The sequence below is a fragment of the Camelus dromedarius genome, chromosome 17, assembly GCF_036321535.1.
Source record: "Camelus dromedarius isolate mCamDro1 chromosome 17, mCamDro1.pat, whole genome shotgun sequence".
Taxonomy (NCBI): domain Eukaryota; kingdom Metazoa; phylum Chordata; class Mammalia; order Artiodactyla; family Camelidae; genus Camelus; species Camelus dromedarius.
The window spans coordinates 4624637-4695890 of NC_087452.1; the positions used below are offsets into that span (position 1 = coordinate 4624637).

Sequence of the window (71254 nt, forward strand, 5' to 3'; positions counted from 1 at the left end):
GAGGAATAAGGTGGGCGATGGAACTGAATCCCAGCTGTATTTGCTCCAAAATGAAATGATGGCTGTAGAGTAATATGATCAATTTCCTATGTGCCTCGGAAACTAGCTCTTAAGATGGCTAAAGAGGGGGCTCTGGAAAATTTCAGCAGTGGCAGCCTTCCAAAAGAACACTTGTAGTCAAGGTGACTTCTTTTTCCCTTTCAAAAAAAAAAAAAAAAAGCAGCATTTATTTGTTTTCTGAATTGCAAAGGCCATTTATCTTAACTGTAGAAAGTAGAAAATAGCAAAGATTAAAAACAAAAACATAAATTATTTGTAACGTCCTGTTTCTGTTCTTGTTTCCAGTTTTGTTGTTATTAAAATTAGGATGCAATAAGATTCTAGTATTCATCTATTTTTTGCACATTCCTGATGAGTTCCTTAATACAAATTTTTGAGGTAGAATTTCTGGATCGATGAGTATGTATACTTTTAAAACTTTCAAAATTCATTGCCAGTTGGCAAATGAAAATGTTATTTTAAGGTGAATGTTTTAATTATTAACAAGATGGAACTTTTTATAGGTTTGTCACTTGTTTGTTCTTTTGTGGGTTGCCTGTTCATAACATTTGCTTATTTTCATATTGAAGTATTTATCTTTTTCTTTTTTTCCTTGTTCATAAGGAATGCTTATACAATAAAGAAGCTAATTCTTTGTGTGTCTTGTCACTTTCCCTAATTTGTCACTTGCCTTTCAGTCTACCGATTTTTTAAAAATCATATTATTTACTTTCATGTAGTCAAATACATAGATCTTTTTCTATGTAGTGTCTGTCTTTGCTTGCCTACTTTATTTATTTTCGTTTGTATACGTCAAAAGGCTTTTCCTACATGGAGATAAATATTCATTAAGGAGAGTGCTTTGCAGGGAACAACATTTTTTGGATATATGAACACTGGTATATTGTTTTCAAAGTCTTAGTGCTTTATAGTCACACTTTTTAATTTATTCATTCAATCATTTTTTTAACCACCATCAGATGAATACCTCTGATTTCCAGGCTCTGTGCCAATAGCTGGGGGTGCAGCGAGGAATATTTTAAGAGCTCATAGATCACCCCAACCTCACTCTACTTTGGCTAAAGCCAAACCTGGCAACCACGAGGCTCAGGAAGAAGAAAATGGGGTCGCTATCCTCGGTCTCCTCCCCTTGACCTCAGTGTGTCCCTTAGATTCAGTGCTTCCTGGAGTTTTAGTCAAGGTCTTCTTTTCCGCCCACTCCTCACAAGGTCCCTGATCACCTCCCACGACCACAGGGTATGAGGACCCCACATCACCCTCCTGAGCAACAGGGTATATGCTGTCTTCATCAGCACCCGTGGTTCCCACAGGCACCTCGGACTCAGTACATCCCAAATGTTGTCTGACCACAAGCCTCACCTCCCTTGTTCAGCTCAGCAATGACCCCATTATCTACTCAAGGATCGAGCCAGCAACCTGGAGTCACCCTTCATTCCCAGCCTCTCTGTTGCCTCTGTTATCTAACCAATCACCAAATCCTGACAAGTCTACCTCCTCCCCTATTTCACGTTCACCCCCTTCTTTCCAAACCCACCACCACGACCTTACTCTGGGCCCTCTTACCTTGCACGTGGATGACTACCCACCTCCTAACTAAACCCCATGCTTCCCTTCTGGTCCCCTTCCCACCCACCTTCCACACAGCAGCAGAATGATTACTCTACAGAGCAACTCTCACCATGTCACATCCCTCCTCTGACTGGTCCTCACTGACCTCAGGACAAAGTCCACGCTCCTCAGCCTGCCCTACGAGACACCCTGTGGTGTGGCCCCTGCCAACCTCTCTAAACTCATCTGTCATTTTTCTCGCTCTTCCCCCCACCCCTAATTCCAACCACATAAACTATTCACAGATCCCTGAATGTACCAAGTTTTCTCTTGTCTCCAGGCCTCTTCAGATGCTGTTTCTTCTGCGTGGACCTTTTCCTTCTGCATCTTCACCTGGCTAACTCCCATTTTTCCACAGGGCTCAGTTTAGGTATCACTTTCTCTAGGAAGCCTTATGTGAAATCCACTTCCAAGTTCAAAGACTTCCGTATCCCTCCTTTCTTCTCCCACAGTCTCCCTTCTTACTCCCCTTAAATATGGTACCACAACTGCCTGTTTTCCTCCCTAGACTGTGGCATTGCTGCATGGTTTATACATTGTACAACTCATAAGGGACAACGTTGTAAAGGGTGGCCCCTGAAGTTAAGCAGTGTACACCCTACACAACTGTATCTGGAAGCCGTACAGTGACCCCCTTGAGGAGGACTGTATCTGTTCACTCTTGTATAACACATGTGCTCAGAAAATAATTCTTTAATTGATGGATGGGTAGATGGATGATAAATGGGTTGATGGATGGATAGAGAGATACAGAACTTGCTCCTTGGTCTCCACGTCTGCTGACCAATGGAAGTCACGTCTTTCATTTTCCTTGTCATCTCCCATCTGCTCTGTTCACCTCTAATCAATTCACCATCTCACCAGCTTCCAAGCAAATACCTTATTTATGGGGTTTAGTCCTTACATTGCTTAAAATCAAGACTCATTTCTCTTCAGTTGCCTCCCTGACTCTGAAGAGTCTCCTGAAGGTTTAATCAGGAATGACTGATGACCTAGGATTGTGTGGGTTTTGTCTTTGACATTATGAAAAGTTAACCAGACTCTCTGCTGTGTTTCCTAGGGCATATAAGGTTCAAAGAGAAAACAACTCAAATCTTCCTTCCTCCCCTATTCCTTCTCCCACTGTTTAAAGAGAAATTGCCTTTGGAAAATTACAGAGTGGTTTTTTTTTTCTGAATCCTAAGGAAGAAAAAAGACAAAAGTTTATGAGAATTATAACCAAGGGACTGTGCATAGGAAACATTGGAAGATATATCCTGCAGACACACCAAGTGAAACAAGCCAGACTCAAAAAACCAAGTATCATATAATTGCATGTATATGACATTTTCGCAAAGGCAAAACTGTAAGGTCAGAAAACAGATTAGCAGTTGCCAGGAGTTGAGGGGTTGGGAAATTTGGGTATTCTATATTTTGATTGTGGTGATTACACAACTGTATACATTTGTCAAGACTTGTAGAACTGTACACTAGAAAGGACGAGTTTTATTGTGTAAAATATAGTTTAATTTTTGAAAATGAAAAAAAGCTTTGCAGAAATCATTAACAACCATGTAAATGTGAAGAATGAAGGAGGTAATGGATAGTAAATTCAGTTCTGTTCATCTCTATTCATTTTCTATCTCTGGAAATCCACTGGGAAGCTCATTTTTTCTCACTCTTTTGACTGTCCTCTCTTTACTCCTCCCCTTTTCTCAGACTAAGACAGACTTGGGTTTGAAACTTGCTTTGCTACTTCCCAGAAGATGAATCCTGGACAAATCACTCAGACTCACTGAGTCTCATTTCTGGGTTTCTTCATCTGCAGACCACTGAAAATCAAATCCATCTAGGAGAGAGTTTCTGTGTGTGTGAAAAAAGATGATGTAAGTGGAGGCAGGCACAGTGTCCTGGGAAAACCTGTAGCTTAGGTAGAGTGCTATTTCATCCACCCATCCTTCCACCCATCCATCCACCCACCCATCCATCCACCCATCCATCCACCCACCCATCCATCCATCCTCTACCAACCACTTAGGGATTAATGTGGGGAAAGGACCAATGAATTCACATTGTTAAGGGTCTACTGGTACTATGACAAACACTTGCATTTAAAGTTTCTCATTTAATCTTCCCAATGACGTGAATAAACTCAGATTCAGAAATATCACAGCCAGGAAAAGTAGTCAACAGGATGCACATTTTTCTAAGTCCACCCGCTCCATTCTCACCTGCCAGAAATTCTGTTTTCAAGTGTTACCTCCTTTGGCCCTCATGGCAACTCTATGAGGCACAGTCTCATCCCGTTTTATAGTTGTGGAAACTGAGGGGCTGTCCCTTTCCCAAGAACACACAAAGTTAGCAAATGACTTTCTTCTATGGCTCCAGTCCAGTCCTTGCCACTGCTAACTGGTCCTGGTCAAACTGCCAAGCATGGCATGCAGCCTCATTTGCCAAGTATGAAGACCTGGGCTGTGCGTGATGCAGTGCATGGTCAGTACACATAGGAGGAGATGTCATCACTGCTCTCAGGGTGGAACAGGCCTGGGGTTTAAAACCATTCTGGAAGCTCTGACTTCAGTCTGTTCCATGCCTCTCTCCTCATGGCTCCCGGCAACTCTCGGGCCTTCATAACTGCAACCTCTACCTCCATCCTCACACTGCCTTCTTCTCTCTGTGCCTCTGTGTCTCAGATCTCCCTCTCCTTTCTCTTTAAGGACACCAGTCCCTGGATTTAGGGCACACCTAAATCCAGGATGATCTCATCTCCAGACCCTTAACTTAATTATATCCATAAAAACCCTGTTTTCAAGTAAGGCTGCATTCGGAGGTTTGGGGTAGACACATCTTTTGGGACCACAGTTCAACCCACTGCAGATGGTTATTGCATCACACCACTGATGGCTTTGCCGAGGATCATGAAAAGCTGCTGGACCAACAGGCAATTGAAAGCCACTTGTTAAAGCTGAAGATCCTCCTGTAGCTTACAAAGAGGCTCTCATCTCTGGCAGCAGGAGGGGAGAGAGCCGAGGGCCAGGCCCAGTGGGCAGGAGTCAGAGCGGCCAAGCCCCAGAGGAGATTAACTGCTTAATCAAGGCAGCTTGGTCATGCCAAGTTCAGGGCCCCAGCTGGGAAAAAATGGGCCTCCACCACTTAGGAAGGGGACATCTGGTCCAGACCTGCTCTAGAAGCCCTGAGTCAGTGTGAGTAGCCCACCCTTCTTATTAAGAGTTAGCGTTCCCCAGCCCCTTCCTTAGAAACCATGGAGAGGCCTCTCCCCAGCCAGACAACTGGTACCTCCATTTAGGATCTGGCCCCACCTTCTCTCCCGGCCACTGGACCTATCACTAGGTGGCATGTGGGTCCGGGTAAGGAAGGAAAGGGACTATGCCCCCAAAGAGCTGAAGACTAGCAAGCCCATGTCTGCAGGAGTCGGGGGGTGGTCCATGTAGGACTGGATTCTGGAGATGTTTGACCAAGGAAGCTTATGATCAAGAACATAATGTTGGATCCTGGATTTTTTATTGATTTCCAAGCACTCTCCCAAAATACAGGAATTAACACCCTGGCACAGAACTCCAAGAGATGGTGCAAATTTTCCCTTAGGAAGGTTCCTAAAACTGTGGGGAAAGAGATGGCCCATGCTGAGTGAAGTTGGAATTGTCACAGCTGACCATAGAAGAAGGTATGAAAATGTTCAGGGGAGTGGATATACTATGACAGACCAAAAGACCCCCCAGAGGACTGTGTGCCACAGGAAGGCCCAGAGGTGATACCATCTTCTAAGAGTGTAAAGCATGTGTTGGTGGCAGGAAGACTAGCGTTGCTAACAATTCAGCGATGGGTGGCTCTCCTCTGTAAGCCAGGACTGACAGAAGGAAAGACTGGTTAAAGCTAGGCTCATTGGTAACAGTGGAGATGATAGGACCACAAAATAGAGGCCAGGTGGTGGCACTTAATCACCAGAAGCCAGGTGGATGCAATTAGCATAGTGAACAGCAGGGCTGGAGTGGCAGCCAAGGGGCCTGAGCCACAGAGCTGGTTAATAGTGCACAACATCCTAGGACGAAATAGGTGGGTAGCTTGAATCATCAGAGGAAATCAGGGAGGGATGGTCGGGAGGCTTAAGACAGGCGTCTTAAGAAAAAACTGGATCCCTTGCCCAGTTCCAGACCTCAGCCAGTTTCTGGACCTAGAATTCATTGCCTAAATAGCATGGGTTTCCCTGGAGGAAGGACCCTTTCAGCACCACGGCCAGCACACAAAGTGATGATCCCCAGCCGTCCTCTAAAGGGACCTGCAGCAACTTACTCTGAAAACTGTTCTCCAGGGAAAGGTAAATACAGACATATTTTGAGGACTGTTGAATACAGGATCTGAGCTGACATTGTAAACTAAGACCCTGCTAGATTGGGGGTACATGGGGACAAGGTAATAAAGCCCTAATCCCAGAAGTGGGCAAGATGACAGTCTGCTTTAAGAAGTCTTTTATGATCCAGTTTCTGCTGTCTCCAGACTCATCTCTCACCGTTTACTCCACAGGACTGAGCTCCCTGCACTTCCTTAATGCTTCATCTCCCATCCCCACTCCTCTTCTCCATCTCAATATTTCTTTTAGTCTCTGTCTGTCTCTGTCTCTGCCCCACCTCTTTGCTACCACTCTCTCATCTCTCACCCCTCTCTCCCATCACCTTCTTGAATCTTCCCCTTTCTCAATTATTCTCTGTCTCTTATCTCTCCTTCTGTCCTGGTCTGTATCTCTGTCCGTCTCTTTCCATGTCCCTCACCTCTCAATCTCATTCTGCGTCTCCTCACAAAAGGACAAATACTTATGATCCCACTTACACAAGTTCCCTAGAGTAGTCAAATTCATCAAGATAGAACATAGGGGTGGTGGTTTCCAGAGGTTGGGGAAGGAAGGAATGGGGAGTTAGTGTTTATGGGTGCAGAGTTTCAGTTTGGAATGATGAAAAGATTCTGGAGATGGTTGATGGTGGTGGATACCTAGCAATGTGAATGTACTTAAGGTCACAAACCTGTTTCTACTTTGTGTTTAGAATAATTAAGATCTAGCCTCTTAGCAAGTCTGATGATTATGATACACTGTTGTTTCATGTCATATTCATTAGACTGTACATTAGATCTCTAAGACTCATTTACCACTCGTTGCAAGTAGGAACCCTTAAACAACACTGCCCTGTCTCCCTACCCACCAGCTCCTGGTAACTTGCCTTTTACTCTCTGTTTTTCTGAGTCTGGCTTTTTTAGATTCCACATATAAGGGATATCATACGGTATTTGTCCTTCTCTGTTTGACTATCTTGCTAAGCATAATATCCTCAAGGTCCGTCTGTGTTGTTGCAAATGGCAGGATTTCCTTTTTTCTCATGGTTGAATAATTTCCATTGTGTGCGATAGATACAAGCAACATCATCTTTACGCATTCATCTGTTGACAGGCACTTAAGCTGTTTTCATATCTTGGCTATTGTGAATAAAGCTACAATAAACATGGGGGTGCATATAGCTCTTCAGTACCCTTTGCGTACATACACAGAAGTGCTGTTGCTGGATCTTACCAGCAGGTCTTGTTTCTGTCCAAGAGATTTACTCCTCCCCCAGGAGTGGGGAAGCTGATAACACCCATAGCTTTAGAAGACCATCTATTAGACTGAGGCGATCCACCTCACCCGTGATTGGGTCAGGTACCCAGGCTCAAGCCAATCAGTGCATGTCATTCCCTCGTCAACAGATATTGGTCCACGGGTGGGCATGTGACCCAGTCAGACTGAAAGGAATAAGGAAGGTGGAGAGAGTTTTGATCTATCCCACCAGGCATGGAGTTTTCTTTTTTTTTTTTTTAACATTTTTTATTGATTTATAATCATTTTACAATGTTGTGTCAAATTCCAGTGTTCAGCACAATTTTTCAGTTATTCATGGACATATACACACTCATTGTCACATTTTTTTCTCTGTGAGTTATCATAACATTTTGTGTATATTTCCCTGTGCTATACAGTGTAGTCTATTCTACAATTTTGAAATCCCAGTCTATCCCTTCCCACCCTCCACCCCCCTGGTAACCACAAGTCTGTATTCTCTGTCTGTGAGTCTATTTCTGTCCTTTATTTACGCTTTGTTTTTGTTTGTTTGTTTGTTTTTGTTTTTGTTTTTTAGATTCCACATATGAGCGATCTCATATGGTATTTTTCTTTCTCTTTCTGGCTTACTTCACTTAGAATGACATTCTCCAGGAGCATCCATGTTGCTGCAAATGGCATTATGTTGTCGGTTTTTATGGCTGAGTAATATTCCATTGTATAAATACACCACATGTTCTTTATCCAGTCACCTGTTGATGGACATTTAGGCTGTTTCCATGTTTTGGCTATTGTAAATAGTGCTGCTATGAACATTGGGGTGCAGGTGTCATCCTGAAGTAGATTCCTTCTGGATACAAGCCCAGGAGTGGGATTCCTGGGTCATATGGTAAGTCTATTCCTAGTCTTTTGAGGAATCTCCACACAGTTTTCCATAGTGGCTGCACCAAACTGCATTCCCACCAGCAGTGTAGGAGGGTTCCCCTTTCTCCACAGCCTCTCCAGCATTTGTCATTTGTGGATTTTTGAATGATGGCCATTCTGACTGGTGTGAGATGATACCTCATTGTAGTTTTGATTTGCATTTCTCTGATAATTAGTGATATTGAGCATTTTTTCATGTGCTTTTTGATCATTTGTGTGTCTTCCTTAGAGAATTGCTTGTTTAGGTCTTCTGCCCATTTTTGGATTGGGTTGTTTATTTTTTTCTTATTGAGTCGTATGAGCTGCTTATATATTCTGGAGATCAAGCCTTTGTCGGTTTCACTTGCAAAAATTTTCTCCCATTCCGTAGGTTGTCTTCTTGTTTTATTTCTGGTTTCCTTTGCTGTGCAGAAGCTTGTAAGTTTCATTAGGTCCCATTTGTTTATTCTTGCTTTTATTTCTTCTAGGAGAAAATTTTTGAAATGTATGTCAGATAATGTTTTGCCTATGTTTTCCTCTAGGAGGTTTATTGTATCTTGTCTTATGTTTAAGTCTTTAATCCATTTTGAGTTGATTTTTGTATATGGTGTAAGGGAGTGTTCTAGCTTCATTGTTTTACATGCTGCTGTCCAGTTTTCCCAACACCATTTGCTGAAGAGACTGTCTTTATTCCAATGTATATTCTTGCCTCCTTTGTCAAAGATGAGTTGACCAAAAGTTTGTGGGTTCATTTCTGGGCTCTCTATTCTGTTCCATTGGTCTATATGTCTGTTTTGGTACCAATACCATGCTGTCTTGATGACTGTAGCTCTATAGTATTGTCTGAAGTCTGGGAGAGTTATTCCTCCAGCCTCTTTCTTTCTCTTCAGTAATGCTTTGGCAATTCTAGGTCTTTGATGGTTCCATATGAATTTTATTATGATTTTTTCTAGTTCTGTGAAATATGTCCTGGGTAATTGGATAGGGATTGCATTAAATCTGTAGATTGCCTTGGGCAGTGTGACCATTTTAACAATAGGCATGGAGTTTTCAAGAAAGCATCTGGTTCAGTTGATACCAGCAACCATCCTAAAACCAAGAAGCCAAGCGAGAGGAGGCTTAGACCCTAGGGGAGAAGAGAAAAATGTAACCAGAGCCCTGCTCTACGCCGGAAGCCTACTTTAGCCCTGAATTTATTGTAAGCTGCTTTGAATCCAGACCTGCTGCGTGTAGCAGAAAGAAGCCAAATGGATACATCTCTCAAAGCATAAGGGTGGGAACAGAAACCGTTTGTTTGCTAATCCTGTGGTCACACTCTAACCCCAAGGGTTCTACAGACAAAGAAACGGAGTTACATTTAATAAATGCAGTTTGTACAACAGAAATTATTTCAGAAGTTTCCACGAGGTGTGGCTACAGTAGATTGTAAACCTTAAGAAGGCAGAGACCATGTCTCTTTTTGCTCTTACAGACCCAGGGTCCGGTCAGTGCTTGGCACACACACACGTACTCATAAAATATGTGTTGAGTGAGCACACCACAACTCATAAAAATGAGTCCTTAGTGATGAGAAGGTTGGGAAGTTACCGGAGCATTGTAAACACAGAAACATTATATGCTTTAGGTTAAATAAGATAGTGCATATAAAAAGCCCAGCACAGGATCCAACATCTAGTAAATAAATGAAGGTCGTTGGAGTCAACTAAGCCAGCCCATCTTGAAGGTTCCATTTATATCTAATTATGTTAGACACACAGTATAGTGATTAAGATTGTAGCCTTTACTCATAATTTTCTAAAACCAGAAACAATCCAATCTAATTTCCATCAGCAGGTGAATGGATAAACAAATTGCAGTGCAGCCATACAACAGAATACCACTCAGAAATAAAAAGGAACAAAACACTCATACACACACATCACAGATGAATGTCAAAAGCAGTGATGCTAAATGAAAGAAGCCAGAGACGATAACCTACATTCCATGCGATGCCGTTATACAGCATTGTATAACATTCCAAAAAAAGCAAAACTATACAGACAGGAATCCTGTCAGTCACTGCCCAGACCTGGGGACACAGGTAGGACACTAACTAGAAAGCAGCCTGGGGGAGCTTTCTGCAGTGATGGAAATATTCTCCATAGTGGTGGTTATGTTACCGAAACTCAGCTCTGGCTGCTCGCCACTCAAAAACCAATGCTCAAGAAGCAAGCGCTGGCAGAAAGGAAAGGTTGCTTTATTCTAGAAGCCAGCAGCTCGGGGAGAAGACAGGCTCACTTGTGCCCAAAGGCTAGCTCCCCGCTGCCGATCGGGGGCAAGAGGTTTTGAAGGGGAGTTTCAGGGTGTGTAGGCAGCGGGAGAGGCTGAGTGCAGGACCGCACAGTCAGCTCGGAGAGTCACCCAGTAATTGATCATGCAATGGTCGGCTCAGCGTCGTGTTGATTGTTTTAAGTACACTCAACCTTCAGTTCAGACTTCCAGGTTTGTTGGTTTGTTTCCATTTCCTTGAGACCAGTTCTCAGAACCATGACAGCTTATATCACGGCTACAGTCTGGTGATCATGTAGTTAACTTCTTCCACTTGGTGGGGGTGTCGGTGTCCAGAAAACAGCTCAAAAGATATGGCTCAATATTATCCATAGCCCTTGAGAAGAAACTAAAGGTCCTTGGCTTTGTTTAATGACTAAACTATTATTGTTCAGTCTCGTTTGACTGCTTTCCTTTGCTTCTGCATTTTCACACTTCTCTGATTAAATTTATTCTTTGCCCTAAACTTTTTCTACAGACAAGACACAGGCAGAGGACACGGAGCGGATCTGTCCTGGAAAGGCCCCATCGTGTTCTGCTCTGTTGCAATTACACAGTCATATATTTGTCACAACTCATTGAACAGTACACCTGAAAAAAAATGACTTTTACTGTAACTGAATCACACCTGAATAAACTTGGCTTTAAAAAAAATGTAACATGCAGGCTGTTAGTATAGATTGAATTCATACAGACTTGTTTTCAAATCCTGGCTTCATCACTTCTGTGTAACTTTAAAGATGCTTCATTCATCTCTCAGGGCCTCAGTTTCACATCTAAATAATGTTAGAGGAGTTTTGCTCTGAGCAGGATGGAGTAGGGGCCTCTGCCCTCTCTCACCCACTGAGTACAGCGACAAAACCTAGGCATGATGCTTGTCACAGTTATTTGGTGTCTCCAAAAAGTAAATACTAGCAGTCAAATTAGAAAGGAGGCTAGGGTTCAAAGCACCACTAACCTGAAAGAGAGTATACTACCTTTTTTTTTTTTTTAACTCTAATTTCTCCCAGCCTGGACTCAATACAGCTTCACCCTGTAAGTGGACATTCACGTAGCCAGAGAGAAATCTTCTAGTTATGGCAGTGGGAGCAGGATAGGGTGTCCTGATGCTCAGGAAAGTGGGGGAACTCTCTGGGTGTTTTTTCTTCTTAGTTTTCTTTTCTCAGCTCCTGCGCACTAGTCCCCAGGCAGTTGTGTGGCAGTGACAATGACGATGGCGGCAAAAGGGACTCATAGGAGCCTGAAACTCTGAGGCGGGGCACTTCCTCTCTTATCAAAGCAGGGATGACCCAAAGGGGTGGGGAAAACTTGTCAATTTTTCTCTTTCTTGATCCCAAATATAGGTGTACTCATTGGAAGTGAGAAACAAATAAATAAATCCTCAGCTTTCTGGCCAAGGGTGTAGAGTAATTAATTCTTTCTCTTCTAACTGGGTTCCTTGCTAATTCAGTTTCTCCTAAAATTCAGGGCCAGTTTTACAAAGCTATAAAGTAGACAGTTGTTGACTTGCTTGAATTTCGGGGACAGTAGATTAATAGTAGTAATAATAATAATAATAGCAAATGCATACATGGCCATCACTACACGGCAAGTAATTTTCCAAGCGACATGTATGTTAACCAATATAATCATGGTGACAACCCTTTGAGGTAAGCACTACTATTATCCCCATTTTATACGTGTGGAAACTGAGGCACAGAGCTACTTGCCCAAGGTCACATGGATAAGTGGCTGAGCCAGGATTCAAGCCAGGCAGTCTGGATCCAGAGTCCACACTCTTGACCACTATATTATACTCTTCTCAGATGAGAAACCTGCACAGTTCCCTGAAATTCTACCATTATTCATTCATTTCTTTGGTACTATAAGAGTCTGTGATCTAGAACATTATGGGAAAACATAGTGTCCTCCCAGAGTGAGAATTTCAAGACCTAATGGAGAGATTGTTCTTTCTCTCTAGAATATTTTCATTACTCTTTCCTATCTGATGAATTGCTGGTCATCTTTCAGGACCTAGCCCAAATGTCACCATCCCTCCTCCCAACACCTCCAACCCTGCCACCAAGAAGCTTCCCCAGAAACCCTGAAGCACTGTCTTACCACAGTTGTGGTACAGACCACCTCTGTATTTTACTGTAATTGCTTTGTATACGTGGCTTATTTTTGTCATAAGCCTATGACGTCCTCAACTGCAGAAATTTTGTTTCAGGCATGTGCTAGGCACTCAAGGGTAGAAAGATAAGCCAGATTTGGTCCCTGACCTCAGAGTCCCCAAGTCTTCATGGCTGTTCTTGATGGACGCATCCGATATTTAAGACCAGGGCTGCAGACCTATAAGCAAAGTTTATGTGGGCATGGAGGACAGAGCAATTACTTCTGATTAGAAGGAGGTAATATTTGAGCTGGGAGTATGAGGAAGACTTCAATGAGAAAATGAATGAGTCAATGAATCCCTCAGGATAGTCAACAGCTTGCGTTATTTTTATGATACAGGAGGAGAAGATTAGACTTGGAGACTGTATTGGCAGGGGCTGGTGTTAGCTCTGTGACTTCAAGCAAATCACTTCATTTTTCAATGCTTCAGTTTACCCATCTGTCAAATTGGACTAGTAACCACTCATTTCCCAGGATGTAAGAATTAAATAAAATCACATCTGGAAAACTTCTTTGTGTAAAATGCTAAGTGCCAGAGAGATACTAGGTGTAATTTTGCTTCTTAATTCTTCTTGTACATTGTCTCTTAAGAATTCAATAGGACAGAGAACATTTACTGAGCTTACTCTTATGTCATCCTCTGTACGTTCTGGATACTATCTCATTGGCTGTCCCAACAATCCTGTAAGGCAGGTGTTATTCGTGTGCCCATTCTACAAATGAGGAAAAGAAGGCACAGAGAGTCACCCAGCTATTAACTCCGGGGGCCCAGATTCAAACTCAGGAGATACCTTAGGGCCCCTGATCAGAGACTAAAGCTGTGTGAAAGATGAGCTCAGTCTGGCCCAGTCATGACACATCAGTCAACTGAGAATGGACAGGTGTGGCAGGGGGACCCAGCTCTGGTGAGACAGAGATCAGGACCCCTCTCCTTTACCTCTGTTAGCAGGTAAATTGAATACATGGTTAATCATAAGAAACACAGAGCTTGGACTTTCTCTTCCCAAATAATGTATATCCTTTATTTAAACATTGATTAGAAGAAAAACAAAGGCATAAAAGTTCTAGAGATTTTACAGGGCTTTTTTAAAAAAATGGAATAGGCGAATATTCTCCTAGCCTGACAAGGTCATTGTTAAGGAGTACAAAGCCAACAGCTGGATAAATCAGAAAAAGGAGGCTCACCATGCACTCAAATCACGTGGCATTTATCTGTATTTTAAAATGGCACCCCAATGTTTTTATTTCACTGGTGTGAGAGTGCGTAGAACCCTAAAGCAATTAAATAGAACATGAGGGCTTTTCAACAGCTTCTAACTTAGCAAGCCACGGTGATTTAAAAGGAAGCGGGTGAGCTGCTAGGATAGCAGGGAGATTTCTGCTGAAGAATACAAATGTGTTCTCTGCTACATTGCTTCTGCCTCTTCCTGGGGAGAAGCGAAATGCACTCAGGAACGTGATGGAACTTTCCAGCTGGTGCTTTTGCATTATCAGGAAAGAATGTGTTTATAAAAATGAAAATCACTGAAAATCAATTATGTGTGAAAGTCTGCAAGGGAGAAAAATGGAGAAACATTGCAGAATCTTTATTTATGTCAAGGGCCAAACCTCAATGATGAGAATGTGAATTGGTATAATTTTTTGGAGGGGACTTTAGCAATGTGCTGACATTTTGACCCAGCAAGTCCACTTCTAAGAATCTATTTTACAGCAATATTTGCACATATACCAAAGTGCCATGTACAAGGATGTTAACTGGAGCCTTGTTTGCTTGTATTAAAAAAGTGGAAATAATCTACATCCATCAACGTGAAAATGTTTAAACAAATGATGACATGTCCGTATTTTAGAAAATGTTGCCAATAAATGGAATGAGATAGATGGAAAGACGTCCCTGACGGTTTAAGTGGAAAAAAGCTAACTGCAAAAGAGTATCTCTTAAATGCTTCCATTTAAAAATGTTTTTAATGTTAATATATTCATAGAAAAACATGTGGAGGAAGATGTGCCAAAGATTACCAGTGGCGATCTCTGGGGACGGTATACATATTTTTGTAATGTTTACATTTTTATGAGTGTGGATTACTTTTGCAAACAGAAGGAAGAAGAAGAAGAAGAAAAAACAGAACAAAGCTGAATTATTTCCTCAAGGGAGGAAAGAAAAAAAGAAAAGAAACATGGCTGGCAGATACTTCTTTACAGACTTTAGGTGAAAGGTTTCAGTTTAACTCCCTGATGAGTGCATTTCGATTCTGACAATCCGGGCAAGGGTGGTATTTAGTCGAAATGAACCCGAATGCCTGTGTTCACATTGGGAGGCTGAGCCGCAGTCTCCCTTCTGCTGTCCTCATTCTGGCCTCTAGGTGGCGACGGCTGCGGCGCCTTGACAACGGCTGATGGAGTAAAACCAGCTGCTTTGGCATTTCCTCCTTGTTTCCTCACATGAAAATGATCGTCTAAGAAAACCTGCCTCTAGGCGCTCTTTGGAACGATGAGAAGAGATAAGGAGAGAAAGTGCTCAGGAATAGAAAATAAATAAGCAACTGTCACCTATGGTTATTGTCCTATAGATGTTTCCTTGGTAGAATCTCACATCTATCTTCTGCATGGTAAACTCTTACCCATCCCTCAAGCCCGGGCTTAGAGGCCATCAGTGCAAAATCTCCTCCGTCCCTTCCTGCACAGCAAGAACTGATGGACGCTCCCTCCTCAGGGTTCCTGCGGGGCGCTGGGAAACCGGCTTCATCACTGCACCATACACTCTGGGTCCGCTTGACTCTCTCCTCCGCAGACCCTGCGCTCCTGCAAGGCAGCAGGCCTATTCTGGTCATCTCAAATCCTCAGCACTTGCTCCAGTTCTGGGCCCAGAGTTTGAATTCCAATCACCACTTTTTCAAATTGATTTCATTCCATCCTTGCCTGCCCAGGCTAGGCAACTTAGTTCACAGTGAAACTATGGTAACAGGTTCCCAACTGGTCTCCCTGCCTCTTCTGTCCTCACTTTGATCCAGCCCAGCATTTGAGCCTGACAGCTCCCTGCTCAAAACCCTTCAAGGACAGAGTAAAATTGTAGGACACGGAGCTCAGGTTTTTCATTCCAGTTTCGCCGCGGGCTGATGGGATCCTAAGCACATTGCTTTCTGAACCGCTTAGCTTCTTCATCTGCAAAATGAAGGCAATCACCTCCTCTCACAAGGCACCTCCTTCCACAAGGGAATCAATGAAAATTGCATGTGGAATGCATCAACGTTACCCAAATTTAGCTCTACATACTACTTCCGTTGTTGTTGAGAGGCTGTGCGCTCCAGGGGAGAAGGGAAGAGTATCTGTAAAGTCTCTGTCCTGGAAGTCGAACTACATCCTGAAAGGCGCTGTGATCTTGAGCTGGTTTCTCTAGTCATACATAAAGAGGTGAGCTCTCAACTGGGGTCCCGTTTCCACCATAAACTGCATGTAATGTGCCCTTTGGTGAGCCCAATCCACAAGGCAAAGGGGCAGAGACTTCCCCGCCCTTAAAATTAAATACAAATATCAGAGAAACTTGGTGCAGTTTTTTTCTTCCTTCTTTTCTTTTTTCTTTTTTTTAACCACTTAAGGAGCACTGTCATACTCATTATTGGATTTGAAAAAGGTTTTAATGGAAAGAAAGCAAAGCAAAATCTTAATAGCGATTATCTCTGGATGGTGGGATTGGGCATGACTTTACTCTTATTTGTGTTTCCTAAGACTTCAAAATTTTCTGCAATTTTGGAGCTGGACGGAGACAACGGATGCGCAACATTCTGAATGTACTGCTTCATCGTCAATGTACTAAATGTACAATTTTATGTTATGTGAATTTCACCTCATCAAAAAGATCTTTTGCAATACTACAGGCATGACTTTATAGTCATTTATTAAAATGTGACTTGAGGTGAGAACAAAAAAGGACTTTTAAGGTTCAAAAGCAGTTCGACCAGCTGTCACTCCCTCTACCCATATGTCCAAGTCACGATCCCAGACAGACAGCCTGCACTCGCTCCTCCGACCACCAGGGGTCTCTGCGGAGGCCTCGCGTCCCCACCAGCGGGCGAGCGCCCGCTCTTGCGTCTTCGGAGCACGTGTGCGTGCGGGGGGGGCGTGGCCCTGGGTGGCCGCCTGACCGGCGCGACCGCCGCGCCCACCTCCTTCCTTCTCTACCCGGCCTCGTGTGGGACCGGCCCACCGCCCCGAGTCCTTGCGGGCCCCTGCGCTTCCCAGCCCCGGCGCCAGCCTTCTCCTGTGGGGCGGGGCCCCGACTTCCCTCTCCCACGCTCTGCGGGGTACGGGTGCCCCGCTGTCCTCTGCTCCGCCAGGGGTCCCCGTCTCTGGCCCGGCCCCATGGCGCTGCAGGCGCTGCACAGCTCGGGGGTGGCCTTCCGCAAGATCCTGTCTCACTTCCCCGAGGAGCTGAGCCTGGCTTTCGCCTACGGCTCCGGGGTGTACCGCCAGGCAGGGCCCTGCTCAAACCAGAAGGTGAGCCCACGCCAGCCCCGCGCCGGGAATGACCCCTCCGGAGCCCTAGAGCTGCCCCTCTGCTCTGCGCAGCCCTCGTGTCAACTAGCAGAGTACAAACCTTCCGAAAGTGCTCCCGGTGTAACGACAGCGTGAGCTGAGTTTTGAAGGATACGTAGGAGTCCGCTTCGGTCCAGAGCAAGAGATGCAGTTAGGTGGAGGGAAAAGCCGGGGCAAGACGGAGGAAAGGAAAAGAAATATTTGTTCAGTGTTCCCAGCCTTGACTGAATATTGGAGTTTTCTGGGAACCTTTAAAAAGAAAATACTGATGCCTGGGTTCCAACTGGGGAGATTCAGATTTAACTAGTCTGGAATGAGCCCTGGGCTTCAGGAATTTTAAAAACTTCCCGGGTGATTCTGATACGCAGCCAAGCTTGCGAGTCACGCCTGTAGTTGTAGGACAAAGTAGAAAATGATTCTCCTGGCTCCAGGAAGCTGACGGACTGATTGTAGGGGCAGGGCAGGTGCAGTGACGTTAAGTAACAGTTCAAGTTAGTGCGTGTATTTGCCCAGGACGTTTAACAAGAATCTGTTTAGGACTAGGCATTGTTACTCTTTAAGGGTTGGCTGAGCATGACAGCGGTGGGGGGACAGTTTTCCTTGTGATTGCAGATTTTTTTCTTCTGTAAATGGGAGGAAAAGTTTGCTTCCAAGGTGGAGACAAGATTCAAGATATAGCAGAAGAGTGGCAGGCAGGTATTTTCCATTTAAATGAGGCTGCTAGTCACTTTGTCAAGGCTTCAGAGCTTTTGCTGAATTAAAAGAAGCAAAGAGTCTAGACAGAGCTGTTCTCTGTGTGCAGTTCGTGTGCTGGACTGGGTTTCTACTTGGTGTATGTAGTTCATGCGCAGCTTGACAGGTCATGGTTATCTTTAATAAACGAAGGAAATGGTAGTGTGCAGATGGCAACAGGGCCTCCTGGGTTTGGATAACTGGCTGTAATTCGTCCTTCAGTTAACCTTCACCTGTTCACTTCCTGGTAAGGCCATCTATGCTGTTGCTGGGATTTCCTGTTTCCCGCCTATACTAGTATTTAAGTAATACTTTTCTTTAAGTCAGCAACACATGACAGAATTATAGGTGATAGGTATATAAGAAATCACAGGGTACAATAGGCTAGTTTTTTTTTTTTTCTAACATACACTGACATAAAGTTTTTAAAAAAACATGTCTGCCCCAAATCTTAAGTATCATCACTGGCCTGTGGATCACATTGTGGGAAACTCAGAGCTAGCCTTAGCCTCCTGATTCTCTTCATTTTCCCTTCAAGATTTTCCTTTGAAGATTCTCTCCAAGAAAATGTCCTTCCTTTTTCCTCACCCTCATTCCCTGTACGTTAGCAAGTCTCGTAGATTCCAACACCTCCGTCTCTCTGAGGTTGGTCCCCACCTTCAGTGCTTTAGTTAGTAGCCGGGAGCCTCCGGTGTGGTTTTGCGTCCTTGGTTTCTCCTCCCTCCGGTGAGCTTTTCCGCAGGAGACTTTCTTAGCATGGCAGCCAGCCTCCCTTTCTATCCTCTCCCATTGCTCCCCTGTCTGCGTCTGTTTCAGCCACACTAGACCCAATGCAGCACCCAGTACACGCCCAGCTCTCATCTCCACCAGTGTCTTCCTCTCACAGGACCCCTCCCTTCCTCATGCTCCTCCTAATACTCCCACCAAGCCTGTAGGTTCTTTCTGACTCAGACTTCTCAGAGTCTTGACGAATGTAATTATATAGGAAAACTTCCTTTCTGACCCCGTTCTGAGTGAAATCAGTGCATTCTGCCTTCATCTTTCAAGTCCCTTCTCTAATAATCTGTTCAGTAATCTGTTCTCCCCAGTAGCCTTTGAGCTCGTTACCTGTGTCCCAGGACCTGTTGGAGCTCATTGTAGGTGCTCAGTGAGTAGTTGGCAAATGGGTGAGCGTTAAAGTAACTTATTTCCCCTCTGCGTAATACTTCATAGAGCTTATCCATGTGGTGTGGTTTGATCCGGGAGAAAAATAGAGCACGTTGAACTCTGTTTAGATGACAAGCAGGCATAGTGGTTCAGCACTGAATTTGGAACCAGGCTATGTCTGCCATTCATTAGCTGTGTGTCCTCAGGCAAGGACTCTGTGCCTTGGTTTCCTTGCCTGTAAAAAGGGGATCCCCACAGTACCTACCTTGTAGGATTGTTTTGAGGAGAAAACGAGTTACAGTCTATATAATGTATGAAGCGTTTAGATGAGGGCTGGCGCAGCATCACGTTAAGTAAGTGTTGTGGTTATTCTGTGTGTTACTGGAAACAACAACACACAGAATTGGTGTTGGTTCGTTGGTTCCAGAGACTTGCTTAGATTCCTAATGACAACCCCAGCTCTGCTGTGCATCACAGCGGCAGCGGCAGGGCCTGTTAGAGCTTTCCGCTCCGGCTAGGTGCCTTTCTAGGAATCGAAACTGAAATAATTCTCTCTTCTTCACCTTCCAGAATGCGATGCTGGACTTTGTGTTCACCGTAGATGACCCTGTCATGTGGCATTCAAAGAACCTGAAGAAAAACTGGAACCATTACTCCTTCCTCAAAGTTCTGGGGCCCAAGATGATCAGCAACGTCCAGAATAACTACGGCGCCGGCGTTTACTACAATCCGTTGATCACGTGTGACGGGAGGGTAAGTGACTGGGGGCCTTCGTCCTAACTTGGGTGGTTATTAACCTTTGTTATTGGAATACCAGCTCAATATGTATGTTCTTACAGTCAGGCGACGTTCACACTCCTGCTGGGTGAAGGTGGTGAGTGTGACTGTCTTTATTCTTCGCCTTTGGCCAAATTTTTTTTGGTTCTCAAGTTTTAGTGGGCATCAGAATCAGTCAGAGTGCCTGTTGGACAGATTGCTGGCCCCACCCCCAGAGCTTCTGATTCAGTAGGTCTGGGGGAGGGTTTGAGGATTTGGTTTTTTTTTTTTTTAATTGAAATGTTTTTTTCATATCATAATGTATTAGTTTTAGATGTGGAATGAAATTATTTGATATTTATATAGTGAGAGGATTACCCCAGTAAGTTTAACATCCATCACCACACATAGTTACAATTTTTTTTTTCCTGGTGACGAGAACTTTTAAGATTTACTCTCTTAGCAGTGAGGATTTGCATTTCCAGCAACCTTTCACATGATGCTGTGGCTGCTGGTCTGGAAACATTTTGAGAACCACTGCTTTGGTCAGTGGGAGGAATAGGTAGCCCTCTTATAGGTCTGGGTGGAAATTAATCTTACCTAGAGGGAGGGGCAGACACTCCCAGGAAGAAGTTGGACGTAAAGAGGGTCTCACAGGTGTTTGGGAGCCTGCGGTGCCAAGTGGTGGGAAGCCTCTGGGTGCCAGCTGGTGGGTGGAATTCGATGATGGGCTACTGGTGAGCAGGTGAGACCCCAGATCCTTGCAGAGGGTATCTCACGGCTGGGGCCCTGCTGAACTGTCTTTCCTATGAAGGGGCCCAGTCTCAAAGAGGGCTGCCAAGAACTAGGCAGGACCTCAGCCTGAGAGGACCAGCAGGGAACGAAGTCAGATGCCACCTAGGGATGAGCTGGGCTGAGGACAATGGAGGTGCTCCCCACCGTTGCTTACAGCAGTCATCCTTTGTCGTGCAGATGGGTCACCTTGGCACCTGGTTGAAATGCAGATTCTGATTCGGTGGTCTGGAATGGAGCCTGACTATTTTATAAGCCCCCCAGTGATGCTCATGCTGCTGGTCAGGGGACCACACCCGGAAGGGCAGGAGGTTGGACTGCTGACGTGAGAAGGATTTTGAAGACCTATTGTAACGTGGCAGGAATGAGTGCTGTGATCAACTGGTGATGTCTGCGTAGCCTCAGGGCCATATATTTACTTTTCTGGTTGAGGTCCAGTCCTACTCCACCTGCATTTTGCCAATGAGGAGACTGAAGCTCAGAGGGGGGAAATGACCTTCCTACGGTCACGCGGCTGGTTAGTGACAGGCCCCCACTTCTGGGCAGTAGTGTTTCCATTTCCTGCCAGCTGTTCTGTGCCTGCGGTGAGAGGGGCTTTTCTGCAGTACTGTGGCCAGAGTGCAGGGCAGGGGGCTTTGCAGCCAGCTTTCCACATCCACTTTAGTCACCTCAAACATGTGGCTTTGTTCTCTCTCCATGATTAATATTATGCTGAGCTTATCTCTAATTAGTAGGTCCAAATAATATTACAAGCTCCAGTAACCCAATGTTGGGGCATAATTATATGCCAAAGGGAAGGTGCTTTTTAATTGAAATCCTTTAGCTACTTTTTAGATATTTGCAGCCTGAGAAGGCTGTTTGGATACTGTGTTCAGTGAATTGAGTCTGAAGATATTTGTCAAAGCAAATGAAAGTCTGTAACTGGGACAGCTACATTTAGGGTTTGTGCAGATTCCTCGTGAAATGAGCTTGCCCGTAATTCCACGTGTTCAGCCCCGATAAAGAGGTTTTCTTTTTGGAAGCGGCTTTGTAATTATAAAAGTGTTCGAAATAGTCAGTGTAAAGGATGTTGGTGAAAACTTTAAAAGGAAATTTCTTGTGCTTTGTGATGAAACAAACCCTGGAAGCCCAGACTGAAATTCAGGGACTATTTAACTCTGCTGCTCCTGGGGCCTCCTGGGCACGTCATTTATTCTCTCTGAGCTTCAGCTTTCCTATTTCTCAGGTGAGGAGCATGACCTGTGTCATTGCTTCTCCAGCTGTCTGTGGGGAAGGACCAGTTTTTTATTTCCAATCCACTGAGGACCAATGCCAGATCGCCTCTAAGAGCCATTCTGCCTTTAACAGTGCAAGAGCCCTGGTTAAAATAGTGGTCACTTCACCCCGAATACCTGAGTTCACAAACTGTCTTGGAAGCTAATCCTTTGCAAAAAAATTTTGTGGAGATGTGTGTTTTTACAAGGTAGGCAGTTTGAGTGGCTTTGGAAATCAAGCTTCTGATCTGACCAGAAATTTAATTTATTTCCTCATATTTCACGTTTGCACAAGCGTCAGAAGGTATTTTGCTCTTTTTCACGCCCGTTTCTTTTCGTTTCCAGCTTATCAAATACGGAGTTATTAGCACTAGTATTTTGATCGAAGATCTCCTCAACTGGAATAATTTATACATTGCTGGACGACTCCAAAAACCGGTGAGTGAGTACCCTGTTAGGGAGGTCTCCTCGCTGCTCCTGACCTTACTTTGATCTTTGTGACTGCAGCGAGAGGAACTACAAGACACAGAGACGAGTTCCAGACTCTGTCCTCCGTACGGTGTTTGTTGCCAAACAATATCCAGATATTCCCGCGCTGCTCCTGCCCCTCTCTTAAGTCTTCCGTTGTCTGAACGGATCAGGGTCAGAGTCAGTCCACGTGGCCAGGGAGGGGGCAGAAGGGGTGCCCAGTGCCCTGGTGGGGCCTCTGCACACCCCAGGTCACCTTCTCTTCTAGAATGCACATGCCATTGGACACTGTTTGTCCACTGGTGGACCTCAGCAGTGCCTGCGACAGCGCCTGGCATGTAGTAGGCATTCAGCAAATACTTGCTGAGTAAATGAATGAACCAGGTGGCCATTCTGAGGCGGTGGGTTCGGATCCCCTTTGTCCTCCACCTCAGACCGGCGGTGAGGTCCTGTCACAGCGTGCTTGCGTCATTTGGGGCGGTGCTGTAGGGGAGGCTGTAGGGACAGGCTTCTCCCTGGGCTTTACTGGAAGTGAAAACAGACAGAAAACAGGAAGAAAGTGGAGAGGACCTGAACTTTTGAAATGCATTTGCAAATATCAGGTTTCTTCTTTTTTGCATATGTGTAGGCTGTTTTCTGAGAAAGGGTATTTTCAGAGTTTAAGAACTACACGAAATAGAGTTGCTTATCTCACAGCAAGGAGGAATTTTCTCTGTGCTGTCACAGGGTTTTAAGGGCCCAAAGAGGGGTGGTCTCAGATGTCCCTCCTGAGAGTGACTGCTCCTTTCTTGTCAGTTATGGGAAGAGATTAGAGAGATTTATACAATCTTAGCTCACTTGGTTGTGTCATAAAAATCTTTTTTGATATACTTGAGAGGTCAAGATTTTCTCGCCTTGCATCTGGGCTTAAAAGTTATCAGTGTAGTGCATTAAAATGTACAGAAACACTTGATAAAACGATAGTTAAATGGGTATATCCATATGTAAAAATTTGTCAAGCTGTGCTGGTTAGATTTGCTTGCCTCACTTTTTAAGTTCAGAAACAATAAGCTTTCTGATTTAATTTCATATCTATATAGATGAATTTCTCATTTCTAGGCTGGATAACTAATAAACTTCATAACTGAGCACGTAAATGTAATTGGAAATTTGTAGATATTCCTTTTCTTTCCAGGTTTCTTTTTAAATTTACACAGTACATAGTTTGATGGGAAGATTAATGAACGTGGAATTAGAAGCGTTGGGTCTTTTCATTCTTGCTACCGATGAGCTGTTTATGTGATCTTAGGCAACTTGTTTTATCTTTCTGAACCTCGGGTAATTGATCTGTAGAATGGGGAAGGAGGATTGCCCCTCCTGCTTCATGAAGGCGGTGGAAAGTGGAGGCAGAATGGGAATGCTGGAAAGAACAGGTATCTTAGAATCAGACAGATCGGGGGTTTGGGTCCCAGCTCTGACACTATGCAGCAGTGTGACCTTGCACCAGCGACTTCATCTCCCTTGGGACATCCTCACCTGTGGATGAGAATGATGACACAGACCTCCAGAGGCATTTGAGAAAATACCTGGATCTAAATGCCTGGCACCTAGTAGACACTTAGGAAATGATCCTTCTCTCTGTCCTTGCCTGTCTCAGAGTTACTCTGAGATAAAATGAGATATGAATGTGAAAATGTTGTATTACTCTCTGTACTATGCTTTGTGCTTGGAATATTTCAAGTTTTTTTTTTTTAAAATAGGCTTTAGAAAACTGAAATGCCATGAAATCTCAGAATGGAACCACCAGAAGTGACCTCAGATTTCATCTACATGTCATGTATCCTGATAGAATAAAAATGTCACTTCAAGGCAGGTAGTAGCAGCTACACTCATGTCATATAAAACTGCATTTCCTGGCTAAATTGGAGAAGAAAATGTGATTGATAACAGTGATGATCCCTCAGGCATATTAAGCTCTTACCACAAGAAAATTAAACTCTCTTAAAAGTCACTTGAGGTGTTGAACATAACACATGATTTAAAAAAGTGAAGGTCATAAATGGGTGAATTAATTCTTCTGCCCTTTTTGTAGCTGCTGTTTCCCTTAATCACGGAAATCACTGTTAACCAGAGGATTCTCAGGGTAACCATCTTTAAACTATTTTCACCTCTAGGTGGCAGCAAATATTAACCAAATTTAACAAACGAATCTGATGAAAAGAAAGGGATGGTCGAATTTTGGACACAAAAAATTGGGTGAATGTCTTAAGATAGAATTGTGAGAATATAAATGTGAATTCTTTGTTTTTGTGTGTTTTAAAAGGAGTTACATTAAATTAAATTGTCTAAAGCTCTAAAATGATCCTCCATTCTGCAAACAGAATAGAATTTCTCAATCACTAGCAATTTAAGTTTTTAAAAAGAGTATGGAGAGGATGTATGGGAACTCTGTATCTTCCATTTGATTTTGCTGTGGGTCTAAACTTGCTCTAAAAAGTAAAGTTTGTTAATTAAAAAAGAGAAATATAAAGGAGGACTTTGCTTAAAAAGATAGACATTTCTCAATCAACAGCTGACTGGATAAGGAAGATGTGGTATACACACATGCACACAGACACAGCAGAATACTACTAAGCCATAAAAAAGAATAAAATGATGCCATTTGCAGCAACATGAATAGACCTGGAGACTGTCATTCTAAGTGAAGTAAGCCAGAGACAGAAAAATACCATATGATATTGCTTATATGTGGAATCTTAAAAAGACACAAATGAACTTATCTACAAAATAGAAACAGACTCACAGACAAACTTATGGTTGCCAGGGGATAAAGGGGATGGGAAGGGATAAACTGGGAGTTCAAAATCTGCACCTCTTGGGGAGTGAAGGAAATGTTGGCTCTCTTGATTGTGGGAGTGGTTTCATCAGTGTATGCATCTATGAGAATTCACCAAACTACTCCTGAAATGTGTGTGGTTTGCTCTACAGGAGTCATACCACAATAAAGGGGTTTAAAAAAAAGAAAATGGAAATAAAATTGGGGCTATGCAGAAAAAAAAGATGGACAGTTCGGGAAAATGATGAGTACAAATTAAATTCTATCATTCTTTGTCATTAACTCACCTCAAAATTGAGGAGATAACCCATTTTTATTTCAAGTACCACCTGAAGTTTCTGAGTCATTTACCAAGTCAAGAAGCATGAAAAGCGGAAGGTGTAGCTCAGTGGTAGAGTGCGTGCTTAGCGTGCACGAGGTCTCATGTTCAGTCCCCAGTACCTCCATTAAAAAAAAAAATCATGAAAAGTATTTAATAGAACCTTGTTGTGGCCAGTCTGTTAGTCGTTTCCCTAACTCATTTAATCTCAGTTTGGATTTTTGTATTTCATATTGTTCATAGTATATAGATAATTTGGCTTGAATTTTTTAAAGCATTTACATTGACATATAATGGTATTTTGCCATTTGTTAACAGGATTTTAATTAATTTTAATGTATTTATCCCAATATATTTTCTCTTTTATTTGCTGTAAGTATAGCTTTTTTGTAACAGCTTTGTTGAGATGTAATTCACATACTATGCAATTCAGCCATTTAAAGTGCACAGTTCTTTGGTTTTTAGTATATTCACATTTTGCAACCATCACCATATTGTAACTTTACTGATTTACTCTTTTGTGGATAGAAAAAATCCCAGTGGTGCAAAAGGTCTCTGAATAGGACTTGGAAAGCCTGGCTTACTAGTCTTGGCTCTGCCTGTTTGTGAGCCAATCTTTGGGCCTCCAGCCTTTGAAATAAAAAGACTGAGTCATTCATTTACTTATTCAAAAGAAAGCTGAGTTTTTTCTCTGTGCGCCAAAAGAATTTTTCAAGAAACCACCTCATTGCTGGTCTCAAGAACCCACAGCCCAGCAGGTAGAATATAAGGTTTTTTTAATCCAGCTCAAATGCTCATTGTTTCTTTTTGGTCCTCAAGCAAGTCCGTTTAGAAAAGTTAGTCTTTCTGTTCACTTGGAATGGAAAACTACTACGGGAAGTTCATTTGGTTAATGGTTGGGTATTTGAACACGAGGTAGGGCTGTGTGCTTTGTGACTGTAACTTCACTCTTTGCAATTCAAGTTGTCTCCATGTGACTGTATTATAGAGGAGACCACATGTGACTTTCTCTTTTTTCCTATCTTGAAAGCTACTCACAAATCTCTCAAGTTGGGCTTTTGAAAGTCCCTTCAAGTGCTGCCCCTTCCTCTCTCCAGCAAAGGTTTCCCCCTTGGCAGCAGTGCCAGTGCTATCTCTGTGGTTCAGGTCAGGGCATTCCCAGTAAGATACAAACAGCTATTCACAAATCTGAGGACTTTTTTTTTCCCAGGCCTCTCTGGCAGCGTCCCACGAGTTCACTGGCTTTTCACTCTGAACAACAAATAACAGTGCTGCTGAGACAAGCTCCTAGTTCACCTTACACTGAGAACCAGGTCAGCGCAGTGGCAGAGGCTTCTGAACTGACGTTTTTCCTTCGAGTAAGGATGCTTTTATTTTCACTCTCTTAACCTTCAACAGCAAACAGACTGCCTTTTTTTTTTTTTTTTAACAACCTGAGTAAAAACTTTCTTGGAGAGCAAGGGGTATTTCATTGAATAGGAAATTTTCCCTGAACTTAGACTTCCCTTAGCATCTTTGACTTGTTAGTATCTCAAAATAGCTTCTATTTTTGTTGTGTTTCTATAAAAGCCACCAAAAAGAGAGGGAGGGAGAGAGGGGGAATGAAGAATGATTGAGTAGGACCTGGTGAACGAGGAAGAAGACCAGGATTTGGGAAGAGGCTTCCCAGGGTCACTGCACAAATCCTGGGTCTTGGTCCGGTGCTGCCATTTCTTGTGGGGAGCTCTTCTGACCCTGGGGGTCTCCTCTCCCTGCTGGTAAGATGAGGAGTTTGCCCTCCTGGATCCCTGATTCCGTATGGAGTATAAGGTTTGGGACAGTTTTAGACCTAAGAGTTAGTATGGGACCTTAAATTTTGTTTTAATCATCTTTCAAGATAAAAATTAACCAGAATGGAGCGCATGAGAATAACTCAAAACACTTAGAGCTCAATTCACCAGGTCTAAGGGTGTGACCCTGGGTTTTGCATCGACTCATTATGCAGCCCTGGGCAAGTCATGCTCCTGGGCTGCTCCTTGCTTTGACTTTCTGCAGATGACTGCAGTCATGCTGAACTCACCCAGGGGCTGAAAGGCTCAATGCAGGGCTGTTAAGTCCTTGTAATTACAGGGGAAGAGGCAGTAGTGTGGAATCACTCACCTACCATGGGAGACGTTTGTATGTTATAAATATTCCCTTAAAAAAAAAAGTAGGGACAGAAGATAAAAGATAGAATTTTTGAAATAACCTATAAGGGAAAAAGAACATTGTGTGTGTATGTGTATATATATATATATATACACACACACATACGCATAACTAATCATTTTGCTATATACCTGAAACTAACACAACATAGTAAATCAACTATATTTCACTTAAAAAAAAGAATTTAGGTTCTTAAGCTTTTTACAATTAATTAAAAAAAAGAGAAGAAAGTACACTTTGGGATATACACCATTCTCTTTCCTTGCTATCTAATAAAATTTTAATTTGAAATTTCTTACAGTGAATGTGTCTTTTATATGCTGTCTAAATTTTGTCAGAAATTGTATTTGATAAATAAAAGGCAATTTAAGCCCTATTTTCTTGAATAGGAGAAAAACCTACTGACAGCACTAAATGGTTTATAGATGGTGAATATGGTTCAGGTATGTGGGAGTCCAAATTAGGGATTTCTAGACACTTATTTAAAAAATGAATCAGAAGCAGCATGATGGTTTAGAAACATTGTTGGGAGTGTGAATGGCAACCACTACAGAGAGCAATCTGGCAGTTCTGGTTCTAAGTCTGTACCTTAGAGCAGCAGTTCTCAAAGTGTGGTCCCTGGACCAGCAGCCTCAGCAGTACTAGAGAACCTGTCACAAACACACTTTCAGGCCTCACCCAGGCCTCCTGAACCAGAAACTCTGGGGGAGGGGCCTAATTACACATGTTTTGACAAGCCCTCCAGGAGATTCTGATGCTTACTGCTGGGGAGAGAATCGCTTGCTTTGAGCACCAAGAAACACCGAGGGACGCTCACTTTAACTGTGGGTTCAGATGCAAGAGCTCCCTTCATCTTCCCAGCAACCTTGCGCGCCTGATTGGGTTATTAACCTCACTTTACCGATAAGGGGCTGTGCGACAGTCACAGAGCTAGCAAGAGATGGTCCTGGGGCTCAGACACGTTCTCTTAACTGCAGGGCAGCCTTTAAAACCAAGAGTCTCAGAACACACCGGAGCAGTTTGTGTTTTAACGGATTAGAAGAAAGTCAGAGACACCAGCTTCTGCTGTAGCTAATTTTCTCTCCTTTTTCCTTAGTCAAGTTCAAAATCAGTTCAAAATGGAGCATGAACTGCTCAGGTTAGGTACAGAGAAGAACAGAGGTGAGTTCTAAATAAGGAAGTAGAATGCCTTTGTCCACCATAAAAATAAGTGAAGGACAATGAGATTAAAAAATAAACATATTTCCCAAAGGTCGTTTATTCCATTTTGTACTGATTTCTTTCTTAAAACTCATGGAGAGTTTCCTCATTTAAGAGAAATATTTTGTTTTCTTTCCTGTGTCATGATTTCCCTGATTTTGGCATGAAACAGGAGACGCCAGAATTGCTTATTAGAATAATAATTATTTCATGTCAACTGGCCTGATACTCCAAGATCTTCAGGGCTAGGAGTTTGGGACAGTTTCAGTGTGTGTATAAACACAGAGATTGAGCAGTACTCCACTTCTGCAATTTTTCTTCTGAATGTTCTGCTTTTTTTCAGGTGAAGATCATCGCACTGAATGAGAATGTCGCTCTCAGGTCAGCCCTGGATAAAAATCTCAAGAGCGCCGTGACCGCAGCTTTCCTCATGCTCCCTGAGAGCTTCTCCGAGGAGGACCTGTTTCTAGAGATCGCCGGACTCTCCTATTCAGGTTAGTCGGGTTCTCGCCCCATCTTCTGCAGGGAGGAGGGTTGTTGCTGGAAGACTGCAGGCCAGACATCCTGCTCCTTGCCCTGCTCTGGGGCCGCCCACTGGGTTCCGAATTGCGTCACTTCTGTGTCACTGCAGGAGCCCCGGGGTGGGCCTCCTTGCCCCCGAGGTCTCTCCCTTTCCACATCTGGGCAGAGATGACCCCAGAGTAGGCTTTTCGTTGTTGTCATTGTTAGTTTTTTTTTTTGAGACAGTTTCAGACTTACGGGGAAGTTTCAGTTGTCATCTAGAAAACTGACACGTGCCCTTTCCCCTGAAGCATTTCACCACACTCGCTTTATCGTTCTCTGTATCAGTGCTGTCCAGAGTTATTGAGTGGCAGAGTCCCCTGGAGGCCTTGTTAAAACAGACCTTGGGCCCACCCGGAGACAGCTGGCTTAGCAGATCTGGGTGGGCCCAGCCACCTGTGTTTTCAGCAAGTTCCTGGGTGATGCGCTGCCCCTCCAGGAACCCCACTTTGAGAACCACTGCTCTCTCTGGGTGTGCAAATTCACTGAATTCTGTATTTTTTCTGAACTATTACAGTGTAGGTCACACACAGCACGTCTCCTTTAGGCAGATACTTCAGTATCTTTCCTAAGAACAAGGACATTCTCCCCCGTAACTGTAGGACAGTTACCAAGTTGAGGACATTTAACTCCAGTACTGGACTCACAGCAAATTGACAATCCATATTCCAGATGTTGTCAGTTGTCCAAATAATGTCCTTTGCAGTATTTTTTCCCTCAAGTACATGATCCAAGGATCATATATTGTATTTAGATGCCGTGTCTCTCTTACCTTTTAATTTGTAATGTTCCCCAGCCTTTCTTTTTCTTATATGACATTCATGTTTGAAGTCTCCAGACCGGTGATGTTGGTGCCCTGAGAAGCAGTGTTTTCTCCCTTCTGAGCAAACACTGGGGAGACATTTGAAAATCATGCAAATGTCCTGCTTCTTACCTAACTTTCCCTCCTGGGGTGAGTTCCCGTTGATGATTCTTGCTCGCTCCAGTCCTGACTGTGTGGGGTGCAGAGCGGTGACTTTCTGACTGCACCTTTCCTCATGCTAAGAGAAGCTCTCCCTCATTCCCCATCCGTCTGTTTCCGTAGCTGAGTATTAACTCCCTTTCTGCCTAAACCAGTTGTGCTCATCCGAGATGCCAGGGCCTCCCTCACAGGGCAGGGGAGCTGAGGCGACAGGGCCCAGCGCCCCCGGGGCACCCGCGCTCATCTGTTTCACATGTTAAGGATCCAGGTAAACTCCATGTACAGAAGAGAAGTCTGAGACTTAAAAGATTGTTTGAAAACCACTATCTTCAATAAATATCCTCTTTCCCAACCTTTCAGTATGAGTCAAAGAACTCTGTGCTCAAAACATTGCAAAGGCAGTGTCCTCACTTTCCGAATCCCTGTGCAGATACGATTCCATGGACACGTGACACTGGAGAGGCCTTAGAGGGCCTGCTCTTCAGTCTTTTCCCAGAACACGTCGAGCGTGACCGCAGCTGTAATTGCACCACTGGGGAGAAGGAGGGAAAGAATCTTGGTCTTTGTTTGCTTCCGGCTCCTCGTGGCCGGCACCCTGCCTTTCACAAAAAGGCAGGGGGCAGCGTCCAGAATGAGTGGGCCTGTGTGGCGTGTGGGGAGGGGACACTCTCTTTGGGTGCTTCTCCCCACCCTCCCCTGTGAATATAGAAGGACCGGAAGCCATGCAGTGACTTTGTGGGAGAAGAGGCAGCACCGTTCTCGGCTCTGCCCAGGCAGACAGCCCTCCTCCGTTCTCCCCGTCATCAGCGTCAGCAAGTGGTAGCTGGGTCCTAGGAGTTCTCTGCCAGTTCTGAGCACTGGCTAAAGAAGTTTATGGAATCACACTACTGCTCTCACCTGTTTGCAGACTTTAAGTCAGCATTGGAGCTGCTGTCAGTCTTGAGCTGATTTTTGGAAGCTCCATGTTCTGTTCTCCTGGTTTCCCTTGTTGTTCTGTAAACACTTGCTGTCTCCTAACAGTAGCATCCTCTGCTTCGCTTCTTCTGTAGTATTTATCCCGGGCTGCCGTCTAGCAGCGCTGTAGCAGGCACAGATAAGGAGGTAAGTCGGTAGATATGCAGGTAGGTAGGTAGGTAGGTGGATGGATCATTTGTTCCTTTATTCCATCACTGAATCCTCGTTCAACAGCCCTGTTCATTCAGCACACGTCTATTCCCCTGTGCCGCTCGCCGTGCTAGTGAGCACGGCTCAAGTGGACTCCTCACGGAGTTGAGCTTTTGGGGGAAAGACAGACCGTAAAGAAACAGTGAGTCAATTTCAGTCAGTGGTGAGTGCCGCGGAGAGAGGGAAATGTCAGCACGAGGGTGCGGCTGTGTCTACAGTGGGTAGTCAGGGGAGGTCCTGTGACGCGGTGGTGCCCGGGCTCAGATGGTGGCAGTGACAAGGAGCCGGCCCTGGGCTGTAGAGACGAGAGCGATCGGGGGTGCGAGTCGCTGGCTGAGAGGCAGGCTGCAGACCTTGGTGTGTCTGCCTCCAGCTCCTCAGCCTCGTCTCTCCTGTTTCTCGTCCAGCCTCCTCTTGTCTTGCTGCCATGATATTTCTCGTCACTCAGCCCAGATTTGGATCTGAGAACCTGGCCAAGTGTCCTACATTACTCAAAGAGGTTGGCTTCTATTTCCTGCAAAACTTAAGACACGGTTCTTGGCAGATCCTCTCCAGGGGGACCTGATCCCAACTCTGCGCAGTCCTTACCTTATGAAAGAGACATTCTCCAAAGTCTTCCATAAGCCAGTTGTTCAGACTGGGATTTTCCCACTGAAACAACATGATATATAACAGTTGTTCCTCAGCCAGGACACAGTATAATGAATGGTGACCTCGTCTGTGCGAGGATGGAACTAGACTAGAGCAGCGCAGAGAGTGAAGGATCTGGGCCTGCGGGCAGGTACCTTTCTTAGGAATGAGACTTGCCCCAGGCCACGTGTTGAAAGGCAAACTTTCCTCCTTGCGTTTCCTAGGCTTCTGAGAACCCAGTATCCTTGAATTGATCAGATTCTGTAACTTGCGCAAACTTCCCAAACCTCCCAAGCCCTCAGAATATTTCAAACTCCAAATTACCTACCAGTCCCATGTTTATTTCCAACTTGGACATTTATTTTCCACCTGTTTCCAGTTGAGAGAAGAGAGGGTGTCCCTCACCTGTGAAGTGCAATGTTTCTTCTGGATGGGGGTTGGGGGGACACAGAGAAAACAGTGTCTCTGTGTCATTGGACAAGTTCCTGCCAGTAATTACTGGTGGAGGCAAGATGTGTCAGCATTACTAGTAATAATAAGAACTCCTGTATTTTATATAGGATTTAAGGATCGCTTTAACTGCCCTGGGGTCAGTATTTACGGCATCATTGTTATTATTATTAATGAGGGTGAGAAAGAAGTAGGTGGAAGGTGAGAGCCTGCAAAATGGGGGAGGAGACAGCTTTCTAATCCTTCAGGTATTCTTAGAAGTCAGCATTTAAACAGAAAAAGAAAACCGAGCGAACTTTAAGGAGCCACCTCGAATGTTCTCATGTAAGTGCAGACTATCAGAATGACTGATTTTAGGTAATGGTCCCGGTTTAACATTTATCAAGTGAATTGGCATCCCGTACATTATAAAGTGTTAAAGCTGTAATTTCTGCTTGAAGGAACTTCACATTAATAAACATACACAGTCATGGTGAGTCAGTGACAGACCTGAAAAACAGCACCTGTAAAAAGGCTGGGGTGTGTAAAGATCACGGCTCGTTTAGGGAGGAAGGAGATGGATGGGACTGAGGTCCGTGGCTTCTGGCAGGAGAAAGGAGCACTTTTTATTGTGTGCCAGGAATGACTCTCAGTACTTTTGATCTAATAACCAGTTTAATCCTCACCAACTCTTTGATTTGGGTGGTATAACGTGGCCCCATTTCACAGGAGAGGAAACTGAGGCCCAAATCTGCCTAAGGTTAGTTGTCTGGTAAATTTGTAGGTGGTGGAGTTGGAATCTTAGCCCACACTCTTGACCATTTTAATTCATTGCCTCTCTGGTATTTTGGAGAAGAGGTTAGACTCAGGTTGGGCAGGACTTTTGATACAAAATGAAAAGAGATGGGAATTTGACAACCTGTATGCAACTAAGAACCACAAAAGTCTTCAAGCACTGAAGGATGGTCCAAGATGTGTTGCTGTGGAAAGATAATTTAGACCAGGCAGAGAGGAGCCTGCAGGAGGGTGGTTAGGACCATCTGTGTGCGATTGCCCCGTGTCCTCAGCCTCCAGAGCACGTGGTCGGCTCGCTGTGCATGTTTGCCAGGTGGAGGGACAGAGCCCGGGAGTGTGACCATCCAGCCCTTCACTGCTTCAGTTAAGTAGTCTGTTTCATACCTGTTGTGGGTTTTTTTGTCATAATATTACTCGTGGAAGGGAGGATTCCTGACGTGTTTAAAAGCTGGGGCTCTGGTGTCAAATTCTGGGGTTCACATCTCAGTTGTTTTGTTTCTGAGCAAGTTTCTCATCTCTGTGATTCAGTTCCTTTATCTCTAAAGAGGATTTTTACACGGATTAAGTTAAATCATACACATAAAGTGCTTAGCACAGTGCCTGGTGCACAGCGCACACTCAGTACGCATCAGCCCTCGTTAGCCTAGGTACGTGTTTGCCTGGATTAACACAGCCGCCTGATACGATGGAAGGGAAGGACTGCAGTCGGACCTGCGTTTGAACAGGAGGAACCTTTCTGAACCCCAGTTTTCTTACTTGTAAAATGGAAGTAAGTGTCTCATAAAAAGGTTTTCAGTGAAGGAGGGAGGGTATAGCTCAAGTGGTAGAGCTCATGCTTAGCGTGCACGAGGGCCTGGGTTCCGTCCCCAGTTCCGCCACTAAAAATAAATCAATCAAATAAATAAATAAATAAATGATCTCCTCCCCCTAAAAAAAAGTTTACAATGAGATAATATTTACGAACGCCCCCAGCATCATACCTCATTGCTGACTGGTGCTCAGAAAATGACTGCCTTTATGATTTATAATGATTGCTGCGTATTGTTGGCTACAGAGGTTTCCTCAGGCTGAGACACTGTTCCTTGCTCATTCGGTGACTGACGGACACTCCGTTTGCCTCTGTTTATCATGATTTTATTGATGACACTGCTGCGAATCACTTTGGACAGATTTCTTTGGTAGGAGGGGGGCCACGGGGGACACTAACTTCCTTGAACACATTCTCCAAAGTGGAATCATGCTGTCAGCTATAATCGTCACAGAACTTGTCACATATTGACAAATAATGCTGCTGAAGCTAGCAGCCTACTGAAAGCAGGTGGATTCGCTGGGCCCTGTCCAGTCCTTAAGGAGTGAGGAGCACCTTCAAGCAAGCACCCCTGTGCAAAAGAGAGAACGGGTTTCTTTCAACACCAGGTTGTCGGAGCCCAGGCCCAGCTACTTCTAGAAATGGGACACAGCAGCGAGGAAGTGGCCAGTTGAGTGATTCTTGGAGAAAAAAATTAGAAATGGGAGCCCGAACTCTAAAGTGTCAGTAAACATCTCCACTTCTGGACCTTGGTAAAAGCCAGTAAAGAAACTTTTTCTCTGGGGGGAGAATTACTAAGATTGATTCCATGGCAGTCACACCATCGGTAACCTCGAAGCAGTGTCGCTGGGCGATGTGCATGTTGGGGATTGAGTCTTCCAGTACTTTGGAAGCATGTTTCTGTCTGCTTGGCAAGCTGGAGCGTTTGCCGAAACCTCGGTTGGAACTGGTTTTACTCAGTCACTTGCTAATTTCTGGGTGTGCAACGCTCCTGAAGGGGTATCAGTCACCAGTACCTCTAACATTTATGGATTCCCTGCTGTGCGTCAGGAATTGTTCTAAGTGCTCTGCGTGTAGTAACGCATTCAACTCTGGAAACCTGTAAACTGGCTACTATTATTGCTGCCATTTTACATCGAAGCCCAGAGAAGTTAAGTGGCTTGTCCTGGGTCATGTAGCTTGTAAGTCCTGAGCTTGGATTTGAACACAGGTGATCTGGGTCTAAAACCCACGCTCCTAACCCTTCACTGTTCTACCAAGGGTCTGTTGAGGCTTGTATCATTCCTGGTTCACACCTGGGACCCTTGGGTCTCACTCCCCATCCCCTGTCACCTTTCTCTGCTTGTGTTTTTGTCACAGCACTGTCCCCCGTCTAAGATACTGTTTGGGGGGAGCTTCTTGTCTTGGGCCTTTGTTCTACTGCTGGAATGCAGAGGGGAGAAATTTTTGTCTTGTTTTGCTCACTCTGCTCCAGTGCTTACAGCACTGCCTGACACGTACCAGGTGCTCAGTAAATACTTGACGAGTAAATGCATGGATGGTTATAATGTCGGTTCCCTCTGGGGTCAATATCGTAAAACTGACTCCTCCCCAACCCTCCCTTCACCTGTCCACTTCGTGTCCTCTAAAGTTTGGAACAGAAAAAGTGATTCAAACTTACATCACCAAGTACAGCAGCTTTCTAATCTTACCTCGTTCTCTCTCACATGTGAGTTAGTGCAGTGGTGGTATATTTTCTGCAGTGGTGGTATATTTTCTGCTGCCGCAGAGATATTTTTGAGGATGTATTTTGAATGGTGTGTTAGACTGCCTCCTAGAAATACTGCCTTAGTCATCTTTGTTAAAATAAGAATTATTTTGTCCACCTGCAAAAGAATGAAGTCAGACCCCTGACATACAAAAAATAACTCAGAGTAGATCACGGAGATGTAAGATGTAGCATGCAGGAGCTAAGTGTAAGAGTGCAAACCACAAAACTCTGAGAAGAGTGACTTTGGATTATGCAGTAGTTTCTTAGATATACACCAAAAGATACAGATACACACGGGCAGAAAAAGATTAATGGGACTATATGAAAATTAAAGTTCTCTGCTGCAAACAAAACCATCAAAAAAGTGAAAAGGCACCCTACAAAACAGTATAAAAAGAAATTTTACACATCATGGAAAAGATAAAGAATTCTTAGAATGCAAGTAAAAGACAAATAACACAATATAGAAGTGAGCAAAGGATTTGAGTAGACATTTTTTTCAAACCGTATGCAAATAGCAAATAAACACATGAAAAGATGCCCACCATCGTTAGCTATTAGAGAAATGCCGGTCAAAACCACAGAGACACCATTTCACACCCGCTACAATGGCCGCAATCACAGTGACAGGTGAGAACAAGTGTTGACGAGGCTGTGGGGAAAGTGAAAGGCTCACGCGTCGCTGCTAGGAATGGGAAACGGTGCAGCCACTTCGGAAAAACAGTTTGGCAGTTTCTCGAAATACTAAACATAGAGTTAATAGATGGCCCAGCAGTTTTACACCCAGATAACTATCTTGTGAGAACATATGTCCACTCAAAACTCATACACAAATGTTCATAGCAGCATTATTCATAATAAATGGCCAAAAAGTAGAAACAGCCCAGAGGCCCATCAACTGAGAGGTGGATAAATAAAATGTGGTAGATCCATACAGTGGAATATTATTTAGCCATTAATGGGACTAAGTACTGATACGTGCTACAACACGAGGAACTTTGAAAAATTATGCTAAGTCACAGTAGACCATATATTGTACAACTCCACTTATATAAAATGTCCAGAATAGGCACATCCGAGGGATAGAAAGGAGATTAGTCCTTGCCTGAAGCTGGGGGTGGGAGGTTGGAGGGGATGGAGAGTGATTGCTGGGCACAGGGTTTCTGTTAGGGAGGCTGGCCTGGTAGGGGTTGATGGTGGAATGTTAGATGGGAGATGGTCAGAAAGTAGATGGTTGCATAGCTCTGTAAACATAGCAAAAAAACCCCATGGAATTATATACTTCACATAGATGAATTATATGGTATGTGAATTATATCTAAAAAGAACTTTTTAAAGTGGCTGTTATTTGCTGTATCAACTTCCGCTTGGACTCCTGTTCTGGGACACTTCCATGCTGGAAGTCCCACGCCATAACCTGCACTGAGATGCTCCATTTTCATGCCACTTGCCGCCAGAGGCAGAGCCTACATCTTTGTGTCTCCAGAGTCCAGCACAGCTCCTGGAACTTAGTAGCCACCCAGATATTTATTGAACTGAGGTGACAGCAGAGGTGTGGCAGTTGGTTTAAGAGGGGAACGTCAGCCAGCCATTGTCTTCAAAGAGTGAGGACTTCCTGTGCCCTCTCTCCTTTGCCAGCCCCACAGACACATTGTAACACCAGTAATAGCTGCTTTACTGCTGACAGAGCATTCCTTATACCTCAATCATTTAAACCCCAAAGCAGCTTTGTGAGGTGAGTATGACTGTTACAGCCATTTGACAGAGAGGGAAGCTGATTCAGAAAGGGCCAGTAGCTCAACTCCAGCCCCCAGGGCCTTTTTGCTCACATCCCTAGTTGGTAATGAGGTCCCTGACCCCGGGGCACATGCTGGAACCATTGAGCAGGCCAGCTGCAGAGGAGTTACAAGCCTCCAAGTTTGTCTTATTTCACATCAAGGAGAAATGACCCTGTTGTTACCCGTTGGATAAGACTGGCAGTTCTCTGGCTTGAGCAGTTAAGAGTTAAACCCACCAGTAGAAGCGGACAGTAAAAGTCAGCAGTCAGTTTTTCTCAGTGCCTGTGTTTTGTTGCAAGCATATCTCTGAAGGAAGAAAAACTGATTCTTATGATCAGATGCTGGTTCATGCTGTGCCCACGATTTTATTCATTTTGTTTTGAAGCAGTGGGTAATAAGCCCATTTGCTTGCCGCTCCCCATGGCTGAGCTGGTTCTGCTGCACAGCAGTTGCAGAAATTCAGTTCAGCAGACATTTACTGATGTGCCTTCCGCGTTCCCAGCAGTGCACAAGGACCTGGGGATACAGGGATGGGTGAGCCCCAGTCCTTGTCCTCAGAAAGTCCCTGCTTTCCAGGCCCTTTCATCACAGCACACAGTTGTTCTTTGGAGGAGGGTTTGGATTTGTTTGCTTTTACACTTTGGTAAAATACAGTCCCTCTCTCAGAAAGTTACTTTCCAAAATATAAGAACTTTTTGTTTGTTGAATGTACAGAAAGAGAAGAAATGATACAAATATTTAGAACTCTGTAACGGTGACACAAGCCGATCTTTCACTTCAGAGCCAGCCATGTTAGATTCAGGGTTTGACGGCATGTCATCCCTTCAGAGATTTATGGTAAAAACACTTACAGGCTCTGAATAAAAGGGTAAGGCTTTACACAACCGAAAGCTAACCCCCTGCGTCTCCACTCACATTTGCCAAGACAGCATATCTGTGCATCTGTGATTTTATTTTAAAATGCTAGAAATAATTTGCCAGCATTGCCGAAGTGAGGGAAATGGGGGAGAGTGACAAAGTGAAGTAAAACTAGTCCCTAAGATGTCACCGCCCTGCTCCTGAGAGGTGGCTGGGCCTTGGGCAAGCTCTCTGCACCGCCATCTCGTCGTCAGTGAAACTGAGAATAGTCAGCACCTTCTCTGATGGGGCATTGCCAGCACTAAAGGCGATAGCAGGTGTGAAACACACCATTTAAAAGCCCACAGTAAATATGTATCTTATTAGAGCAAAAATAGCCGTCTTTAATACGTTGCTCGCCCACTGTGGATCGGGTGCCCCTGAGGAAGCACAGCTGTCACCCAGATTTGGGTGACTTGGCCATCAACATGTTAAATAGACCTTTTGTCTTGTTTTCCCTGTTTTGTTTTGTTTTGCTTTGTTTAACAAAGTTGCTTCCTTGTACTTTTGCATCCTGGTTTCTTAACTGCGCATTATTCCATGGTCCTCGTCCATCTTGCTGTGTGTGGCTCCTGTAACTTAGTGGTTGCGCACTGCTCCGAGGCAGGGCGTGGGTGCACCGTCGTGGTTTACCCGTCCCCCTGCCACTGCATGTTTGGGTGGCTGCTGGGGCTTCAGTGTTACAGACGGTGCTTCAGTGAACAGTTGTATGTGTGGTGTATTCATTTGCTTCCTGGGAGACCTCGGGCAGTTACGTCATCTGGGTGTCTTTGTTGACTTTGTGTGAAATGGGGATAGGGTGGTACCTATCGGAGAGGCCAGCTGTGTGGCCTCAGCGAGGTGGTCTGACAAAGCGCCTGGAGCAGGGCCTGGCACTTACCAGATGCTCAGCAATCTTTACCTTCACCTCTGTGTGGGATCGTTGGTCTGCTCTCCAGAGATGGGGTTTCTTCATTCGCAGCTTCCAGAAGGAGTTTTGCAGTTTATGGAATCAAAAATGTGTGATAGAACCAATTTCCCTACGTCCTCACGAGCAGTCATTGCAGGGTTTATGTAACTCTCTTTCCCGCTAAAATAATAGTGAAGACACGTTGTCACCCATATTTGAGCAGCTTGTTACGACAGGACTCACGTCAGCTCCTGCCCTAACCTGTCCTGACCTCGTCCCACAAAAGTCAGGTTCCAGAGGCTGTTTGTAAGTCTTTTTCCAAAGCTCGTAGTCCCCGGATGCTTTCCACCGAATGCATAAGTTGGTCCTTTGAAGCTTAAAAGCCTGGTGTATTTTATTCCTTACTGAAGTACATACCACTGGGTATCTTTTTATTTTTCCAAAACAAGCCAACAGTTTGCTCTAGGAAAATCCGTTGTGCAGGTCATAGTTTGATGATCCTGTCCCTGCTCCAGAGATGAGAATCAGCAAGGGTAACCACATGTCCCGCTTTGCCCAGTTTCCGCTTGCCCTGATGTGATTGCTCGTAGCGGCCCCTCCACCCCAAGAGGTGACCTGCTCCCCATGATAAGTTACATTGTCACCCTCGTCCTGGCGGATTCCTCGGCAGCAGGGGCATCTGCCTCCTCCTGTCTCCCTGCTCTCTCCAAAGTCTTTCTATCTGCCCCACACAGGTTTCAGCCACTGCTTTCTCCAGGCTTCCCCTGGGAGGTCCCCACATGTTTCCAGCCTCTTCTGAATTAATATTAGCCCAATAGGCTTTCCCTCAGGTTTTCCCATTTCACCCCTCTTTTTCCCTCATATCTTGCTGATGACCACTGATGGTGCAGGCGGGACTGGGCACTTTGAAGTTTGTTTCCAAAGTTACTCTTTGTCCTTTGGAATTATTTTGCAGCTCAGTTTATTCCACAGGCAAATGTAAAGTTCCTCATTTCTCATCACTTGAAATTTTTTTAAACTTCAAGTTCTTTTTTTTTTTAAATGGAGGTACTGGAGATTGAACCCAGGACCTTGTGCATGCTAAGCATGAGCTCTACCACTGAGCTGTATCCTCCCCCAATTTTTAAAAAAATTTTTAACTTTAAACTGAGCCTAGTCTTTTTTTTTTTTATTAACTAAATTTTATACTTTTTTCCAGATGCTTTGGCATCTTATAGAGGCAGCCTTTTGATGCTCCTTTTTAAAAAAAAAACTTGAAATATAATGGACTTACAATATTCGTTTCAGATGTACATCATCGTGAGTTTGTATTTTTATACATTACAAAATGATCACCATTTAGAATTAATTATTCATTCTAGTTCTGTGGAAAATGCCATTGCTATTTTGATAGGGGTTGCACTGAATCTGTATGTTGCCCCGGATAGTGTGGTCATTTTAACAATATTAATTCTTCCAGTCCATGGGCATGGTACATCTTTCCATTTGTTTGTGTGGTCTTCTATTTCTTTCATCAATGTCTGATAGTTTTCTGAGTGTAAGTCCTTTACCTCCTTGGTTAGATTTATTCCTAGGTATTTTATTCTTTTTGATGTAAGTGTAAATGGGATTGTTTTCTTAATTTCTCCTTCTGATATTTCACTCTTAGTGTATAGAAATGCAACAGATTTCTGTATGTTAATTTTGTATCCTACAACTTAATTCATTTATTCTGGTAGGTTTTTTTGGTGGCATCTTCAGGATTTTCTACGTGTAGTATCACGTCACCCGCAAACAGTGACAGTTCTACTTCTTTTCCAATTTGGGTTCCTTTTATCTCTGTTTCTTGTCTGATTGCTGTGACTAGAACTTGCAATGCCGTGTTGAATTAAAGTGGCAAATTTGGGCATCCTCGTCTTGTTCCTGATCTTAGAGGAAATGCTTTTAGCTTTTCACCATCGAGTACGACGTTGGCTGTGTGTTTGTCATATATGGTCTTTATTATGTTGAGGTATATTCTCTGTATCCCTACTTTGTTGAGAGTTTTTATCATAAACAGATGTTTTATTTTGTCAAATGCTTTTTCTCTATCTTTTGAGATGACCGTATGATTTTTATTCTTCAGTTTGTTAGTCTGGTACAGCACATTGATTGATTTACAGGTATTGAACCATCCCTAGGGTAAATCCTACTTGACCACAGGGTGTGATCCTTTTAATATATTGTTAAATTCAATTTGCAGATATTTTATTGAGGATTTTTGCATCTGTGTTCATCAGTGATATTGGCCTGTATTTTTCCTTTCTTTTCTTGTAGTGTCTTTCTCTGTTTTTGGTATCAGGGTGATGCTAGGTGCTTATTTGGTTCAATATCAGGGTGATACTGGCTGTTTCCTGATCTTGGAGGAGTGGCCTTCTGTAGGAGATGTCCTCTGGGGCCCAGCAGCACTCTCCCTTCTGGTCACCAGACCTACATGCTCTAGGGGTGCCCCCTGTATGGGCTACATGGCCCTTCTGTTGTGGTGGGCTGACTATTGTGGGCAGGAAGCTGCCAGGCCCTGCCCTGTGTGGCGGCTGCTGGCCTGCTGGTGGCTGGGGCTGGTCCCGGTGTGGCTGGCTGCAGGGCCTGGGGCTGGGCTGGTTCTGGCCCGCGAGTGAGCAGGCCTGGCGCTAATAGGCTTGAGGGAGGATTCCAGGATGGCACTTGCCAGCATCAGCATCTTCGTGGTAGGATGAGTCCCCAGACGGCTGCCATCAGCATTTGTGTCTCCAGGAGGAGTCCCCACTGCCGTGTGCTTTTCTAGAAGAGCAGCAAGTTCACCACTTGCAATTTTTAAAATTGTATCTGTTTACAAGTTTATCCTAAATGTAAACCTCTTCTTACCAGAACTTCTACCATTCACTGCTCTTGTCCTTGTCAAATATGATAAGGTCGTTTATACTCATAAAGCACCTCAGAAGCCCTCGTGCAAATGCAGCGAGCAGGGCCAAGCCACATACCGGTACCAGGCACGCGTCTAAGGCGGTGCACACCTCTCCTGTCTCTGGGATTGGTCCAGGCAGAGTTTTATTTACAAGATGAAACTTAATAAATACAGAAGCTCCTGCGATGGGGAAACAAACACATGTTAGCTTCTCAGTGGTGACTACCTTTTGTCCTTAGGTCACTGTAACTGCAATTTAACTGGCTGAAGGGCTTTGTGATTTGAGAGGTTCTTTTTCCCCCCGGAGTACCTACATTCCTGGGGTACTGTGTTCATGGTTTTGAGGAGGAAAAGCAGGTGTTTTGAGTAAGAGATCCTGCCAGTTGAAACAGTGCGGTATCTGTTCACAGGTCAGAATGTGGATTCGCAGTGGGAAATTTGTTTTTCTGTTTTGACCAGGTGACTTTCGGATGGTGGTTGGAGAGGATAAGGCAAAAGTGTTGAATATTGTGAAGCCCAACATAGCCCACTTCCGTGAGCTGTATGGCAGCATTCTGCAGGAGAACCCCCAAGTGGTGTATAAAATCCAGCAAGGCAGCCTGGAGGTAAGCTGTCCGGGGGAAACCATGTGGATTACTTCTAAGGCACCAGCTGTTTTAAGGGGAAATGTAGGGGTGAGCAGTATATCTTTTAAAAAGTGAGTTTTGTGTGTAAACACGCTCTTCTCTACATCTGGAATAAGGCTAGAAGGCAACACAAGTGACTAGTGCTAAGAGGCTGCCTTCGGAGGAGGGGTCCTGATGTGGGGTTCAGCGGGGCTTGTCTTCACGGTGTGTGTCTTTTCTGCCATTTGAAAGTTTTACTGTGTGTATTAATTGTCAATCAAAAACAAGCGAAAATAAACTCTCACATTACCTCCTCCCATCCCCAAGCCTGAGGGGTAACCTTATTGACAGTTTGGTGTGTATTCCTCCCGATCCTGTTACGTGCACTTTTGTATATATTTGTACATATACACGTGCATGAAGTGGTTTGGTCTTTTTTTTTTTTGGTTTCATTTCACATAAATGTATTCATATGTGTTATTCTGTAGCTTTTTCCCCACTTGTACGTAGCATGTCTTAGAACTTTTCTTCTGATATATCAAACAGCTTTCTTTCAAGGCATTTTCAAAAAAAAATTAAGTTTTTTGAAAATAGAAATCAAAGAACCTTTGAGGGGTGGGTATAGCTCAGTGGTAGAGCACATACTTTTCATGCGCGAGGTCCTGGGTTCAATCCCCAGTAGCTTCATTTAAAAGAAAACTCAAAGAACCTTTCCTTTGAGAAAAGTAATTTGGATTTAAGATTTTTTTTAAACTATAGAACCGCAGTGTTTTTGATCTTTAAGATAAAGAGCACTATGTTACTTTTTTAGTGCCCTTCTTCTCCCACATAATAGGGGCAGTTAATATTATGTTGACTAACAAATTAATGGAATTTCTAGAACTGAAAGGGAACTTAGGAATTATTTTAAGCGTAAGATTGGAGAATAACGTAAATGCCTAGAATACCCACCACTCGGGTTAATGGAGTTTGCCATGAGGGTTTTTGTTTTTAATTTTTACTTTCCTCATTGCAATGCATGCTCATTCTTTAAAAGCCAAATAGTGCCCCAAGGTTGTAACAGAGCAGCGGTTCCCTCTTCCTCCGTTAGTGCAGTGACCCGGAGGCACCTGCTTTCATCTCGGTCACTGGTTCTTCTGATGTCTGTCTACTTCTATATTTCTAAATAATATGATCTGACTGTTATTTCTGGACTTTTTTCAGTTTTGTGCTTTATTTTTGTTATCTTTCTATGGAAGAAGAGGACGTTTTTACTCTTTTGCACTCCCATCAGCATCCACAGACCCACACAGACCCACGCAGACCCACACAGACGACACAGACACACACACACACACACACACACACTCTCTCTCTCTCTGTCTCTCTCTCCCCCCCCACCTCGCCCTCTCATGCTCCGCATATAGTTAATTTCATAATTTTTGGTTAGGTTCGTATGCAGTATTTACTTTATTATGACAACCTTCTTTTTCTTTGTTGTGAGATACACTGCTGTGAAATTTCCTTTTCTGTACACCTTTGTTTTTCTTGGTATTAATCGTATCATTTTTTCCACTTGCTTAGTGTCTGTTTACCTGTAACTGATTGATCCTCAGACTGTCTTACAAATCCGTAAGACTTCTCCTGTTGTAGCCACACGCATCAGGTGTTTTCTCTGTTTTTTGCTTTTCTTGGGGACATTCTTCCCACAGCCCTGTGTCCCCTGTTCCTTCCCGGACTGGTTGCTTTCCACGCTCGCTGCACAACTCTTCTTCGGGAATTTTCTTTCATTATCACCTGAGGATTTCTTCCTCTCTCCTTCGCTAGATTTTGGTTTTCTGGCTCTTTTCTTCTTCCATGGTTTACACTTTAATTTTGACAACGTATACCCTTCAGTACTTCCTAACAGATTGAGGGAGATAAATTTTTTGAGACCATGTACATCTGAAAATTCTGCCCTCACCTAGATTGATAGTTTGGGCTAAATACCAAATTCTAGGTTGGAAATAATGTCTCCTCAGACTTTTTAAGTCATAGCTTGATTTCTTCTAGTTTGTGGTGTTGCATTAAAAAGTCCAACAACGTTCACATTCCCTGTCCCTTGAGTGTGAACCTTGTATCTCTCTGGCAGCATTTAGGATCTTTTCCTTTTTTCTGATGTCCTTAAATTTCCTGGTGCTTTGCCTTTGTCTTTGTGTATGTTTTTCATGTATTATTCTGGCACTTTGTGAACCTGTTTTGGAAATTCACAAGCTTTAATTCTAGGAAATTTAATTTTATCTTTACTGTAATATTTTCTTCATACTCGTTTTCTTAGTTCTTTCTGGAATTCCTTTTAGGTGGTTGTTGGACCTCCTGGTTTGATTTTTTTTTTTCTCTTTCCTGTTTTTGGTTTTTTTGTTCTGCTTTCCAGAAGAATTTTTTGAATTGATCTTCTAACACTCCATTGAATTTTTTATTTCCTCTGACTGTTCTTTGTTATAGCGTCCTATTCTTATTCTATGAATGCATTATCTTTCTTCATCTCTTTAATGATCTTTATTATAATTTTTGAAGTTTTTTCTTGCTCTCTACATTGTCTCTGTTTCTTAGTTCCTTTTTTTCTGTTGATTCATTCTCCTTTGTTGTGTTAGAAGCCTTCCTCAAATGTTTGTATGTCCTTTGTAGCCTGTTTTTAAAGAGCGAGGCACTTTAAAAAATGCAGACTGGAAGTTCTTTGTGACAGAAAGAGCTTGTCACCTGGTGGGCTTCACTGTAGGAATGGGACAAGGACCTGGCTGTTTTGTGGAAGGACCCCACATTTCAGTATCTGTAGGATTTCTCCAGAGAGACATCGTCTACTCTCTGGTCAGAGGATGGGGAGGGATCACCTGCCCAGCTGCCAACTTTGAGAAGCTGAGCAAGGGAAAAGGGCTGGGAATTCCCTTTAACCTTGAAGATAAACTTCCAGACCCCGCAGTGTAGCCTCTGAAAGGCTGCAGGATCTGGGTTCTGACTGGTTTCTCATCCTGGGGAGACGTAAGGATGAGATTAGTGGGCTGAGCTTCAGTTCCCAGAGCTACAGCTGGTCTTAAGGCTGCAACTGACCCCCGTCCTCTCCCTCCTCTCCTGCCCATTCCGAACTCCCCTCACCCCTTCTAGCGCTTTGCTGGTCTAGAGGAGGCGGCCCAGACCTCAGCCCTGAGGAGCCTGAGGCCTGGTCACCACGCCCGCCGCAGGCTGCGGCTATGGTACTTTCCGCTCTCCGCCACAGTCGGGCAAGAGGCACGAAGAGATGTGTATCCTGACGCCCTTATTCCAGCCAGTGTGTCTGCTGGCTTCTGTCATGGGGTTCTAAAGTGACCGGGTGGCACTTCCAGCTTTCTGTTTAGTGGGATGCTTCCTGTGTCCTCTGGGAGAAGCAGTCCTTCTCTGGGAACTGGGACCCCTAGATTCACGGTCCTGTGGTTGTGGAGCCGGGAAGCACAGGTTTCCCAGGTGGGTCCCTGGGAATGGTGTGACAAGGCTGCTTCTTCCAGCCCTGGGTCCCAGACCCATGTCTTCTGCCAGTGGGGAACACACTACGGTGCACCCGCCGGTCACACACTGACGGCGTGGACTGCACCCACTGCCCCAGGGTGTCACCTCCAAGCTGGTGCCTCCACTGTTCATTATTGCTGTTCCACTGGGTTTTCAGCAGTGACGCTGTTCACAGTTTAGGCTGGATAATTCTTTGGTGTCCCCACTTAGAACCGCTGCTCTTGCTGGCTGGCAGCTCCGGTGCAGTGTGCGGTGTGGACCGTGGCGCCCTTGCCCTGCGCCTCTCGCTCACCTCCGCACCGCACGGCACACATGTCGTGAATCAGACGTTCTCGGAGCTGTACAATGGCACAGGCTAGGTCCTGAGGACAGGAGAGGCAAGCCGCCCAAAAATATGAGTCACTTCCACTCAGGATGAATTACTGCCCATTCCCCAGTGGAAGGGGTCCAGTGTAGTCGGCTTGCCACCACCGGCAGGCTAGTCTCGGGAGATGGACCCGTTACCAGGATCCCAGTGTTGGCCCCTGTTGCTGGCAGGGTGGACTTTTCAGCAGCAGCAGTGGCTGAGTTGGCGTCAGTGAGTAGAAGCCCACGATGCCGGCCTCGGCAGAGCCCCCTCCCCGCCCCCCACTGGACCTCCCACAAGCCACCATGCCAGCACTGGGGTGACAGACGCTGCTGAGTCAGCTGGCTGAGTTGTTCTTTTGGTTGTTGCTTCCTCTGCGGTGGATGCTCCCTGAGGGACATTAACATGCAACACAGTGATCTTCATACTTTGTGCCCGCTTCGTGGGTCCGTCCGCACGCCTCTTCCCCCTATCCTGTGTCTTCAGTCTTCCAGTCTCTACTCAGAGTCTACTCACTTAGACTCACTCAGGCCTACAGTAACATCTCGACTAAAGTTTGACCGAGCATCTGGGCCCTGTAGCCCATTCAAGTTGACACATAAAGTTAAACATCACACCCCCGCATCCTTTAGGTCTACAGGTGGCATTAATCTCTGCCACTCCTCCCGGGATGGGGTTTGGTTTTTCCGTTACTCTTTCGGCCTGGGGGTGAGAATGGCAGCTTCAGGGCTCCCCCTTGGCCTTCTACGCTGTGACGGCTCCCAAGTGCCGTCTTAGACGGTGCTTTCTCGGATCACTCCCGGAACCAGTGGTAGAGGATCAGGACTGGGCAGATTTGAAACAAGGACTTCATCTGCTTCCATGGTGGCAGCGTGGAGCTAGGTGGCCCTTTCCAGCTGCCCCAACTCAGGGCAAAGAGGCCGGGCCTTTCTACCCCTGCATTTTCCAGTCATTGGATCCAAGCAACTCCCCTGAGGGAGGACGATTCTGAGAGACTCTGAGAGGGGTTCAGCCACCTTTCCCAGCAGCCGGGAGAATGAGTACCCCTTGGTCCTGGTTGGTGCAACACAGCATCCACTAACGTATGACTGTATCTGCTTTTTTAAAACATCAGCCTTACTGAGATATAATTTACATACCATAAAATTCAGCAGTTTTTAGTATATTCACGCAGTTGTGCAACCATCACCACAATCTAATTTAGAACATTTTCATCACTTCAAAAAGAAACCCCATTCCCGTTAGCAGCCTGTAGCTCCGTCCCCCACCCCCAAGGCCATCACTAATCTCCTTTCTGCCTCCATGGGTTTGCCTGCTCTGGACACTTCCTGTAAATGGAATCATACGACATGCAGTCTTTTCCGTATCTGCTTTTAAACTGCAATTTGACTCATAGTTTAACTGAATGCTTTCACTTTCTTGTTTTAAAGAGAATTAAAGAGTAAGGATAATGAGAATTTTGCAATTTATTGGAACATGCCACCTAATATTCTGTCTCTAAACACATGCTTTCAAGCAGAAACTCCAGTGCATTCTTTTCTTCAAGAGAGAGCAGTGGCAAATACTATCTTCTAGTTCCTCATGTAACTCAAGCCATTTTGGCATCTCTAAAATTTCTGGAAGTTCCATAGGTAAAGCTTTACAGAAATATAAGATCTGTTTGACTAACCTCAATTCTTGGTCCCAAAATATGAGCCTATAAATGTCATTTCTAGCATATTTGACAGAAATATCCACATTTTTGTCATTTATCTAGCAAAAGCTAAGTAGAGATTGAATCCTATGGATCTGAACCATCTTAATGATAAATATGAAATACTTAGGTTAAAAAAAACCTTCACCGTATTAGAGCCACTAAATAATAGCATTTTCTTCTTCTTTGCATAGATTTTTTTAGATAAAACTAGAAAATCCAGACGTTGGTATGTACTCAATAAATATTTGTTGAATGAAGAAACAAGTGGTAGAATGAGTGAATTATAAATACTAAGAAAGTTGATCATATCTGGGAAATCTGAGTCTAAAATTTAATATATTCATCTATTTTTTTTCTTACTGTTCTCTTAATTGAAGCTAAAACCTAAACATTCGTTAAAAGAATACAAGACAGGTTCTTACCAAGATGCTCTGCTGAGGGCAGTGTTACTGGTTTTCATCTTGGCAGCTAGTTCTGTTTACATGATTTTGGAAAAATCTGATTTCATGAAAGTAAAGTATATTAGACTAGGAGTTGGGGAAGGTGGGTGTGGACTCAGCTCAGTGGCTAACTTCATTCAGAGGCTTCCAGATAAAGTCTGATGCATAGTTTTCTATCTGCTTTATTTCTGTGTTTATCTTTAAATTTGATGTACTTTAGATTACACTGGAAATAGAAACCTCTGGTGTAACTTACTGCTTTTTAAGAAATAATGACAACTACGTTTTATTGATGTGTGTATTCATCTCCTTATCCAACCAGTGGGTTTTGAGTACCTACTATGTGCCAGGGGATTAAAAGTAAATAAAGATTAGTCCCTGTTATCAGTTTATTCCTACAGTTTATGAAACACAGTGTGGTACATAACAGGCCCTAAAGACAGGAGACCCAAATTTAGATCCCACTGTCTGATTGGCTGTGTGGTCCTGGCTGCGGTCCTCTGTGCCTGTGTTTAAAATGAGTGCTGGATTCACGGGGCTGTCAGTGAATTTTAGCTGAAGCTTTGCTTCCTTCAACAGCTGGACTTCAGACAAATAGAAATTTTAAAACTGAGAGTCAAAAATAGATTCTTGAAATAAACTTCTATTCTTTTCCTATGTAGAAATAGAATAGTATAGAAAAAGAATTGGCTTATTTGAAGGAACTTAGAATCCTGAACACTTACGCATTCAGGTTCAGAAAGGAGAAAGTCCTTAGCAGGCTGCCTGGTCCAGGGTGTAAGTTCATGCATATTTGTGTGATTTTAAGGAGAAGCCATGGGTCTTTGAATTTATAGAATTCAAAGTACTTTCCATAGACATCCATCTTCTTTTTTTTCCTTAGATAGATAAAAGCCCAGAAGGACAATTCACTCAGCTGATGACATTGCCCAAAACCCTACAGCAACAAATAAATCATATCATGGACCCTCCTGGGAAAAACAGAGACGTGGAAGAAACGCTGTTACAAGTTGCTCACGACCCCGACTGTGGAGAGGTGGTGCGGCTAGGTACGTTAGTGAATTTATGAATTTGAAGTTAAGGAAGTACTGGCCGTGGGTAAAAGCAAACTCTGTTTGTGACTGATTTCTTTATTCTTTCTTGCCTAGTGAGATGGAGAGTTAGATTGCCTCTAGGAAGAAGAAAGCCCTAACAGTCTGGGGGTTTTCCAAACCTAACTTCTTGTTTGTTTGAAGTGGGGTGTTGAAAGCGCTTCTGTTTTCAGACCCCTGGGTCCTAAGTCACTGTCAGAGAGGGAAACAATGGTTCTTTTGGTCCCGGGAGCATAACTTCCAGAAGTTACTTCAAAGATGTGTTCTTCATGGTGGTCTGAGGAGGAAGGAGAATGGTGACATTTTTAATGCTTTTATAGCATCAAGAACACTGCTCTCCTCGGCCAACTCCCCCTCAACGTGTGTGTCCAGTAGGTCTGCCCTGACATGCCTGTGTTCCTCACGTTGTCCCCAGTGTTTGCCAAGGTCCTCCCTGATGTGTACCCAAAATCTGAACCTTGTCTTCAGAGGACGCCCACCGCCTTCTGAGGTTTATGAGGTCAGTCAGTAAGGAAATCATCATGGAATGATGAGTGCACCCTCTCTGGTTGAGAGGACGTTTGCAGAGCCTCCCGGGGCAGGTCACAGTGGCAGAGCCGCAGCAGGGGACCTGCAGACTCAGGCCCCCCAGCTGCGGGCTGGGTGTTGAGGGTACCAGCCCCTCTTCTGAAGATACACGGGAGGCATGTGGTCAGTTGTTTCCCACCTGAACATGACTGTTGTCTTGGTGTGAGTGCCTCTGCCTTTCTGAGGGCAAGAAGGACTCACTGAGGTCCTCTCCGTGTGATAAAGGGTAACTTTATCTCCTAGGCAGAAACATTCGGTGTCCTGGAGGGTTTTTCCTCAGTCTTCTCACATCTTGGAATTGAGAACCAGCAAACTCAAGCATATTTAAAGTGAAAAAAATTTGATCTTTGAGGGTCACCTGACCCACACCGCTGTAAGATGAGGAGGCCCAGGCCCGGAGGGGTCAATCATTTGCTTGTGTTCCCACAGCTGGTCGGTGACGTGGCTGGGACCCCCAGTTCCCTGCTCAGCCCGATGCCTTTTCTCTGTCACTCTGACACCAGGACAGAGATAATGTGCTGGTTTTACTGGATAACTGGAAAGATTGTTTAGTTTCAAGTTTTAAAAGTGTCAAGATGACTAACATCTGGCTTTTCTGGCATCCCGGTTGGTTTCCCTCACAGGGCTCTCAGCAATCGTGAGACCTTCCAGCATGAGGCAGAGCACCAAAGGCATTTTCACTGCTGGTAAGAATTTTTAAAAATCCACATTTAACATACCTGCTGGATTGAGTGGCCTCAGTGCTTCCGGTTAAGACGTAAAGCTTATCTGTATCTCGCGGTTATTTGTGAAACACTGGATTTGGATGGTCATAACCTAGGACACAGTGGTGCGTTCAGTCGGGCAGACAGCGCTGTAATCTGGGCGGCTGAGGCACTGCTGGAAGGCTTTCCTGCCCCTCTGTGTGCCCGAATTGCCCCTCGTGTGCAGGTTCCCCTGGTGTTTGTGTATCTATGAGGTGACACGTGATAGCGCTGCAGAAACAGCGGTAGCTGCCCCCATCCCCGCCCGTGGTTCCTCTCCAGGGACGGCCACTGCCGACTCTCAGGGTACTTCTGTTTTCATTGCTAGTTCTCTGCATAATAAGCTTATACTGCTGCTTCTCTCCTTTTTAGATTTAGGCATCATCTATTGACTTCTCAGTCTCGTAGATCAGAATTCAGCTGCTCCCCCCTCCACTGCACACGCACACCCCCTTCCTTCTGCATGTGGGTGGCTCGTAACCTTGGTACAGTCAGTCCTCCGCTTCCACGGTCTGGCTGACTGACTGGGGTTCATAGTTGAGCCACGTGGTCTACTTTTCCTTCCCATGGAGTCGTCGCCACCTGTCTCGGGTGAGGGCCCCCGTGTCTTGTATCTCCCATCTTTGATTTCATGGCGCACTCTCATTTTGGTGAAGCACCACCCAGTAACTTCCTGGGGAAGGTGTGTGGGAGGCGGACGTGAAGACCACGAGTGGTCAAACGTGCCTTTCGTCTACCCTCTCCCACGGCTAAGACTTGGGCTGGGGGCAGACGAGGAGTCACTGAATTTCACTATCGTTGCTCCAGTTATCTTCCCACTTCTAGGACTGCTGTCAAGTCCAGAGCCATTCTGATTCCCACTCCGCTGTGAGTGTTCTTTCTGGAAGCCTTTTAGGTGTTCTTTGTCCCCAGGGCTCTGAAATTTCTCAGTGACGTGTTTCAGTGTACGTCTCTTTTTATCTGTTATACTGGATACTCATTGCCCTTCAGTTTGGAAGCCCAGAATATAAAAAATTGGTTGATTTCTTTCCATCTGTTTTCTCTCTTCCCTTTCTGGAACTCCTTTTATTCAAACATTGGACCTCCTAGACGAGTCCTTTGGGTTTTCTGTCTTTTGTCTCCTTTTTTTGATCTCTTTGTCCTTTTGCTTTGCTTTCTGGGAGATTTTCTCAACTTTAGTTTCCAACTCTATTGAGTTTTTTATTTCTGCTATATTAATTTCTAGGAGCTCATTTTCTTCTCTTTTCTTTCTTTCTTTCTTTTTTTTTTTTTTTTTTTGTTCTCTGAATATTCCTTTTTTTCTAAATTTATTTAAAACATCCTGTTCTTGTTTTAAGCATTTAAACACATCTTTGGCTGTTGCCAAATTGCCCTCCATAGTGGTTATATCAGTTTATCATCCCACTAGGAGTAAACGCAAGTTCCCATTTTTCTCGTTCTTTCCAACACTAGGTATTGTCAAACGATGGACTTTCTAGCTCCGTCTTTCTTTCTGCAGCCATCTACTGAGCATCCCTCAGCTGCACGCCACACAGGGTACCAAGTGAACACAAGCCCATCCTGCCTTCAAGGACTCCATAACCTAGGAGGGGAGATGGGCATAAACAGAAGTTGACAGTACAGGGGATAAATGGCACAGAGGTGACCAGAGGAAGAGAGTGATCTCTCAGCCTGATTCTGATCCCTGGGCTGAGGCTGCCGGGGAGCTGCACACAATCACACCTCCTGACGGCTCACGCCCCACTGCCTGGGCACTGCCAAGGGTGGCCCTCCTGAGTCTTTGGGGAGATTCAGCCAGGGAGTCAACAAGGGTTTAGCAGCACATATGCCAGACATACTCAGCTGAAGATTTTCCTGGCATGCAGGGGTGCATGGCTTTGCATTTCCAATTAAGGTATTTATTTAATCTGTCTTCCTGCTGATTTGTCCTGGCAAGGCCGAATATGAGGTGCTTCTGTTTGCTGGGTGGCTCAGGCTGTTAATCTGTGCTCTACATGATCGCAGCTGCTTTGCCATAACCCTCCTGAGGTGAGGCCGGGTGCTTGGGCGCCTTTTACTTTTGGCTGCCTGTGCTATAAGGAACTGCAGGGTTTACTGATTTTCTTTTTTAGTTGTGATAATGGCGGTGTTACAGGGCTAAAAATCATTTTCTTTTAGAAATACGTACTAAGATATTTACAGATGGAATGACAGGTGTCTGAGACTTCTTCAAAAGAAAATATGGTAGAGGGACGTGGGTGAGGGGGGTGACGCAAGATTGGCCCTGAGTTGGCACATTGTTGAAGCTGGGTGAATGTGCGTGGGAACACACTGTGCTGTTCTTTTATAAATCTGAGTTTTCCTCAAATAAAAGGTTTCGGGAAAAATCCCTCCTTATCTCTTGATATGTCAACCTGAAGTCAATCTCTGATCCTCTTTCCACCTGTTCTTTCCCGTCGCCAGCAGAGGGCGGTGGAGATCGCCTCATAGAGCCACAGCCCAGGCTCCCCCTGGCCGGAGCACCCAGTGCTGGTTCCCTGGCGTGCTTGCTGCCTGCTTCCCTTTCCCTTCTAAAGATGCCTCGTTGGATCGTGGAAGTCCAGAGTGACCACCGAGGTCGCAGGAACTGCGGAAAGTGACAAGCATTCCTAAATCCTCTGGGGTTCCTGCCTTGTGCTGTGCCTTCTCTGGTGCACGGGGTTGAGGGCAGGGGTCTGTGAGTCCGGGACGAGGGTTCCAGTTCCAGCTCAGATACTGTGACGTGGGCGAGTTACCTGATTTTTCCGAGTTTGAATTTCATAGGGATAGTTCTGCCGACCTCACCAGGTCGTGAAAAGATAGATGAAAGTATCCAGCACCGTGTCTGGTCTTTCCTCTTTGGTTTCCTCACCCAAGCGTCTCCGGACCTCTCTCTGGAACGTGCTGGTCCCTTCACCCGTCTGCAGCTGGAGGAGGCCAGCAGCCGTGGGCCCCTCGTGGCAAGCACAGAACCTCTCTCTTCCTGCGCTCTGCTTTTAGAAGTCCTCTTGCTGTAATCAGAGAAGAGGTGCAAGCAGTATTCAGAAGGCAGGTCACTGGATCTTGGTGGTCGGAGGGATGTGGCGGGGAAGGAGGGGCAGAGATAGCTCCCACGTCTCTGGCTCTGGAGGCAGGAGACAGCGGTGCCCTTCCTGGAGGTGAGGGAGCGTTGGGGAGGAGGATGAGTTTGATTTTTGAAATTTTGCTCTATTTTCCCCACTTGACTTTCTGGTTAATCAGAATGAACTGTGGGGTCAAATACTTGTTTACCTCTCTAGCTACGGAAGATTCAACTGAATTAGCAAGACAGCTTGAGTCTTAATCCTAAACAGATTCCAGCGGGCCTCAGTTTGACCCTCACAGCCCTTCCCTGAGCATCACAAAAGGCATCACTGATTGTCCCCTGCTTTTCTCATTTTTTTTTATAACCGAAACCTTTTTTTCCCCCCATTTTTTGGTACCTACACGTTTAAATAAGAAAACCACATAATAGCAGTTAAGATTTTTCTGGTGATATATTTATCATTTAAACCTGAAAGCTTTAAAAATTAGTTGTACTTCTGCCTCAGAGGAGATTTTCTTTGCAGATACAGCTCCTGTGGCTGGAAATTAATTGGAGAAATGTTACTGATTTCCTCATTTATAGAAGTACAGGAAGGTGGCAACCTCTCACAACCTGGTCGCATCCCTGCCTCATGTTGTCTCCTGGAGAATTTTGTCTGTCCTTGGACCCATCAGTTTAAGGTCACACAGGGAATTCGTAGTCTTATGTGTGTAGTCATTTTGCTGTAGGTCCCATGAAACAAGCTGGAAATCAACAGAAGAAAAACCTTAGGAGCCACGTAGTGAAGTGGGTTCCCATGTGCTTCTGGAACAAAATCCTGACTTTGGCTGCCACTAAGAGTTCACGACGACGAGCTTCAGGGCAGTAAGGATCTGCCTAAAGGGACGTAACTAGGAGACGTGGCATCTCTACCCACTGGGCAGGAGCACAGGTGACCAGGATGGCTCTTAGAGTAAAGTTTCTCTCCTAGCAGGCTGTCTTCTCAAGACGCATTCTAAATGCAGGCTTCCTAAATCACCATCCTTTTCTTTAGAAAGGAAGCAAAACCCAAACGTAAACTTGGTGTCGGCCCAGTAGACCTCTGTGGATTGGAATCTCTGTGAGGGCAGAGGCCAGAACTGCTGCTCGTACCAGTGTCCCCAGCAGCTAGCTCAGGTCTTGTAGGTGCAGGTGCCCAGTGAATCCTTGTTCACAGTATTTCAGTGACTGAATACATGGAAGATCCAGAATCTTCTGGCCGTAGGAGAAATCTCCATATATACAGAGAAGTGCACAAATCGTAAATGTGGTGAATTTCACAAAGGGAACACACTCATGAGCCCAGTGCCCAGATGAAGAGCTAGAACAGGGCCAGTCCCCAGAGCCCCACTGTGTCCCATCCGTCACCACCTCTCCAACAGTAACTGCAAATGCCCTGCTTCTGTTTTGCCCATTTTTGAACTTAACATAAATACGTACCCCCTTGTGTCTTTCGCTCCTCGTACCATCGCTGAGATTCATCGCGGTGTTGGGAGAAGTACACTGATTCTCGTTGCAACTAGTCCATTGCATGACTATTGCACGGTTTATCCGTTCTACTGTTGGTGATTCCCTGGGTTGTTTCCAGCTTGGAGCTGCTTCTCAGAGTCCTGCTGTGCGTGTTTTGTGCCTGACTCTTGGTGAGCGTACGTATGCATCAGGTTAGGTGTCTGCGTAGGGAATTACTGGATCATAAAGGACACGAATGTCCAGCTGCAGGAGATGCTACCGAACAGTTGTCCAAATCACTCCCGTGGGCGGAGTTCCTGCACCTCCGTGGCCGATGCTTGGTACTGTGTCGTCCTCACTTCAGGCACTCTGGTAGGTGAGTCGTGGTGTCATACTGGAGTTGTAACTTATGTTTTCCTGACGACCAGTGAAGTTGGGCGTTTGTTCATGTGTTTACTTGGATATGCTCTTTTGTGAAGTGCCTCTTCTAGTGTTTTGTTCATTTTTCTGTTGAACTGTCTGCCTTTTCCTTACACTGAATTCTCCATGTGGCCTGGACGCAGGTCCTTCACTGGGTATGTGTGTAGTGCAAACCTCACCTACTCTGGGGCTTGTCTTTTCAGTCTCTTAATGGTGTCTTTTGGTGAAAAGAAGGGCTTAATCTTACTTAGTCCAGTTTATCAATTTTGTCCTTTAAGGTTAGCAGCGTTTTGTGTCCTGGTTAGGAAATTTTGCCTCCTTCAAGTTCATGAAGTTTCATCCTCCACCTTTGTTGCAATCAAAATATTAAGGCAGAAAGGGTTTTTCCTTCTAATCTGTTAGTTCTTAACCTTTTGCAAATCCTGGCTCCCCTGTGAGCCTGACTAAAACTCGGGGCATCTGCACAGATGTGTGCACACAGCAAACTGCCCACGATTCCAGGGAGCTCACATGCTGACGTCAGAGAACCCCTCATCCCGTCCAGCCCTGCACTCTGCCCAGAGAGGGGGTCACCCTGTGGCCCAGCTGGGACTACATCCATGTCTCCTGACTCCCATTCCAGTGCTCTTCTTAATGCAGTTCCCTGCTGCGATCTTTCTGAGAATGTGTCTCTGGCAGAGCCATCGAAAGGAGAGACTTTTTAATGAAGAGAAGTTTCTTTCCAGTAGCGGCAAAACATATGGCTACATGGGGACGCTCCTGGGCTTCCGTGTATTCACCTTAAACGCTAGGTCCTCGCAGCCTGTGAGTGAGGTTTTCTAAGCTGAGCTGGGACTTACCATGGTCCATGCATCTTCCTCTCGCTGTGACTCAGCGCCCCGGGGTTGCTGTGTTAACCTCACTGTGTGCAACCACCTTAGTGACTTGATTGGTTCTGGCTGGAATTTTTAAAAGCACCTTACATAATGAGTGTTCAGTCTCAATGCTCAGATGGGTGAGGTTTACCAGAGTGGTTGCTCCGGGGACGAAATTAAAAGGAGTGGAGGCAGGGAAAGCAGCTCCGAGGCTCTTGACTAGGCTGTTGGTTTGCAGTAGTCAGTCCATGGACCAGCCAGGCCAGTGTTTCTAGAAGCATCTGCTAATGGTTTTACTGGTACCCTGCCTTTTTACCCTCCAGTGCCTGTAGTAGCCTCGTGAAAGGTCCTCAGTGCACCAGGCCGCCTACAGGTAGTGTGGCAGGTGTTCTCAAGAGAGCACAGACTCCAGGGCGGGGAGTGTCCGGAACCAGCCCGGGGACTGTCAGCAGTGCCCACTGAGCGCACCGCCTCTGACGCCCGCAGTGCGGCCACGATCTCATCCTCAGCGTGGAGGAGGTTGAGCCCACGGTACCGCCTGCACGTCAGATCCCAGGGGATCTGACAGGCGGTACCATCTCGTTTATTCTGTCCCATGTGACTTCTTTCCCGTGAGCCCCAGAGAGCCTCTTCTCCGGTTTCATCAGGTGCCTGTGGTTATATAGGCGGGGTGCTAGAAGGTTCCACGTCTGAGTGAGGTGCTTCTGCTCTATCATTACAAGTGCTTACTGAGCACGTCTGTGCTGGGTTCAGCACCAGGTAATGGGGACCCAGCGATGAGTCGGACAAGGTCCCCGTCCTCACATGGCGCCTGGTCTGGGCAGAGGGGCAGGCGAGCACCGGGCAGTGTGGTGAGAGCCGGGCTGGAGGCGCGCGCCGGCCGTGGGACGGGAGGTCGGTGTCTGAGTCAGCCCAGAGGGGCTTCGGAGCCTCCCAGGCGCAGAGGGACGGAGACGCCCCTCGCGGAGACCAGCAGCAGTGCGCTTGGGGGTGGTTGGGAGACACTGGTGGGTGGAAAGGGGGCCGAGGTTGCCCACTTACACACACAGTCTTGTCTGTGTCTGTGTCTGCCTTTCTCCTTTTTAAAGGAGCTGCTAAATTCAAAGGTTGCAGTTTGCTCGTAATCACAAGCGTCCCTGACCCCAGAAGCTTGGGTGCCTCTGGCGTCCGTGTCACTGCCTCCGCAGATGCCGACCTCAGTCTCTTCCCCTCGCGTTGACCACAGTGGCCCCGGGTCTCCTGGACCCCTTGGCCAGCCCATCGCTGCTCCACTCTGAAGATGAGCCTGTGTTCCAAGTGTCCTGGAGCCCCTGCTGAGTGTCCGCTCAGTGAGCCTCGGCATTCTCACTCTCTCTTCTTTTCTCTTTTAGGCCTGAAGAAATCAGTGATTTATAGTTCACTAAAACTGCGTAAAATGTGGAAAGGATGGCTGAGGAAAACATCCTGATTTTGCTTGCGTTTATCTATGTTGTATGTAGATGAATAAAGTGATCCTTTTTGACACAGTGTCTGTTACTTTGACCTGCTGCTTGAATTTGAAGACATCTCGGTTTGCATAATACTGAACTTTGGAAGTGTGCGTGTCAGGCGTTTATCCAGCGGGACCCAGCACGGTTGAGGACTCGGCATGGGAAGAGCCCTTGGCACACAGCCCGTCTGGGCCCTGCTTTCCTAGGAGCTTCAGCTGCGGTCTGTTCAGTACATGAGAGCTGGAGGCCCGAGAGGTGGTGCGTGTGCTACAGGTGGCGGCCCGGGGTCTGTCTGTCTCCATCCCGCACACTCGGTTTGTTCCAGTGAGAGCTCACCAGTGTCCACCGGTGTCTTCCTAGATCTGGGTGTTTCACGTTTCCCCTTGTTCTCCACACCCAGGACAGACTATGCAGCGCTTCCCTCTCACAACAGGACACCACGGAGGAACTGGAGAGCCCGAGGTTGGTGGGCTTCAGGGTCGGTTTGATTCAGCAGGTTAACAGAGTCATCCAGGACCACCTTCCCTCCTCTCTCTGCGCTTTGCCGTGTTGGGATCGTACCAAGGCCGGCTCCCCTCTTAATTCTGAGACTGCTGACAACAGCCTCAGGGTCCTTGTGCTCCCCAGTCCGCAGCTGGGGAGACAGAGCGGGTTCCTCTCTGAAGCCCTCTTAGAAAGCAGGGAAACTCCGGCAGCCCCAGCAAGCCTCCGCCTGGTTTCCTGGGCCCCAGCTGGGTAGCAGCCCACCCCAGCACCAGTAGCAGCAGAGGTGCACCGAGGCCGACGAGCTTGGGCCTGCGCCTCTCGCCCAGCAGAGGGTCCCCCACCCTGAGCTCGCGGGCGCGGGAGGAGCGGATGCCTGGATGGGAAAGGATGGGGGTGCTGGTGGGAGACAGCCGTCAGCCCCCTCGCCGGTCACGTCATCTCTTTAGTCCAACCTCAGGCTTCGTCTTTCTTTCTCACGTTGTCTCCTGGCCTCACACTTTCTGCCGCTTAGTGCTCATGGGCAGACCCTTGGGTTCTTTTGGACATCTGAATACAAGTTTTCTACTTCTTTTTTCTACCTTGGAGTTCAGCTCATTCCAACCCAGAAGAGCACAGGCTTAGGATGTGACCCAGCTGGGCTGAGTCTCCACTCCACTGCTGACTAGCTGTGTGACTGTGGGCTAGCTGTTCAGCCTCTCTGAACGGTTTTACCATCCGTGAAATAGGTAACAATACAAACCTCCGGGCTGTTGTGACGCTCCTACCAGCTGTGTCCTTTGTACTAGGACGCTGCCTGGTAGCGTTCAGTAAATGGCACTTCTGTCATTATTTTGTGTTACTGTTTTTGTTATTTTCTTCTATAAGCCTTTTGATTTCTTTGTGTCAAATTCTTCGTCAAGAAGCTGAAATGATTCCCCACTGCTTATGGGGTAAAAGAAGTGTTTCTCATCAGCCTTAGTCAGTTTGGGCTACTACAACAGGATAGTTTGGCTTACAAACAGCAGAAATGGATTTTTCACAGTTGGGGAGCCTGGAAGTCTGAGATCCAGGAGCCAGTATGGCCGATTTCTGTGAGAGCCCCCTTCCTGGTTGCAGAGGGCTGTCTTCTCCGTGTCTCCTCTCATGGCTGGGAGTGCGGGACCAGAGCAAGTGCTCCTGTCTCCTCCTACGAGGGCACTAACCCCAGTCCTCAGGGCCCCACACTCGTGATCGTATTTCCTTCCGAAGGGCCCACCTCTGAACACCATCACATTGGGGGACAGACACTCAGCCCATAGCAAGCCTATTCAAGACCTAGAAACTGACTTGACTTGACTTTAGCATCTGCTCCCTGTATCTGATAGAGCTGTCTCCGCCCCTGGCTGCTTTGCAAGGTGGATGCTCAGTAGAGCACAAAATGTCAGGGCCATTTTTCCAGTGGGGATACCTGAGGCCCCTGGAGAGGAGGTGGCTGCCCAGGTGCGCATCATGGCTTCTGGGGCCTTTTCCCGCACGCCCTGTAGCTCTCACAGTTGAGGAACGTCTGAGCCTTTGTGTTCCACTCCCCCTGTGTCGTATTCTTACCTTCCTTTCCTCAGTTCATTCTCAACTGTAGGTACCTCAGTTGGGATCCATCACACAAGTAGGTAAGGGTGAGAGGTGAGGCTTCCTCTAGGAAAAAGGAGTTCTTTGGCAGGAAGTAGCTCTTCTCAGATTCCAGAAGACCCAGAAAATACAGGTATTTGAGAGTCAGACCTCCTTCCAGCTGTGTTTTGGGGCAAGCTCTTTAACCTTTCTGAGCTTCAGTTTCTATGCCAAGAGGTAGGTTCTAATACTGGCAGGGCTGGTATTAGAATTAAGTAACGTGCGTGGCCCCTCGCAGGGTCTCGGCCCCTAATAACAGTTCATCTTTCTGCAGGTTGCTCTGCTGTTCAGTTCAGATGGTGAGTCTGGTTAGCATGGGCTGGCCCACGTAGTCAGGGAAAGAGAATCCATCCTGGGCATACTGAAGAGGGGACTTAATGAAGGGAATTAGTTACAGCATGCCAAAGGGATTGGCAAACAGAAGAGAGAAGGGGTGTCTGGAGGAGGAGGAAGGATGACTCACACGAGACCAGGAAGTCCTGGGCTGGACTCTTCAAGGTGACCTGCCAGCTGTGAAGCTGGACACGATGCCCGTGGTGGCTTCAAAATATGTTGGCAAATTTGGGGCCCTCTTCCCATACACAGGAGGTGGGCTCTTAATTCTCCCTCCTTGAACAGGGGCTGGCCTTCGGGGCTTGTTTCTAACAGATAAAATTCAGTGGACGAGACACTCCGACTTACTGGATGAGGTCCTACAGGGTGACACAGTTCCCCTGGCTCTCTCGGGACACTCGTGCTCAGATAACCAGCCGCCGTGCTGTGGGGAAGTCCAGGCCACTAGGAGAGGACAGGTGCGCACAGTCCAGCTGACAGCCAGCACCAACTGCCCGGCCAGCGGGTGAGCACGCCTCTGTGGTAACTCCAGCTCTAGCTGCTGCCCGACCGCAGCCGGGGTGGGACCCCAAGCCGGGGCCGCCTGGCTGAGCCTAGTCAACTTCTGGACCCCTGGGGGGAATAACAAAGTGACTGTCACTGTTACAAGTCACTAAGTTGAGGGCAGACTTGTTCAGCATTAGATAATTGGCCCAGTGGCCCTGCTGCTGTAGGAGCTGCCATAGAGCTGCCACCACCGCCCAGACACTGCCGGGGACCTGGGTCCCGCTGCTGCCATGGGAGGCAAACCCAGAGCTTCCGCACCCTCTGACCTCCGGCCACTGTCTCCACCTGCTGAAACCTGATGGAAAGTCACCTGGTAGGAAGGTGGGGGAAGGGAGTGTACAGCCCAGCGTGGAGGCTAGAACGGGAGTGGCAAGACCCACAGGTAGAACAGTGCCACGTCCACTCTGGTGACAGGCCATCCATGTACACCCTTTAATCCCACCTGAGCTTCCTACCATCACAGCACAACCTCCGGGCCACACAACACCACGCAGCCCTCCTTGGCGCTAAAGGAAGTGCTCTCGCTTTCTGGCAGAAAAGAGTGTTATTTCCATCTCTGGCTGATCCTCTGGCGATCACAATCTCACCTGACTAGCGTGCAACCTAGAAATGAACCTGGGAGGTTCACCAACGTGCCTGTCGGTGAGCGAGAGGGCGAACCTGCGCTGGTGAGTGCGTGTGCGTCCACATTATCGAGCAAGGAAGGAAATATGCCCACCTCGTTTTTCGTAACTGGCCAGGGTGTCACAGCAGACAGGCAGCGTCTTTCTTCCATCGCCCATTCCATGTTTCTCCTGTCCCGCTCCCTCTGGTCAGAGTTCCTCCCCTGATGGGGCGACCCAAGTCTTCATTCCTGCAGGACTGGCATCCTTATGTATTTATGGGATCCTCTAGGCTTTTATTAACTTTCCCTGTTGAACATGGTTCCAAGTGTTACCTGTTGGGTGGTGAGAATTTGCCAGTGCTTACTGTTCTAGTGAGTGTTTCTTGTATTAACTCATTTACCCTCACAGCAACCCTATGAGGAAGGTACTTGTATTACCCGACAGAAGAGGACTCTGAGGCTCAGATGGGTTAAGCAGGTTGACACACGCGTGCGTGAGTGGTGTGACTCGTCTCAGGACCCCCGTGCTGACCCACAGCTGAGCACACAGACGGCGCGGAGATGGCAGCTGTTACTGCTGGTACGACTTCCGTTTGACTGAGACGTGTCTCTTGGAGAATCTTTTACTCACTGCCCTACAAAAGTGACCGGTTGACCAAGTAAAACCTAAATACAGAAATCTCCCTGACTTCTGGCCAGAATTCCTTAAAGCACTGTTTCCAAATTCACAACTGTCTAACAAAAGGCCTGATTTCCGAAAGAGAGCCTCCCTGCAAATTGAGTCACGGCTTCCAGCCATAACGTTCCCCTTTATTAGCCAGGCAGCCTTGGAAAAAGCTTTGGATTTGGTGACCAGAGACTCATGATCAAATCCCAGGTCTGCTCTGCCACAGGTCAGCCACACAGGTCAGCCAGGTGATGTGGGGCCTGTCTGAGGGGGTTGATGGTTGAATTTCCTCGTGTGACTTCTTAGAGCTCAGAGGTGACCCTGCAGTTCCTGAGGGGTCTCCGTGGCCACAGCCCTGGGTCGCAGCTCCTGCTGAGTCGTGGATTCTTACCCTTTGGGGCACTATGTGGCCCCGAGTCTCCCCTGGAGCCCTCCCTTCAGTACCCCTGGAGTCTCAACACGGAGCCTGGACTAGAAGGGGCAAGACTCTGATCGTCCAGCTGAGAGATAATGGTGGTCCAGGGCACCGTCCTTTCAAGTATGTTTAGCACAACCTGATGGCTGAACACAGAGGAGGTGCTGCCCAGGCTGGGGCTGGGGCAGCCAGGGGAGAGGTGTGCCGCTTCCCAAGCTTGGGGTTCAGGAGGAGGAGCAGATGTGGGGGTGCATGAGGACGGTGATAAATTCAGGTCTGGGCAAGCTGAGTTTGGGAGGTCTGTGGGAAGTGTTCAGCAGATAGCTGGCTGCACAGATCTGGAGCTGAAAATGTAACTGAGGGTTGGCAGCTACTGGGGGTGGTTAAGGACACCATGGGGGTGGGTGAGATCCCCCCGGGAAGTCTGTAGAGTGAGAAGAGAAGAGAGCCAAGAGCACAGCCCGGGGCTGCCAACATGAAAGGGATGGGCCACTAATGCAAGGGGCAACGCAGCAGAGGCAGCCCAGGAGAAGCGTGTCAGGTCACACGGGGGACGGTGAGGAAGTGTGCAGTTGTATGTCTCTTCCCCTGAAGAGCCCATTTTTCCTCCTCGCAGCGTCCTGCCCTCTGGGAGGGTTCATTGTCTTCTCCCGGAGACAGCAGATTTGGCCTCATGACTGGTTTTGGCCAATGAAGCGAGAATGGAAGTGACACATGTCACTTGTGAGCAGAAACAAGGAGCCAGTCCAGCGTTCGTCATGTCTCATTCTCCTCCTGCCACGGGACTGGCGACGCTCCAGGTAGAGGCAGCTCCATCCTGGGCCCCAGAGTGAAGAAAGCATGGAGCGCAGTCACGGCTGGCCACGATGCTCTCTTAGCGTGAGTAGAAAACAGACGAGGTCTGGGAAACACTCGTTACTGCAGGGTAACCGAGCCTGTCCTGACCGACAGAGTGGGCAAGGTCACAGTCAACTGGGAGGGTCAAAAAAGATTTCATGCTGCCAGCTGATTTATGGATTTTTGACATGGGTGCTAAGGCATAAATAGAGCAAAGAGTGAGTTTTTTTCAACAATACATAGATATGTTGACATACAGAACAAACACATTCAAATATTGAACATTTATATGTTAATGCTTTTCTCTGGCACAAGATCTCATAGCCCCATGCTGGCCAGGAAGGTTGTCCTGTAGATGCACGCGGCCCTAGAGCCCTTGAAATGTGACCTCTCCACCTGAGAGGTGATGCAGGTGTAGAGGGCACACCAGATTCTGAAGACTTAGTATGAGGAAAAGGAATGTAGAAAGTGTCATTAAGAGTTTTTAATATTGGTTGCATATTGAGATGATGCTATTTTGGATACCTTGGCTAAATACATCAATAATGCTGATATGAACACCAACTTCGCCTGTTTCTTGTTACTTTTTTTTTAATGTGTCCCTAAACAGTTTAAAATTTCCTGTGTGGCTCCCACCATGTCCCCTCTGGGCAGGGCCCCCCTGGGCCTTTTCACCCAGACTGTACATTGGTTTCTTTCCGGAGCGGGGTGAAGGCTGTTCTCTCTTCCTGTGACGACAGGTGAGAACTGTCCATTTCCTGCAGTCAGCCCTGCCTTGCCCACAGGAAGCTCTCATGAAAGTTTGTTGAGGAAAATGGTGGGGCAAGAGCGTCCTGCTCTGTTTTACTTCCCTCTTTTAGATGTTCCTGTGCTACTTTGTTTCTCAGATTCTGAGCTGCATCACAGGTGGGAAAGGAGAGGTTGCGGGTGTGTTTAGGGTGTGTGAAAGGGAACGTAGCTTATTGGGGCGTTTGACGTCATTCAGAGAAGGCAGCTGGGCAAAGACTATGCACAGACAATGGCTACTGCTCGTGCAGAGTCTTAGCAGCTATGAACAGGTCTCTGAATGCTTCTTCATGGGCATTGTCGAACTTAAGCCTCATAAAATCACTGTGAATAAAAAAACAGTATTTTTATCATCCTCACTTTGCAGGTGAGGGAACTCTCGTCTCTCGAAACTCTGGTTTATATTACCTGCCTGGCCCTATGTGATTTGAGGTTTCAATCCCCGTTCCTTGGCCAATTCCATATTTTTGTACCGAAAAATCAACTGAAACCAAATGAGTAGGGTTCCAATCTATGTATTAGTTCAATGACTTTGATTCAGATTTTTTTTTTAATTGAAGTACTGTCAGTTACAATGTGTTAATTTCTGGTGTACAGACACAAGGTTCCAGTCATGCATATATATACATATATTTGTTTTCATATTCTTTTTCATTAAAGGTTATTCAAGATAGTGTTGATTCAGATTTTTAATCAAATACATTTACCCTGTGATTTAGACTGAATTCGATCCCTAGTACAGGAGATTCCACTTAAGTTTTTCTCTCGTAAGGATAGTCTAGTTATTTAACATAACCTTATTATGCATCTTTCATAACCCAAAGATAATTTTAAGGTTTCCTTTTTGGGAGAACCAGATGCTGAAAGCAGTTTGTTTTTCAAATTTTGGAGCAATTCCAGAATCTGAAACTAATCGAAGCAGAGAACTATGAATTCACTGGGAGGTGACCTATTTCCAATTCAGCAGGTCAGGGAGGGGTTTGGGGTACTATTTTTCACTATTTTATTAGGAGTACAGTCACAGCTAGCACAAATGTCAAGCTGTCAGTGGTTTCACTTAACTAGAACAACAAACATATGTTTTCCAGATATTTTTATTCAAGACAAAAAAAGCAAGAGATTTTTTTCCCAATAAAAGAATGACAATTTTAGAAACACTTAACTCATTTATAAATGTAAAATACATTTATTTTTAAAGTATGCACTGAGCATATTTTTATGATTTTCCATCAGCATATTTTTATGCTTTATTTTTATATATTTTTATGGTGTCTCCATCAGGTTTGCAAGTGAACCTTAAACTACATGATTATTTTACATATGATGACGTCCACGCATATGATTTTGTAGCTAACATTCTTCTCAGTTTCTCCACCCTTTTTATTCACAGAAGAGAAAGCTTTCCCATTTTCCAATTCCCAAATGCTATTTCCGCATAGTATTAATTGATCTAAGGGAAATACGTATTCTTTCTTCCTATGCTTATTGCTGTTAGAAGCTTAATTATCAACTCAGAAAGTGACTGCATGGTTTAACAGGAAAGGTGTGACCTCTGGGGGTGGTCAGACCTGGGTTCAAATCCCAACCCGGATGCTTATCACCTGAGCGGCCCCAGGAGGTCATTTGTCCTCTAAGAAGTTGGGGAAATGGGGATAATACCTACTTTGCAAGGGTTGGCACGAGGCTCAAGCTAAACAGCTATAGTAGTATTTCATCTGTCGTAAAGCGTATGTAGACTCTCCTCTCTGATGAGCTGCAGTGACTAACAGGCAGAACGGTGCACAGGAAAGGGCTCAGAATTTGAAGACCAGAGGGGACAGAGGCAACATTGCTTAAGTCCCTTCTGCTCTCCTGCGCTTTACCTAAGTTGTATCATTTCCTTACAATAACCCTGCCAGGTGGGTGTTAATACTCCCATTTTGCCCTCTGTCCTTCTTACTATACCTCCTAGATTGAAGTTCAAGGTTGTATTATGCCAATGACTATGTGACTGTGGGGACATTTATTCTAAAGCTCTTTTTTTAAATCCGTAAAACCATGGCAGTATGACTTCTGACATCACATCAAAGCACCTCAACTGCTTTTTTGGAGATACCCAAACCCTTTTTAGAGCTAGATTACCTACAAGTACAAAAGTAAAAGTTCAAAAACCTTTAGGATCTAGTGCAATAACCTCTATCCTAACACCTTAGCCCCCAGTAGGAGTCCAGTAGAGACATCTGGATCTGAATCCAGTTCCCTCTACATGCCCCCTGCACACTGGCTTGACTTGACTTTAAAACATCTCTTAAAATGTGTGGCAGTTTACATAATGGGAATGGGACGGCAGAATGGCCAGGTCCCAGCCACCTCGCTGAAATTGCAATGCTGTCCTGAAAAAACATAGTTGAAGGGTGCATTGTTCACATGGATATCAGAAATCGCCAGGGCAGAGGCAGAGAATGTGACCAAGAGAAGGATGGCGAGCAGGGCTCCAAAGCCTGCAGCAAATGTCGGAGGTCACGAATGGAGATAGCAATGAGAAAAGTATTCTGGCTCACGGCCTGAACCTCCAAGGGAGAGAGGTTTAAGGTCCCAGGGCAGTCTTGGGACTCAGGAGATTGCAGGCTCCACCCCCTGGGCCCGTGGCATGTGGTCCCTTCATGAAAGTGCCCCCTCTTCTGTCCGCAGCACAAGTAGTCCATTTTGTCCTAGCCTGGCCAGCTAGTTCGCAGCTACTCAGGAACTCAGTTCCTGCTCTAGTTGGCAGAGTGTCAGCCTGCTTTGATGGAGAAATTTCCACGTGCACGTTTAAAGGGAAAGAACACCTTCTGACTCCCGGGAAGGGAGGCAAACAACTCCCAGGGCTGGGACCTCTAAGCTGGTAAGCGGACTCTCCCTTGCTGTTTGTCCAGGAAGTTCTCCTGTGCGTAAATCGCACCATCCTGGAGTCAGAACAAGAGTGCTCAAACCTGTTTTTGGTGGCTGAGTACCTGGAGGTCAGCTTCCTTTGCAAATGCAGAAAATGATGGAACACCTGCATTTCTGTGTCTCACACGAACCATGATTTAGCTCGGAACACACTGATGTCCTGAGCATCTAGGCTGGGCTAGAAATGTTCTGCTTAATTAAACCCGCATACTCATGTAAAATAACAGAATCACAGCCTTAATAATCCTGGCTCATGGAGGAAACAAGCTGTTGAAAATCCTGACAAGTTTCCTCAAGACCTGGTTTCCAAGAGTCTCCATTACCTTCATTTCATTTCCAATATTCATTTGCCAAGAGGTTTGGATGTTCTGCTGATATTAATAGTAGTCCTCAAAGAAAAACGTTGGGAGAAAAACTTAAAATTGACCAAGTACTAGTCATTAGCTTCTTTTTTTAGCAAATCAAAAAGAAAAAAAAATCATATTTGGGGGCCTTTGCAGTCAGAAAGACCTGGGTTTAAATCAAGAGTGTTACTGTGGACGGTGGGCAAGCTACTCAATCTCTTGGAACCCGCTGCTTCTTTAAAATGGAGATAATACCTGCTTGACCAGGATTATTCTCAAGATTAGCATTTGTGTACGTACACAGCTGGCACAGCGTGGCCCATACTAGGGGGGCTTCACAAAGGCCAGGTATTGTTCATACTGTTGGCATGAGAACCCTCCGTTTAGCTCCTGATACACCAGTGTTCCATTAGGAAGGAAAGACTGAGCTGGAAAAGACCTGGAGATGATTGAATTGTATTCCCTCATTTAACAGACGAGGCAACGGAGGCTCAGAGAGGAGCCGCAAATCACACAGCAAACTTGCAGCAGTCAGGCATAGAATCCCAACCTCAGTGCCTGCCCTGCCGGCTGTGCTGCTCCCTCCCGCCAACCCAGAGCCTCCCTGAAGTGCCCCACGCTGTCCCTCGAGGTCACCTTCTCCTTTGGTAGCCAGCCAAGGGGAAAGGATGTGCAGTGAGTCACCAGGTGAGCCGGGCCCCAGTCCCCGGTTACTGTTCCTGTTGAAGAAAACACTCCTCTCCTGGCTGTGCCGACACATTTGTGCTTCTCCTCCTGTTTATTCCTCCCGCTGTGGCTTCGCTCTGTTTGGAGGGTTTGTCAAGGAGAGAGGTCCTGACCCAGCACGAGGGCACAGTTGGGGACGCTGCCATCGTGGCCCCGTGGAGCAGGGAGGGCCCCGGGAGCTCCGCCTGGTCCCGGCTGCGGGCAGGGACGCCTCAGGGCTGCGGAGAGCAGGTTTGGGCAGACAGAAGGGGCCTGGGAGTGGAGGGAGACGTGTCGACACTTGCCTGCTAGTCTCCAGGGACAGAGAGTCACCTGGGACAGGGGAGGCAGAAGCAACATTAAGGAACCCAGGTGCGCCTTGGGGGCCGTGCAGAGATAGCACTGTCTTGAGGACTATCCTTATTATTTGAAACACGGCCCCGATGCTTTAAAAGAAGTTGGCTGGTGGTTCCCTGGCACTTCTGGTCCCCTTCTCGGTCCGCGCGTCCTCCGCCTCCGCGCTCAGCCTGGGCGGCTGGGCAGCCAATCACCTTCCTGTACTTCCATTATGTCACCAGCAGCCAATCAGAGAGGCCGATGAGCAAGCAAGTCCAGTGTTACTCCTGGGTTGACTTAATCCTAGCCAAGAGCAAGGAAGCTTGACAGTCAGCAGGCTGAGCCTTTTAAAAGGCTTTTTGAAAGCCTGAAAAGCTTTATAGAGCCACTGATAAACCTTCGCTGTGTCTCCACCCCACGACGAAGTAGGAGCCGTCTGCACACGGAGGCAGAAAGCCGGTTTGCAAATCCTGCAGCAGACACCCGGAGAGGAAGCCGCTCCTAACTCTGCAGCTCCTGGCTTTAATCCAGGACCATCTGTGCATCCCGCCTCTGGGTCCCAGGGGGTGCCCTGAACAACTTCTCCTCTAGATTAACTGGAATCAAGCCTTTCCGTCTCAAACCAAGTGATGCTTTGCCAAGACTTCCTACCTTGTTACCCAGGCTCCTCCTTGCCTGAGCTGTGGGTTCCTTGGCAGGATTGGCCCTGGTTTAGGCTCCGTATCGCCCACGTGGCTAAGACAGAGGGCAGCAGAGAACTCCAGCGGCCTGAATGAATGATGCACTTTGCCGTGGGAGGAGGGGGCAGAGTCCACTTTCCAGCCCAGCCCATGTTGAGGGCCTGACTCTTCCAGAGCTCTGAAGGTAGCCTCTGCCTCAATTAAAACTTCTCTTGTTCCATTCTGATTGTCACCACTCACAGGAGAAAGACAGTCAGGGGTCTACTTGCTTTCCTTCTTCCCCTGGTCTAGTCAAGCAGTTAGTAAACCAGACCCTCCGGACAGACAGACTCTGTCTGGTTTTGTAAATAAAGCTGTACTTGGACATAGCCAGGCTTCTACATTTAAAATTATCCATGTCTGCGTTCACGCTACAACGGCAGAGTCAAGAAGCTGTGATGAAGATCATATTTTGGCAAGGCCAAAAATATTTACTATTTGACCCCATAGAAAGTTTGCTGACCTCTTAATTCATGTCTGGCTGCCCCAGAGTGATCTCTCATACCTCAGATCCAATCATATCATTCTTCTGCTTAAACAAACAAACAAACCAAAAAAATCTCCAAATCCACATTGTATGCAGATGGAACTCCGTAGTGTGGCTCTGTGCAACCTGGCTCACACTCCGTTCCATCACCACTTTGCACCGTCCTCCTCTGCTCAGGATCGGCTGTGATGTCATGTCTTTGACCAGGCCCAGAACTCCCTTCCGCTTTCTCCATCTGTCAAACCTCTAGACATCCTTTAACACCAAATTCAAATGTCACTTCTCTTATGTGCCCTTCCTAGATGCTTTGCAGAATTAATTGCTCCCTCCTCTGTGCTCCCATAGCTCTTTGGACAGACAACCACCATCATACTGACCGTATGGAATTGCAATGATGTGTTTATGTGTTTGTCTCCCCGGCTAGGCAGGCGGCTACTAGAGATCAGGGACCTTGTCTCACTGCTTTTCTGCCCCTGACAAGAACATAGATAAATCATCTGGCTTATAAGTTTAAGTAAGAAACATCTTTATAAAAGCACCAGGAACCTGACTGTAACATCTTATCTATGCCTCCTCTCATGATCGATGGTAGGGTTTCTTCTTTTCTCTGTCTCCTGGTAGCTGGAATAGCACCGGTGCTCAGAAAGTACCTTAACGAGTGAGTGTGTAAATACGTATATTTTTTTCTTCTATTCTAACATCAAAATGCAGTAAACACATTGTTACATTCCCTTAATCACCAAGTACATTCAGGACTTTTAAAGTAGTCTACTTCCATCCAAAAATATACAACTGGCCAATAAAGACACAAAAAGATGCTC

At 45.8% G+C, this 71254-nt stretch overlaps 1 protein-coding gene across 3 annotated transcripts; it reads left to right on the forward strand.

Moving 5' to 3' along the window:
* The first annotated feature begins 16731 nt into the window (after positions 1 to 16731).
* TAMM41 (TAM41 mitochondrial translocator assembly and maintenance homolog) lies at positions 16732 to 58669 on the forward strand. Of its 3 annotated transcripts, none has more exons than XM_031470915.2 (8): positions 16732 to 17107; positions 19595 to 19777; positions 22171 to 22263; positions 29158 to 29308; positions 42838 to 42983; positions 49847 to 50012; positions 51245 to 51307; positions 58537 to 58669. In XM_031470915.2, exons 1-8 carry the CDS (start codon positions 16973 to 16975, stop codon positions 58611 to 58613), a joined length of 1014 nt encoding a protein of 337 aa, XP_031326775.1. In that variant the 5' UTR covers positions 16732 to 16972; the 3' UTR covers positions 58614 to 58669. The 3 variants fall into 3 exon arrangements, with proteins under 3 accessions (XP_031326775.1, XP_031326776.1, XP_064352320.1); XM_031470916.2 differs by lacking the exon at positions 58537 to 58669 and adding an exon at positions 52817 to 58530; XM_064496250.1 differs by lacking the exons at positions 16732 to 17107; positions 19595 to 19777; positions 22171 to 22263 and adding an exon at positions 26662 to 26785.
* Positions 58670 to 71254: the final 12585 nt, after the last annotated feature.

Bases quoted from the DNA above. Each gene is read 5' to 3' on its own strand.
- TAMM41 (XM_031470915.2), top strand. From the start codon at position 16,973: ATGGCGCTGCAGGCGCTGCACAGCTCGGGGGTGGCCTTCCGCAAGATC. The intron at 17,108-19,594 runs GTGAGCCCACGC...TTCACCTTCCAG, and splicing joins GGCCCTGCTCAAACCAGAAG to AATGCGATGCTGGACTTTGT. The intron at 22,264-29,157 runs GTGAGTGAGTAC...GCTTTTTTTCAG, and splicing joins CTGGACGACTCCAAAAACCG to GTGAAGATCATCGCACTGAA.